A 72,089-nucleotide genomic window follows, 5' to 3' on the forward strand; every position below is an offset into this window, starting at 1 on the left:
ACATTTGGACTTTGCTGGCCCTTTTATGGAGCAGATGTTCCTTGTAATGGTAGATGTGCATTCTAAATGGATCGAAGCTCACGTCATGAGCAACATCACAGCCCCCTCAACCACAGACAAACTCAGGCAAGTGTTTGCAGTCCACAGGTTGCCTGACACTCTGGTCACTGTTAATGGCCTGACGTTCACCAGTGAGCTGTTCAGTGAGTTCATGCAGCAGAATGGCATTCATCACATTCGGACAGCCCCTTTCCACCCAGCCTCCAATGGTTTGGCTGAGCGGGCTGTTCAGACAGTGAAGGACGGCCTGAAGCGGATGACAGAGACTCTCTTAGCACTTGGCTTTCACGTTTTCTGTTTAAATACCGCCTCACGCCACAGACTACAACTGCACGCACTCCAGCAGAGATGCTGATGGGGCATAGACCTAAGTCAAGATTGGACCTGCTGCGCCCGGACATGAAGGCAAAAGTAGAGAGAAAGCAGGAAAAGCAGAAGGAGGGACATGATCAACATGCGCGAGACAAACAGTTAAAACCGGATGACAATGTCTATGTGAGAAACCATCAGCAATGGCTGCCTGGCGTTATTCTTAAGCAGAGTGGTCCCGTCTCCTATGTTGTTAAGCTGACTGATGGGCGTGTTTTCCGCAGACATCAGGACCATGTGCGCCTGCGTCATGATACTGGCTCAGAGGCAGATAGCTCCATGGAGTTTCCATTTGCAAGACAGACTATGGTGGAAGCATGTCCACCAGGGACTTTGCCAGAGGGCGAGACACTGGCAGAGGGGTCGGGGTCCCCTGAAGAAGACCCAACACCAGACCCACCCAAAACACCATCACCAGCGGTGCCTGTGGGGTCACCGGGGGTAGTGCGCAGATCACAGCGCACTTGTAAACCTCCTGACAGACTGAATCTTTGATGGGACAGTTTTTTTTGTTGTTGTTAGATTCAATATTGAATCTGTCATGTTTTCCAGATGTTTTGTATTGGTAAACTGTTGCTGAGATACTAGTATAAGCTTTCAGGGGTACGCAAGTTAATAACACTAGTTTTATTTCCTAGTTTTTTTTACATTTGGGGAATATTGGATTTTAAAGGGGGAGAAGTGTTGTAATGTGAGCATTATTAAAAGTAAGTTAATACTAATTAGGATAATGGGGGGGGGGGGTTTACTTCCATTCTTTTTACTTCCAGTGTGCTTTGTATATAGTGTTCCTGTCATGTCGTACGGGTTGTGAAAGCCTCTGTATATACATAGCTGTTTTGACGTTCGAGATAAAGTTATTTCTTTGGGCATGAAGTTGTCAAGTGTGCCTTTTTAAAAGTAGAAGTTACCACACATTCCTATGAGCAACAGATATATTTTCCTCTCTTTCTGCTTTTAGTAAAGGTTCTTTCATAAGAATCTTGTTTTTTTGATGCCATTCATTGCAATATGGAGGCATAGTTACCATTTTCAGTGATTTTTTTAATCTATTTTCTGAACAAAATTGACTTATGAAAGTCTGTGTACAAGGAACCCATTTGTTAACTGGAGACGGCCAATACTGGAATCAGTTCTGAGTAACAGTATAAATTTTCATTCAGAATATCACAGGGTAGTCCACATAGAGTAGTTAAGGGGAGATAATGTTAACTGAAGTTTTTGAGAAGGTATAGAAGCAACCACTTAATGTAGTCTACGTAGACCTTTGAAAGGCTTTAGCCAATGTCCTATATGTCAAGAAATCAAAAGCAAATGGTATCCAAAGGAGAGTGGAAAATTTAATTGAAACCTTGCTCGTGGCTGGAAGCAGAACCTAAGGTTTTTCTTTGAAAACGTTACTGACCTATCAATACTTTATTGCATCTTTAAGCAAGAGTACACTTCAGCAGCTCATCAATCTTCTCACACCACTTGTTAAGTTGGAGAACAAAAAATATCTTTCGCATACACATCAGGAGCAAATAGTAAGAGAATATGGGATAAAATTATTAGAAAATACTGCTATTATTATAACAGGGTTTATTTGCTTACTTTTATTGTTTGCATGATTTGGGTATTTTTGCACATTGGCTGCTTGACGGTCTTCTTTTCTCATGGGTTCTATTGGGTTTCTTTGTTTTGTGGCTGCCTAGAAGGAGACAAATCTCGAGGTTGTATATAGTATATGTATTTTGATAATAGATGTATTTTGAACTTTAGAAAAATGCCTTCCATGTTCAATACTTCTGGAACATTCTGCCTAAAAAGATGTAAAGACAGAAACCTGCATCACACTTGTGCTATGAAAAAGAAACTGGTGAGTTCAGATGTTAGGTTTTAACCTGAAAAGTTGACTATGCACTTCCCTCCACAGATGCTGCTCGACCAGCTGAGTTTCTCCAGCCATTTGTTCCCTGCTCCAGAATCCTGCATTTGCCACATCTCCAGGAACAATCCAGGGAGTCGCATCAACTGCTATGTCTGTCAACCCAAGAAAGGCTGTGGAGAATCCTCCTCAAGTTTGGCAGTTCTCAGAAATGCCAATCCTATACCTGCTGCATAATGGCATGTGAGCCATGATTTGAACCGAGTTTCACCAAAAACCCAATCACAGTACAGATTGAAGTCCAGCTCAGATATGTTATTGCTCTAAAACTGCTCTCAATTTATTCCTGAACAAATAACATAGAACCGAGCAGCTCAGTGCAGGCCCTTCAGCCCACGACGTTGTGCTGACCTCTCAGCTCAATCCAAGATTAGTCTAACGTTTTCCTCCCACATAGCCCTCCATTTTTCTTTCATTCATGTGTCTACCTAAATGTCCCTAATATACCTCTCTCTATCAGCACCATCGGCAGCACGTTCCATGCACCCACCACACTAGTAAAAACCCTACCTCCAACATCCCCCTGTACTTTCCTTCAATCACATAAAATTATGCCCTCTCATATTAGCTATTTCCACCCTGGGAAAAGGTACCAGCTGTCCACTCTATCTATGTCCCTCGTCATCCTTACCAAGTCTCCTCTCCTCCTCTTTCACTCAAAAGGATAAGACTCTGGACTCAAAAGGCATGCTCTCTAATCCAGGCAGCATCTTGTAAATCTCCTCTGCACCTTCTCTAAATCTCACAGCAGTGGTTGTACCACACTCCCAACAAGCTTCACATTAAAGTGGAACTGAGCGACGGGCGAATTGCGTCTACTCCAGACAAACGTCACCATCACTTCAGTCGAGCTACAGTAGCCACAAGACAATAATGTATCTGTACTTTCAAAGGCAAGCTTCAAGACATCATTAACACATTCAATAAAGCTACAAAATAAAGGCTCTCTACCACCCTGCAATCATTGCACAAAGCTCCCCTCTGGCAATAAATGTCCACGTCAGATGATAATAGCTCAATTTCTCCTTCTGTTTATCGTTGCCTTGGGCCTATCTCCCTCTGTAGCTTGTATTTCCTGGCCCCGAATTCATTAATAAACAAGGCTGGTAGAGACTGTGTATCTACAAACACCATTTCCAGAAAAGTTGGGATTTTTTCCAAAATGCAATAAGAACAAAAATCTGTGATATGTTAATTCACATGAACCTTTATTTAACTGATAAAAGTACAAAGAAAAGATCTTCGATAGGATTACTGACCAACTTAATTGTATTTTGTAAACATACACAAATTTAGAATTTGATGGCTGCAACACACTCAACAAAAGTTGGGACAGAGGTACGTTTACCATTGTGTTACATCACCTTTCCTTTTATTAACACTTTTTAATCGTTTTGGAACTGAGGCTACTAATTGTAGTAGATTTGCAATTCGAAATTTTGTCCATTCTTGCTTGATATAAGACTTCAGCTGCTCAACAGTCCGTGGTCTCCATTGTCTGATTCTCCTCTTCATGATGCGCCATACATTTTCAATAGGAGATAGATCTGGACTGGCAGCAGGCCAGTCAAGCACATGCACTCTGTGTCTACAAAGCCATGCTGTTGTAGCCTGTGCAGAATGTGGTCTGGCATTGTCCTGCTGAAATAAGCATGGACGTCCCGGGAAGAGACGTCGCCTTGATGGCAACATATGTCTCTCTAAAATCCTAATATATGCCTCAGAGTCAATGGTACCTTCACATACATGCAACTCACCTATGCCGTGGACACTGATGCACCCCCATACCATCATATATGCTGGCTTTTGCACCTTTCGCTGATAACAATCTGGATGGTCATTTTCATCTTTGGCACGGAGAACTCCAAGCCCGTTTTTTCTGAAAACTAGCTGAAATGTGGACTCATCTGACCACAGCACACGGTTCCACAGTCTCTCAGTCCATCTGAGATGAGCTCGGGCCCAGAGAACTCGCCGGCGTTTCTGCATAGAGTTGATGTATGGCTTCCGCCTTGTGTAATACAGTTTCAAGTTGCATTTCTGGATGCAGTGACGGACTGTGTTGAGTGACAATGGTTTTCCGAAGTACTCCCGAGCCCAGGTGGCTATAATTGTCACAGTAGCATGACGGTTTCTTAGGCAGTGTCGCCTGAGGGCTCGAAGATCACGTGCATTCAACAGTGGTTTCTGACCTTGTCCTTTACGCACTGAGATGTCTCTGAATTCTGAATCTTTTCACAATATTATGTACAGTAGATGTTGAAAGACCAAAATTCTCTGCAATCTTGCATTGAGAAATGTTCCTTTTGAACTGATACTTGAATATTCTGTGCACTTTTCAATCTTATTTTAACTCTGTCCCAACTTTTGTTGTGTTGCAGCCATCAAATTCTAAATTTGTGTATGTTTACAAAATACAATTAAGTTGGTCAGTAAAACTATCGAAAATCTTTTCTTTGTACTTTTGTCAGTTAAATAAAGGTTCACGTGAATTAACATATCACAGATTTTTGTTTTTATTGCATTTTGGAAAATATCCCAACTTTTCTGGAAATGAGGTTTGTATATTGCACCCTCAAAATGAAGGTTTTCTCACCTTGATACCACCAATTTCAGTAGATCTCATTCACATTGGCTTGTTTTATCTCATGGCCTGGTTAGTGAAGTTTTTCATGTGGCTGTTGGACTCGTAGAACAACTACAATTTAACATTTGCATGTGCAAGGCAGATAAATGTATCAGCCTATCATAAACTAAACACAAGAGATTCTGCAGATGCTGGAAATCCAGAGCAACATACACAAAATGCTGGAGGAACTCAGCAGGTCAGGCAGCCTCTGCAGAAATGGATAAGCAGTCAATGTTTCATGCTGAGACCCTTCATCGGGACCGGAAGTGGGGGGGGGGGGAAGATGCCAGAATAAAAAGATGGGGGGGCAGGGGAAAGGGGACAAGCTAGAAGGTGATAGGTGGAAAGGTGATAGGGCACCAGGAGGAGGTGCTAGGCAGGAGAAGAGGTAAGAGGCCAGAGTGGGTAACTGAGGAAGAGGGGAAGGGGAGGAAAAAAGTATTGCCAGCAGGAGAAATCTATGTTCATGCCACCAGCTTGGAGGTTACCTAGACAGAATATGAAGTGTTTGTCCTCCACACAAATGAGGCCATGGACTGACATGTCAGAACAGGAATGGGGATACGGGTTAAAACGGTTGGTCACCGGAAAATTCCACACTTTGCAGATGGAGCAGTGACGCTTCACAAAGCAATCCCCTATTTATGCTGGGTCTCACCAGCGTTGAGGAGGCTACACAGGGAACACTAGGTACAGCAGACGATCCCAATGGATTCGTGGGTGAAGTACTGCCTCACCTGGAAGGGCTGTTTGGGGCCATGAATGGAGGTGAGGGAGGTGATTGGGCAAGTGTAATATTTCTAACGCTTGCAGGGAGAAGTGCTAGGTGCAAAATTAATGGGGAGGGATGAATGGACAAGGGGATCACAGAATCATAGTATCAGCAATTGTGTAGCTACAGTCTTCATGATTTTGTATTAGATTATTAGTCATCTGTTCTACTATCCATTCCCAGTAACCAGAGTCAAATACTGGAGCAGTTTTTCTTCTATTTGTACTTCATCATCAACCATGATCTAGCACATTTTACAGAGGTGTCCATAATGAGCATGGAAGATCAAATTGATCTTTTACTAACTGATTGCTTATGATTTCTTGGGCATTTGATTCAGCTTTCCAAAAGCACCAGAGTCGAAATTGTGTTGCTGAAATTGATTGACTGGGTAGATCCAAAAGAGCTAGCATGGCTTCAGATTGGGAAGGTGGGGGGGGGGGAGGGTAAAATATTATTAGGTAAGGATTATTTATTTTCCACAAATCACTCGATTTTACAAAGGGTGGAAACATTACCATGAATAAATATGGGAGCAATGTTTGCCAGTAGAGGCATGTAGGATATTGAAGTACACTTGAGGTTTCCGGCTCTGCACTGACAAGGCCAGACGTGGCCTAACTTGGTCCTTACGCAGCCAGTACTCAGATAACACAATCTACCAGTGATGTTCTTAAAAACTGACACAGTTACTCCCTAGTTAGTACTTGCCAGTTTCTGAATTAGTTTTATTGTACCTTGCCAGTTACCTTGTTTAGACAGTTTTTAAAAGGTCAGCAGTATCAATCAGATACAGTTTTGAGCACAGTGAGATCCAACATTGTTACTACAAATAGATTGCTAGAGTCCAGTAAATAATGGCAATTGTCTTCTCAGAGATTGACCTGAACACTTCCAGTAATATTCATGTTTAGGTTATGCTCAGGCTGGACTCAATTTCAATAAAGATGCTTGCTTCTGTATCCTAGTTTTTCCACATATACAAATTTGTGTGTCTCCATTGTTGTTAATGACATGGTATAATGGTAAAAATCCTGAGATTTTGTTGGGAACTATCTAAATACTTTCTTTAACAAAAGGGAACTTCTTAAAAAAAAAGAATTTCCAACATCTCAAACAACAGGAATTCTGCAGATGCTGGAAATTCAAGCAACACACATCAAAGTTGCTGGTGAACGAAGGGTCTCGGCCTGAAACGTCGACTGTACCTCTTCCTAGAGATGCTGCCTGGCCTGCTGCGTTCACCAATTTCCAACATCTTCAGATTTACTCTTGTTTGTAACTTCTTAAACTATTTTCTTAAGGCCGTAATGAGAGCTGCCCAATGGCCTCCTCCCCACTGTGGTCTAAGGGGTAGCCTCTTCAACCACCCGCCCCTCCAAATGTCTCAGTCTGTCCTAATCCTCGGCCTTTAAACGTGCATATATATTCCACGTTTCTGAGCCGTGACATATTTGTCCCAATGCAGACTGAGGTCTGGCTTTTCCTGTCCGCTGCCCGCTGCCCGTTTCCAGTCGTGTGCTGATCCATGTCCTTTCCTTTGAAGTTCCGGTCCGGCCAATCTTCTGCTTGTCGCCGTGATGGTTTTACCATCGGTTCCTGTCGGCCGACCACAGGCAGCGCTCTGTCCCCATCCCCGTCCTGCCGGGGTAAAACACTGCTTCACGCATCCTCCCTGCCCAGGCCGCGAGTGGCACCGCAGCAGCCCCAGGGTCACCAGCAGCCATGCGCGACAGGCCACGTTACGTCAGCAGATAGACGCTAGACGCCTTGCGTCAGTGGGCGTATGTGCGTGTCCACGTGACGGCCGATGTCACGTGACTCAATTGCCCAGCCGAGCGCCCTGACGTGACGTCAGCCGGCTGACGTGCGTAGCGTCACGTCGCTCGTTCGCCGTCTGCGTGTTGTGTTTGTGTGCGGAGTGGCTGCTCGCTGCCTTTCGCTCGGACCATGTCCGTCAACTACGCGGCGGGGCTATCGCATTACGAGCATAAGGGCAAGTGCGGCTTGCCCGAGGTAAGGGAGGTAGCGCCGCATCGGGGTCGAGTAGCATTGGGTCGGGTGAGGCTGGTCCCGGCCGTGACACAGGCCCCGGGCCAGAGAGGTGCATTGTTTGGGCCCCAATTGTCTGTGGAGTCCCAGATAAGATGCGGCGTTGAGAGGTCAGAAAGTGAGGGATACCTTAGAGCCCGGTGTCACAGCGTTAACATGCAGGTCCAGGGATCAGAAACAAATGACACGTTAGCCTTTACTGAACAAGTTGGAGAAAGAGAGCTATTCATGTGGGTTGTCGAGGAGATATGATGTGAAACATTTGTTCCCTTACCTAAGACGGTGTGCATTTGCTTTGATCAATTCCTGAGCTAAAGATGCCCTATGAGGAGAGGTTAGAGAATCAAAGCTGAAAATATCGGGGAAAAAACTACCATAGAAAAGTACAGCACAGAAACAGGTTCTTTGCCCCATCTAGTCTGTGCTGAACTATTCTGCTGAGGCCCATTGACCTGCACCTGGAACATAGCACTTCATACCCCTCCCATGTATGTATTTATCCAAACTTCTCTTAAATGTTGAAATGAAACGCACATCCATCACTTCCACTGGCAGCTCTCACCACCAAGAAAAAGTTCCCCTTTGCATTCCCCTTAAACATTTCAACCTTAACCTGTGACATCTAGTTCTAGTCTTACACAACCTCAGTGGAAAAAAAACTTTCAACCTTATCTTCCTGTGGATACGTGTCCACAAGTGTACACAATACTCCAAATTAGACCTCACTAACATTTTAAGCAACTACAACATAACATCCCAACTCCTATGCTCAATACTTTGACTTATATGCCAGAAGCTCTCTCTATGACCCTATGTACCTGTGACGCCACTTCCAAGGAATTATGGATCTGTATTCCCAAGTCCCTCTATTCTACCACACTCCTCAGTCCCATGCCATTTGCTGTTACAGTCCTGCCCTAGTTTGTCCTCCCAAAGTGCATTACCTTAGACTTGTCTGCATTAAATGTCAGGCAGCATCTGTGGAAAACGAAATAATCAGCATTATGGGTTTGCAGTGTTTAGGCTCACAGAACCAAAACAATGATTGCTACTCTTTTTCACAGATGCTGTCCTCTGTACTGAGTTTTTCTACCAGTTTCTGCTTTGAATTCAATTTCATTTTTATTTATTTGTTGGGGTGTAAGGGCTTGTGTTCCTTGATAATAATAAAGGAGGTTCGTAAAGGGTAGTTGATCAGATACTTTCCCCTGATTAAAGAGAATGGCCTTGGTATAATAGGTCACAATGAGGAGGGGAAATTTCTTCACTATGAATTGTGAATCAACTTATCAGACCATAAGATGTAGGAGCAGGATTAGGCCATTTTGCGCGTTGAGTCTACTGTGCCATTTCATCTTGGCTGATCCATTTCCCTCACAATCCCAATCTCCTGTCTTTCATGCCCAAATAATCAAGAATCTATCAACCTCTTCCTTAAATATACCCAGTGACTTGGCCTTCACAACCACTTGTGACAACAAATTCCACAGATTTACCGCTCTGGCTAAAGAAATTCATCCTCATCTTCATTCTAAATGGACGGGCCTCTATTCGGAGGCTTTGTCTTCTGGTCTTTGACCCACTCCCACCACAGGAAACACTCTCCACATCCACTCTGTCGGGCCTTTCAGTATTCGGTAGGTTTCAAGTCCTCTTGAAATGAATGCTGACATTGCATTTGCTTTCCTCACAACCAACTCACCTTCTCACTGACTCAACCTGCAAATTAACATTTAGAGAATCCTACACAAGGATTCCCAAGTCTCTTTGCATCTCAGATTTTTGGAATTTTCTCTCCATTTAGAATATAGTCTACATTTTAATTTATTCTACCAAAATACATGACCAGACACCTTCTGACACTGTACTCCATCTGACACTTTGCCCATTCTCCTAATCTGGCTAAGTCCTTCTGTAGCCTCTCTGTTTCCTCAACAGTACCTGCCCCTCCACCTATCTTCATATCATCCACAAATTTGGCCACAAAGCCATCGATTCGGTCATCAAAATCATTGTCATATGTAAAAAGAAGTGGTCCCAACACAGACCCCTGTGGAATGCCATAGTCACCCGCAGCCAACCGGAAAAGGCTCCCCTTAATCCCACTCTTTGCCTCCTGCCGATTAACCAGTGCTCTACCATGCTGGTATTTCTCCTGTAATACCGTGGGTTTTTGTAAAGCAGCCTCGTGTGATGCCTTGTCAAAGGCCTTGTGAAAATCGAAGTATACAACATCCACTGATTCTCCTTTGTCTCTCCTGCTTGTTATTTCTTCAAAGAATTCCAACAGATTTGTCAGGCAAGATTTTCCCTTCAGGAAACTATGCTGACTATGGCATGGTACCCGTACTTGTAGCATGGTACACTCCAAGTACCCGAAACCACATCCTTAACAATTAACTCCTACATCTTCCCAATCACTGAGGTCAGATTAACTGGCCTATAATTTTCTTTCTTCTGTCTCTCTCCTTTCTTAAGGCATCGAGTGATATTTGCAATTTTCCAGTCCTTTTGAACCATACCAAAACTAAGTAAAATTGTGGAGTGGAGATTGCAGACCAGCCATCATCATAAATTGTTGATCAAGGTCAAAGATCTATATGGCTCAGCTCTTGTTTGCATTTAAGTTGCTGGTGAACGCAGCAGGCCAGGCAGCATCTCTAGGAAGAGGTACAGTTGACGTTTCGGGCCGAGACCCTTCGTCAGGACTAACTGAAGGACGAGCTAGTAAGAGATTTGAAAGAGGGAGGGGAAGGGGGAGATCCAAAATGATAGGAGAAGACAGGAGGGGGAGGGATGGAGCCAAGAGCTGGACAGGTGATTGGCAAAAGGGATATGAGAGGATCATGGGACATGAGGCCCAGGGAGAAGGAAAGCGGGGGGGGGGTACCCAGAGGATGGGCAAGGGGTATAGACAGAGGGACAGAGGGAGAAAAAGGAGAGAAAGAATGTTCACAGAGGGGGTAGGGAGGAGGTGGGGCATTAGCGGAAGTTAGAGAAGTCAATGTACATGCCATCAGGTTGGAGGCTACCCAGACGGAATATAAGGCGTTGTTCCTCCAACCTGAGTGTGGCTTCATCTTTACAGTAGAGGAGGCCGTGGATAGACATGTCAGAATGGGAATGGGATGTGGAATAAAAATGTGTGGCCACTGGGAGATCCTGCTTTCTCTGGTGGACAGAGCGTAGGTGTTCAGCGAAATGGTCTCCCAGTCTGCGTTGGGTCTCGCCAATATATAAAAGGCCACATCGGGAGCACCGGACGCAGTATATCACCCCAGCCGACTCACAGGTGAAGTGTCGCCTCATCTGGAAGGACTGTCTGGGGCCCTGAATGGTGGTAAGGGAGGAAGTGTAAGGGCACGTGTAGCACTTGTTCCGCTTACAAGGATAAGTGCCAGGAGGGAGATCAGTGGGGAGGGATGGGGGGGACGAATGGACAAGGGAATCGCGTAGGGAGCGATCCCTGCGGAAAGTGGGGGGGGGGAAGATGTGCTTAGTGGTGGGATCCCGTTGGAGGTGGCGGAAGTTACGGAGAATAATATGTTGGACCCGGAGGCTGGTGGGGTGGTAGGTGAGGACCAGGTGAACCCTATTCCTAGTGGGGTGGCGGGAGGATGGAGTGAGAGCAGATGTACGTGAAATGGGGGAGATGCGTTTAAGAGCAGAGTTGATGGTGGAGGAAGGGAAGCCCCTTTCTTTAAAAAAGGAGGACATCTCCCTCGTCCTAGAATGAAAAGCCTCATCCTGAGAGCAGATGCGGCAGAGACGGAGGAATTGCGAGAAGGGGATGGCATTTTTGCAAGAGACAGGGTGAGAAGAGGAATAGTCCAGATAGCTGTGAGAGTCAGTGGACTTATAGTAGACATCAGTAGATAAGCTAATGTCTGCTATAGCGTCTACTATACTATACATGTCTACTACATGTATGTTGCTTGAATTTCCAGCATCTTCAAAATTCCTCGTGTTTACATTCGTGTTTGCATTTGTTCTCTTTTCCACGCTTTAAGCATTTTTTGCTACCAATGGAATATCCTTCTCAGTCTCCTTTTTTAGGTCTTATTAAGTGACATTCTCGGATTAGTATTGTTTGTTTTGTATTACCCTTTAAACTATTTATCTGAAATACATCCGGGGTGCCGATAGCATTCATGGGATCTTCTGAAAGAGGAATAAACCCATTTAACTGCAGGAGAATCAGTCCACAGCCATCCTACAAACAATTACTGCCTCCTTTGAACAATGAATATTCTTTCACCTTCATTATCTGAAATTGATGAAGTTGTGTTCATTGTTAGAAAACTTTGGGGGGAAAAGCTTTTTGTAGCATCTTCACTGCTTCGGATAACCTTAAATGCTTTTCAATCGATGGGTTATTTCTGAAGTTCCCCCTTTAGTGTGTACACAGCAATTGAGGGTGTTCCCTAACTTTCTCCTTGTAAAAGCTTAAATGTATAAAATGAATGAGTTTCATGATGCCTATTTCAGGAATTATAATGTGTTAGAATTCCTCCAAGATTCCTTCAAAATCGGCTTGGATTTATTATTGATTTATATAGAGATATATTATTGATTATATAGAGATACAGTGTGAAATAGACCCTTCTGGCCCTTCAAGCCACACTGCCAGCAACACACCGATTTAACCCAATGTTATCACGGGACAACTTACAATGACCAATTAACCTACTAACCAGTACGCCTTTGGACTGTGGGAGGAAATCGGAGCACCCGGAGGAAACTTACACATTCATGAGGAGGACATACAAACTCATTAGATTACCAATGAAGAAAGCACTCCAAAACTTTAAATAGAAAATGGTGAAAGCATTTCGTAGGTCAGGCAACAGGCAGAAAGAGAAACAGTTGACATCTCAGCTCAGATACCCTTTGTCAGAACAGTAAAAGAAGCTAAAATAGTTTATTTAATTTTCAGAGAGGGTAGAAGTGATGGATAGTATAAAGGAAACATCTCTGAAAGGGCGAAGTCATGGTTGCCATGATGAAGCAATTGGTTGATAGGGTTAATAGAGACAGAAGGAGGGAGAGAGATGGTCAGCATGCCAGACTGCACTACCAGAGGGAGGGAAATTGCATTATTATTTCAGACAGAACCTGGTGGTGTAGTGGTCTTGGGTTTGAATTCAGGCGGCTCCTTGCACGCTTTCCATCCATACTGGGTTGAGCGTCGAGCTAGCAACTCGGCTTTGTGAAAAACAGCAAGGTTGCCACCTGATGCTCCTCAAGACACAGAACAGAACAGCAATTACAGATGGTGGGGGGGGGCAGGTGGCTTAGAGCAACACTGGCAAGTTCTGGTTCAAATACTGGGCATTTCTTACAGATCTACATTTTATAGCTTTAACACGCATCTTAGTGTCTCTTCCTTCTCTCTAACAATCCTGATGCTGCCTTCAGCAGCTTATAAACTATGCAGTTCTGACTTCATCTTATCAGAGAGATTCCCATTGTATTCATCCCATATTGCCCTCTGTAACCTTAAGCTATCTTGGTTTCTTACTTTTCCAGTTCTGATGAACTGTCTTCAGCCTGAAACATTAAATCTGTTTCTTCTTCCACAGAGGCTGCTGAGTGTTTCCAGCATTTTTTGTTTTTATTTCACGTTTCTAGCATCTGCAGCTTTTGATTTGCACCTTTGAACCTGCTATTCACGTTATGCTGTAATGATGATTTAAATCCTGGAGGGTGATTGATCTTACATCATTTGCTATTGGTTACCATTGCTCCCAAGTGATCCTAGCTGACTTCTTAGCATTTGTTTTAACTTTATAAGGATCTGACGTTGAAGAAATTGCAGTTCTTTAAAGCCACAAGTGAAACTTTAGATTGAAACCAAATTGTGTTCTTAATGTTACAGAGTTTTGATTCCCCTGAGGAACTCGAGAGAAAGGTGTTGGAGTTGGCTGATCTAGTACGGAACGCCTCTTATTTGGTGGTGCATACTGGAGCTGGGATCAGCACATCCTCGGGAATTCCTGACTTTAGGTATTTTGGCTTTGCCAACATGGAGCTGTATTTGAAGCAAGAGCCCTAGGTCTGCATGTTGCACCTTAATGAATCTGTCTAAAATGTTCAATGACGGTTATTATATGGCATGGATACTGTTTGTGTTAGGATTTGAGTCCCTTCCTTGCCTTGCTTTTTTCAGTCTTTAGCTGTCTTCACTGCTCTGGCCAAGCTCTCTAGTCTTTTGCCCTATTGTAAATTTCCTTTCAGTTTGACACGGTTGATTTTCATGTTGTCAATTCCCTCATCTACATCTTCCAACTTTCTTAATTTCGTTAGCTCCTCCATAGGCTAAGTGTTTTCATCAGGTTTCTAATTATCCTTCTCAGTATTCCTTTATCACCGTTTCTGTAATATGATTTTCATAAATTTTCCCGAGTGCCAGAGGATGGTTTACTGTGCTAAAGGTGTTCTGTAATAATACCACAACAATCTTAATTATTTGGTCTCTTCAACTTTCATTTAATATGTGGTATTAAAAACAGTAAACATCTTGTGAGTTAGTCCTTGGTAACAAATGGGTAGTCTTAATATTCAAACAACTCATAACTGGTAGAGTATAATTCTGTCACTTTCATACATCTGATTAGGGGGATTGTCATCGGGAATTATGAACATCGAGTCATTAGGCCACGGCTTTTCCCAAGTGTTTGGAATCCCCCTGCAGAATCATAAAATTTATGCATAAAGGAGAAGCCATTCGGCCCTTTGTATCAATGCTAACTATTGATCAACTAAGTTAATTCCATTTCCCAATTCCAGGTCTAAAGACTAGAAAATTACAGCTCACTAAATATGCATTCAAGTGATTTTTATAACGAGGTGAGGTTTTCTATCTCCTCCATTCTTTTTGGTAGTGAGTTCCAGATCCCATCCCCACTCCCACACAATCAATGAGAGGCATATTTTTCTTGTCAGTTCCTCTCCTCACTACCTCACTAATCCTCTTTTGCACTATTTGTTTACTGTATTATAACTCGTAGTAATTTGTTCCAAAGCTTAGACATTTTCCCTCATAGCTGTTAAAAGATCCTTATAGATCTTCTCCACACTATAGCACTATTATTTTTGTTGTGTGATGACCGGAACTCTACACAGGACTCAAGCTATGGCTTAACATGTTCCAATGCAACATCCCTGTTCTTATTTCCATGTCCTAGCAAATAGAATCCAGTTTTCCATTGGTGTATTTGCCTTCAGGGATTTGTAGACAAGCAAATTTTGACATTGTAGTTTATTCACTTTTAAGAATGCTGCATTATCTCACTCTTTGTTCATTATTTCAATTGCTTCCCATTCTTCCCCTTTAACTGAAGTGCTTATCTAAATCTACCTCTGGTGAAAACAGATGCAAAATATTCATTGAGAACTTTACACATGTTCAGCATCCATAATCAATCCCTTACTTCTGAATATAATTCACTTTCTAATCCTCTTATCTTGAGGGGTCTCAGATTTTGCCTGTCTAAATTGTTATCTAATTTCACCAGTGCACCTTTACAGCCGGATTCTGCTTTGCTGAGCTTTCAGCACCTTTTCACTTTGTTCTGCCCTGTATTTTTATTGTCATCCATGAGTTTCGAATTGGGGTCTCCTTCCCCTTCTAAGATACTTCGTTGTTCTGAACCTTCGCTATTTAAACCTTAAGTAGCTCAGACAGATTTGGCTTCAAGGAGCCATTTCTATATGTATTAAATAGTCTTTTAGCCCAGTAAAATTAACCTTGTTCCTATTTAGAACTACTCAGGTCCACCTTTAGTCCTTTTCCAGAGCCATACTAAATACAACTCATAATCACTACTCTTTTTGCTACCTTTTCCACTTACCAGTGTTCCTTCCCTAAAGCTGTTGTTCTCTTGTTGGGTTTGTTATACTTAAAAAATTTCTTAATGCATTCCAAGAATTCAATTTCTTCTAAACTCATTATTCTGCTACTGTCCTATTACTTTTAGAATTGTTGAGATTCCCAGCTATCATTCATTTATTATTTTGTCATGTCTTGGATATTTACTTAATAATTGACTACCTCTCACTAAACGTTGAGGAGGAATAGTATGTTCCCATTAATGTGATTGCTCTTTTTTGTTGTACAATTCAACCAAGGTTACCTCATTTATTGATCTTTCTCATATATCACTCCTCCCAGACGTAACCGTGTCACAGCTGATAGGACTGTGTTTTATGTCTATCATGAAAGCCCTACGTCAAGAATGTTCAGCAGTCACATCAGCCCATTTTGAGCCACATTTCAGTAAGTGTGTCAAACTCCAAATTAACATCTGTGTCCTCAGTTCATCATCACCTTTATTCCTTAGACCATTCGTGTTAGTATGGACAATTAAATCTCCCATAAAATAGTCTTTTTCAGCCTGCTGTTTCCTCAGCCTTCATCTCTTATGCTGTGTTTTCAGATTTGGGATATGTTTCCATGTATTGAGTTCATCTAAACTCCATCAGCCTATGTCCCAATTTGACCCATGTCCTGTTTAACACCACTACCTTTTTTGACCCACACTGTTTTCATCTTGGCTAGTATTTCAGTAGTACAATTCTCATCTTTTCACGACCTTCCTGTCTTTATGTTTGTGATCTCTTTCAGTATAATTTCTGTGTTTTTCTAGTGAATGTTAAGTATATGATGCTGTGTGCTCATGATGCTGCTGCAATTTTCATTGCATATATGCAAACTTTTGAATCATGTTTCATCTTTAGTCTCATGCACACTCCTGATGTTCAGGCTATCTATGGTAGCCTTTGAGTCCCTGAAATTTCCTCCATGAAGATCTTCTCTTCAAGAATATTCATTTAAAATCTGATTACTTATTCAAGTTTATTGTAATATCCCCTTAATCTGGTTTAAATTTTGGTAACACATAATTGCCTAGTTCTGAGAGTACGTTTACTTGCTGCTGTGGAATGTTTTACTATGTTTAAAGGGCTATTTAATTGCAAGTTGATGTGTTGAAGAGTGTTATTTTCAGATTGTTCAGCAGACAGGAAAACATATTTATTTGATGTCAGCAGTGCTCTCCATATGTCTGTAGGTGGTGCAGTGGATTACTCCATGGTAGTTTGTGCAGTCTGCTACCCATTTCCAAGCAGACAAATGCTTAGTCACAAAACTTAAGGGCCTAGGTTGCAGTAGATCTGTGTTACCTTGAGTGATTTGAAACTTGCCTTTAAGTAAAGCAGCAAATAAGTTGACGGTTCACTAAATTATCATGAGGTGATGGAGCAACTTGAAATATTTCAGAATGAAAGCAAATAGTGCTTTGCTTTGTTGAATTTAAACCAGTAGGTGGTATCTTATACTTAATGTTCTCAAGATGTTGAAAATCTGCGGCTATGCCCAGCTTTAATTTTGTGATTATGTGGGCTGCACAAGATGCCCTAATGCTTGAATGTGTTTTCCTGCACAGTGCCTTTTGTTTATTTCAACTAATACCCAGTTGCTATCAGTGGCAAGCTCCTGTCCCTCTGCCGTTACCACAGACGAACAGGACTTTTCTTGTTAAACTAAAGGTGTAGCTATGGGCACCCGTATGGGTTCCAGCTATGCCTGCCTTTTTGTTGGCTTTGTGGAACAATCCATGTTCCGTGCCTATTCTGGTATCTGTCCCCCACTTTTCCTTCGCTACATCGACGACTGCATTGGCGCTGCTTCCTGCACGCATGCAGAGCTCGTTGACTTTATTAACTTTGCCTCCAACTTTCACCCTGCCCTCAAGTTTACCTGGTCCATTTCCGACACCTCCCTCCCCTTTCTAGATCTATCTGTCTCTGTCTCTGGAGACAGCTTATCCACTGATGTCTACTATAAGCCTACTGACTCTCACAGCTATCTGGACTATTCCTCTTCTCACCCTGTCTCTTGCAAAAACGCCACCCCCTTCTCGCAATTCCTCCGTCTCTGCTGCATCTGCTCTCAGGATGAGGCTTTTCATTCTAGGACGAGGGAGATGTCCTCCTTTTTTAAAGAAAGGGGCTTCCCTTCCTCCACTATCAACTCTGCTCTTAAATGCATCTCCCCCATTTCACGTACATCTGCTCTCACTCCATCCTCCCGCCACCCCACTAGGAATAGGGTTCCCCTGGTCCTCACCTACCACCCCACCAGCCTCCAGGTCCAACATATTATTCTCCGTAACTTCCGCCACCTCCAACGGGGTCCCACCACTAAGCACATCTTTCCCTCCCCCCTCTCTCTGCTTTCCGCAGGGATCGCTCCCGACGCGACTCCCTTGTCCATTCGTCCCCCCCATCCCTCCCCACTGATCTCCCTCCTGGCACTTATCCGTGTAAGCGGAACAAGTGCTACACATGCCCTTACACTTCCTCCCTTACCACCATTCAGAGCCCCAAACAGTCCTTCCAGGTGAGGCGACACTTCACCTGTGAGTCGGCTGGGGTGATATACTGCGTCCGGTGCTCCCGATGTGGCCTTTTATATATTGGCGAGACCCGACACAGACTGGGAGACCGCTTTGCTGAACACCTACGCTCTGTCCGCCAGACAAAGCAGGATCTCCCAGTGGCCACACATTTTAATTCCACATCCCATTCCCATTCTGACATGTCTATCCACGGCCTCCTCTACTGTAAAGATGAAGCCACACTCAGGTTGGAGGAACAACATCTTATTTTCCGTCTGGGTAGCCTCCAACCTGATGGCATGAACATCAACTTCTCTAACTTCCGCTAATGCCCCACCTCCCCCTCGTACCCCATCTGTTACTTATTTTTATACACACATTCTTTCTCTCACTCGCCTTTTTCTCCCTCTGTCCCTCTGAATATACCCCTTGCCCATCCTCTGGGTCCCCCCCCCTTGTCTTTCTTCCCGGACCTCCTGTCCCATGATCCTCTCGAATCCCTTTTGCCTATCACCTGTCCAGCTCTTGGCTCCATCCCTCCCCCTCCTGTCTTCTCCTATCATTTTGGATCTCCCCCTCCCCCTCCAACTTTCAAATCCCTTACTCACCCTTCCTTCAGTTAGTCCTGACGAAGGGTCTCGACCTGAAACGTCGACTGTACCTCTTCCTAGAGATGCTGCCTGGCCTGCTGCGTTCACCAGCCACTTTGATGTGTGTTGCTTGAATTTCCAGCATCTGCAGAATTCTTGTTGTTAGGACTTTTCCTGAGAGCTGTTTTCTTCCATTTGTGCAAAATAGGCCCTCCCTTGGCAATTATCTTTTCTAACTATGCATCTTAAAAATTCTGCTTTCACCTCCTTTAATGAAAAAAGTTCTGACAATTTCTAAAAGAATTAAGTTCACTTCATGTATTTGATCTCGCGGCTCCTTTTTTCTCCTTTTTTTTAAAGTTGTGACCCTATTTTTAGCTTCTACAAGAGGATATGAATCTAATTCAAAATGATAAATTATGATGTGTAAATGATCAGTCATTGGCTGAATAAGGTTTCGGTTTTTAGAATTTGCATTGGATAACACTTACGAAACAATGGACTGTGAATATACTCTTAACATCAACCCACTTTGTGGATAAATACTATTTTTATCCCTTTGTGCTATGTGATTGCTATTAAATATATGTATACCATTTCTTATAATCATCTGTTCTTGCCAGTAAAGAGGAAGTTGTTCTGACTGAGTTCTGTGTCGGTTACTATTTTATATTTTGTTTTTGGGTCTCCTTCATAAATTGGCATGTTCCCAACAAAACTATTTAACTTTCAAAGATCACTAGATCACCCATATCTAGAGGGGAGCTACAGTCTGTTCAGCTTAATTCTATGCAAATATATACACTTTCAGTTTGGTTTATAGCACGTGAATCATTTCTGCATCTTTAGTGACTGTAATATGGGAATCAGAACCCAGTGCTATTCTCCTAAGTGCAAGCCAACCAAAATTTAGCATTTCTACTTTCTGGAAATGTGCTCTTTATTTGCATTTTAATGCATTTGTAATACTATTATAAATTTATGTATTCCTTATGGAGTTACCACTCCATCCCAGTTAGACTCATTCTAGCAGTATGTTCCCACCTTATACTTACCATGACCGTGCAGGGTACACTGGTCATAATGAAAGTACTTTGCTATTGTATGTCACTGTCTAGTTAATGTCAGCTCGCATTTCTAACAAGATTGACCATGGGTCATAAGACCATAAGATATAGAAGCAGAAGTAGGCCATTCAGCCCATTGAGTCTGCTCCGCCTTTTCGTCATGGGCTGATCCAATTTTTCCAGTCATCCCCAGTCCCCTGCCTTCTCCCCATACTCTTTGATGCCTTGGCTAATCAAGAACCTATCTGTCTCTGCCTTAAATGCACCCAATGACTTGGCTTCCACAGCCGCTCGTGGCAACAAATTCCACAGATTTACCACCCTCTGACTAAAGTAATTTCTCCACATCTCTGTTCTAAATGGACATCCTTCAATCCTGAAGTCCTCTTGTCCTAGACTCCCCTACTATGGAAAATAACTTTGCCATATCTAATCTGTTCAGGTCTTTTAACATTTGGAATGTTTCTATGAGATCCCCCCTCATTCTCCTGAACTCCAGGGAATACAGCCCAAGAGCTGCCAAATGTTCCTCATTAAGTACCCCTTTCATTCCTGGAATCATTCTCGTGAATCTTCTCCAAACCCTCTCCAATGTCAGTATATCCTTACTAAAATAAGGAGCCCAAAACTGCACACAATACTCCAAGTGTGGTCTCATGAGTACCTTATAGAATCTCAACATCACATCCCTGCTCTTATATTCTATACCTCTAGAAATGAATGCCAACATTGCATTCGCCCTCTTCACCACCGACTCAACCTCGAGGTTAACCTTTAGGGTATCCTGCACAAGGACTCCCAAGTCCCTTTGCATCTCTGCATTTTGAATTCTCTCCCCATCTAAATAATAGTGTACCCATTTATTTCTTCCACCAAAGTGTATGACCATACAGTTTCCAACATTGTATTTCACTTGCCACTTCTTTGCCCATTCCCCTAAACTATCTAAGTCTCTCTGCAAGTTCTCTGTTTCCTCAACACTACCCGCTCCTCCATCTATTTTTGTATCATCGGCAAGTTTAGCCATAAATCCATTAATCCCAGAGACCACATCATTGACGTACATCATAAAAAGCAGTGGTCCCAACACCAACCCTTGTGGAACTCCACTTGTAACCAGCAGCCAGCCAGAATAGGATCTTTTATTCCCACTCTTGGTTTTCTGCCGATCACCCAATGCGCCAGTCATGCCAGTAACTTCCCTGTAACTCTTTGGGCTCTTATCTTTCTAAGCAGCCTCGTGTGCGGCACCTTGTCAAAGGCCTTCTGAAAATCCAAGTACGCCACATCTGCATCTCCTTTGTCTACACTGTGTAATTTCCTCAAAAAACTTTCAGGAAACCATGCTGGCTTTGGCCTATCTTGTCATGTGCCTCCAGGTACTCCATAATCTCATCCCTAACAATCAATTCTAACAACTTATCAACCACTGATGTCAGGCTAACAGGTCTATAGTTTCCTTTCTGTTGCCTCCCACCCTTCTTAAATAGCGGAGTAACATTTGCAATTTTCCAGTCATTCAGTACAATGCCAGGATCTATCGATTCTTGAAAGGTCATTGTTAATGCCTCCACAATCTCTCACAACCTGACATTGCATTCCATCAGGGTCAGGGGATTTATCCACCCTCAGACCATTAAGCTTCCTGTGCACCTTCTCAGTTGTAATTTTCACTCACTTCCCTGATATCTCTTGAATGTCCGGTATACTGCAGATGTCTTCCACTGAAGACTGATGCAAAATATGCATTCAGTTCCTGTGCCATCTCTACGTCTGTCATTACAATATCTCCACTCCTTGTGAAATATGACGACTTCTCTGCAATCCACTGCATTATGTTTTGAATGTGCGTTACTTCCATTGTGAAACTCACAAGGGGCTACAATATGCAGCTTTACAAGCTTCACTTATAAACTGTTACATGGTGCTGTTGACAGGGGACCTCGTGGTGTCTGGACGATGGAGGAGCAGGGCCTGGAGCCCAAATTCGACACCACTTTTGAGGAAGCCAGGCCTTCAAAGACTCATATGGCACTTGTGGCTCTTCAGAGGGTCGGCATTATCAAGTACGTGATCAGCCAGAATGTAGACGGGCTTCATGTACGGTCAGGATTTCCCAGGTAGGATTTCTATGCTCTTATTGTCTTTTATACATCTCATATATTTATACATCTTTAAGTAGTTTAAAATCTTATATGGGTTTTCCTATTGACAGTGATCAATATTGTGTATATGGATTTAAATACAGATGCATTTGGGCATATGCAGACAAGTGGTGTTAATTTTACTTGCCAGGCATTGACTGTCTTCAACAAGAGTCCATCTACTTTTTGCATTGAATAAAATTACTACGGCCAATTATGAATTTCCAAGTACCGTCATTGTTTAAAAATTCAGCGGCACTAACCACAAAAAAAGCTGCCAGGTGTCACTTACTAATAACCTGCTCGTGACTGTCTAGTTTTTATTAGGATATAGAAATTGTAACACAGAAACAGACCATTTGGCATATGGTCTGTGCGGATCATCTCTCACTCCTTGATTTTATTACACCACCATATCCTTTCTATATCTACTCCCTTGTCTACTTGTCTAGCTCCTTGTGAGCTACTTCAGATGCTAACTGGACTTAAAAAATCTCATTAAGAGAAATCAGCCTTGAGTGGCTGCTTGAACTCATTAACTTGGTTTTGAACACCTCCAACAGGAGGCATATTTCTTAAATCTATCATATCAAATCCCAAAGTCTTAAAAGACTTGCACTAAATAGGATTGACTTCTCTTTATTAGCCTGAAATGTCTATTCAGTGTAAATATAACTGTTTTCTATTCATTGTTTTTCATTTCTGCAATATGGGTATTATTTCTTAATCTTGATTTGTGAAATGAGTGGTATGATGCTCTTAGATGTGGTCAACACAATGATTTATGTATTTACTTAATTTGTCTACTTTTCAATTCTATTCCTCCAGAATAGAGGTTCACAAAACTTTCCCACTGCATAATCCTTTACAGATTTATCAGCTACCCATCTAGTCATAGCAGCATGTTACATATTCCTTGCATGTCAGTTATTTTATTTACTTGCTTTAAGATTGATTTGACAATTTATGCATTGCTGATAATGATGGATCCTGATGTTTAAACCCAAGGTTCTTTTTGAAGTCAAGAACGAGGCATAAAACTTGTTGCTTCACTATTGTTTTATTAACAGTTGACAGAGGAAATTTTAATAGACAGTGATAGAGGAAGTTAAGGTTAAAAAAACTAAGAAGGTCAAGATTGCTATGCTTGGCTTCATGTTTAGCTATTTTATTTCCTTAGAGAGAAGGAAAATTCAACTGAACTCTACAGACAAGAATTAACCAATTAGAAAGCTAATATTCAGTACTGCAGTATCAAGTTAACCAATGATAAAGCACTTAAGTATTGCAAAATAAAACTGCAAGAACTTTCCAGAATTATACTTTGTATAGGGGCATGTTAAACTGTTATGTACATATAAGGACTACTTAAAATACAGACAGATTGTTAGATTGCAAAGAAATAACAAACAGTCTAAGAATTAAACAGTTGGATCCAGCAGCAGTCGTTGCTAACTGTTACATCTGAAAAGCTAGCCATAATAAGTTACTGTGAGTTGTTAATTGAACTGACAACAAAATTAGCAAATTGCTCATTCTAAGTATCCTCAGAAATTGGAATCTGTAAATCTTGTTCCCAGTGATTTTTAATTTTGTCTAAAGGAATATTTCTCATTCCCAACAACATACCATAAATATTAGCTATAGATCCATTCTGGAAGGTTTTCAAATTAAAAATTGTATCAAGTAAATTCTTATCTGGACTTTTAGGAATTGTATGTACTTGAGAATGCAAAATGTCTCTAATTTGTAAATATCGAAAAAAGTGGGTTTTGGGTAGGCTATACTTAGCTGACAGTTGTTCAAATGAAGAGAGACTATCTCCAACAAACAAATCCTGAAAACATTTAATACCCAATCTATTCCCTCTTTGAAAACTACATCAGTCGTAGAAGGTTTAAAAAAATAGAAAAAATGGGACTTGAAAGTGAAAAACTCAATAAACAAAAATATTTTCTAAATTGTACCCAAATCCTCAAAGTATGTTTAACTACAAAATTATCAGTTAAATTACTTAAAGATAAAGGAATTGAGGATCTGAGAAGAGAAATGATAGAAAATTTATTAACAAAATTAGCTTCTAAAGAAACACAGACCGGACAGTCCTCTCGATTAATATAATATAACCAAAACATAAGATTCCATATATTGACTGCCCAGTAATAAAACCTGAAATTGGGTAAGGCTAAACCTCCATTCTTTTTAGCGTTTTGAAGATGAACTTTATTTAATCGAGAAATTTTATTTTTCCATATATAAGAAGATATAATAGAATCCAGAGAATCAAAAAGGATTTAGGAATAAAAACAGGTACGGCCTGAAATAAATATAAAAGTTTAGGCAAAATATTCATTTTAATAGAATTAATTTGGCCAATCAACGATAAAGAGAGGGGTGACCAATTTGATAGTGCCTTCTCAACATAATTCAGAAGTGTAAAAAAAATTTCTTTAAAAAGGAATTTATAATTCCTCGTAATTGTTACGCCCAAATAAGTAAATTGATTTCTTACAATTTTAAAAGGAAGGTTAGTAATACCAAATTATTCAAAGGAAAAAGTTCACTCTTCTGAAAGTTAAGTTTATATCCTGAAAACTGACTAAAGCAGGAGAGTAAAGAAAGTACGGAAAGTAAAGAAGACTCCACATTAGAAATGTAGAGCAAAAGGTCATCAGCATAAAGTGAAACTTTGTGGGTAATACCCCTCCTTTAAATACCAGTGATGTCATTAGATTCCCGGAAAACAATGGCGAAAGGTTCTAAGACCAAATCAAAAAGCAAAGGACTCAAAGAACAACCTTGTCTCGTTCCATGTTGAAGTTTAAATGGTTTAGAATTCTGAGAGTTAGTAAGAACCTGAGCGGAGGGAGATAAATAAAGTAATTTAATCCACTGAATAAAATCGGGCCCAAAGTTGCATTTTTCTGAAGATTTAAATAAATAATTCTATTTAACCTGATCAAAGGCTTTGTCAGCATCTAAGGATATCCCATATTCCGATATCTCTTTAGAAGGAGAATAAATAACACACAATGAACGACGAATATTAAAGTGGGAGTATTGATTTTTGATAAATCCAGTCTGATCGTCAGAAATAATAGATGGCAAAATATTTTCAATCCTGTGAGCCAAAAGTTTAGATAAAATTTTAGTATCAATATTAAGTAAGGAAATTGGTCTATAAGAAGAACATTCAGTTGGATCCTTATTCTTTTAAAGAATAAGCGAAATAGAGACTTCATAAAAAGATTGTGGCAACTTACCTAATTTTAAAAAGTCCAAATGGACTGAGTATAAGTGAGATATAAGCAAAGAGGGAAAAGCCTTATAAAACTCTTCAGAAAATCCATCAGAACCCAGAGCCTTCCCCGAGTGCAAAGAGTGAACAACCTCAGCAATTTCCTCATAAGAAGTGGGTTGATCCAGCAATTTTCGATTATCATCAAAAGTGTAGGAATGTTTAATCGATCTAAGAAATTATTCATTATAGTATTATCTTTAGGAGGATCAGAACTATAAAGTTTAGAATAGAATTCTCAAAGTATCGTTTATTTCTAAATGATCAGATGTTTTATCACCATTAGCTTTACAAATTTCTTTAATTTGGCGTTTAACTCTAATGGTTTAACTATAACTATATTGGTTAGCCAATAGTTTGCCTGTTTTATCTCCATGAACATAAAACTGACTTTTATCTTTTAAAAGTTGAGTTTCAATTGGATAAGTTAAAAGCAGATCGTATTTAGTTTTAATTTCACCACGTCTTTTATATGAAACTGGATCTGGAGCCAAAGCATATTTTTGGTCTAATTGTTTCAACTGATTGGCTAATTCAATTCTCTCCTTATTAGCTTTTTTCTTAACACTTGAGGTAAAATAAGTAATTCGTTCTCTAATATAAGCCTTAAAAGCATCCCATAAAATTAAGACAAGAAGCCTCTTCTAGCATATTCTCTTCAAAAAAAAGAGTAATTTGTCTCTCCCAAAATTTTTTAAAAATCCTTATCAGATAACAGAGTTGGATTAAAACGCCAGAATCTGTTTATTTGGGAGACAGCCGGAAGATTTAAAGATAAAAACACAGGGGCATGATCTGAAACAGCAATTTCTTTATATTCACAGGAGCGAACCAGTGGAATCAATTGACTATCAACAAAAAAAAAATCAATCCTGGAATACGTATGATGAACATGAGAAAAAAATGAGTACTCTTTATCTGTTGGATGCAAAAAGCACCAAACATCAACAATATCACATTTCATTAGAAAAGATTGGCTAAAGGAGGCAGATCTACTAAAAGTCAATCATTTAAAAGATAAGCAATCTAAAACAGAGTCTAACCAACAGATGAAGTCTCCTCCTAAAACTAAAGAATACAGACTTAAATCTGGTAAAAGCAAAAAAAAGTGTTCAAAAAAACCTAGATCGCCTATATTCGGGGCATGCAAATTAGCAAAAACCATTAATTTACTATCTAATTTCCCTGACACTATAACAAAGCGCCCATTGGTATCAGACACTACATTATGTTGAACGAAAGAAACTGAATTGTCTATAAGAATCGAAACTCCTCTGGCCTTAGCCTGAAAGGAGGAATGAAAAAATAAGCTCTTCCAACTGCTGAAAAGATGTAAATTATCACATTTACAAACATGTGTTTCTTGTAACAAAATAATTGAGACATTCAATTTCTTAATATTAAATATCTTATTACGTTTCACAGGATGGTTTAGTCCTTTCACATTAAAACTAAGTAAATTAATAGTATGGTCCATTTTAAATATTGCTTAAAAGAGAGGTTAGAATAAAAACCGCTGGAATGTATATTAAGTCCAAACAATGAGCTTTAAGATAAAGTAACCAAGCAACAAATGAAGCTAAGACAACCAAACAGCTGATAGAAAAGAAGTAACCCACCCCCCCATCTGAAGAGTGAAAGTCGATCAAAGGGCAGTCAACAGCTAAACCTACCTACATTACCCTCCCAAAACAAACTACTGGCTAAGCTCCAAAAAATTTCAAGGCTAACTGCATTCCAACAAGACACAACAAAAAACAGAGCAAAATTAAACTTATTTTTAAAAACTTCATGAAAAAATATAGTATAAAATATTAAAAAGAACTAAGAAAATTCAGAACATATTAACTTGGAAAGTATTAACTCAATGAAAACTTACTGATTAATTTTCTAAGCAAAGAAATAAAAGTACAAAAAAAAATTAGATACGAAGGTATACCAAAAGTTTTAAAAAAAACAATTGTTCATAAAAGAAAGTAATGAATAGTTAGACTGCTGATTCTAAAAAAAAAGGATCCATCAGGCAGACACAACATAGATTTATGTAAGGAATTATTGAACAGTTAAACTTCTGATACTGATTCGGAAGTTAAAAAATCCTGCACCTCTTGAGTCGAACGGAACGATTTCTGAGAGCCATTTTTCAAAATGATTCTAAGACAAGCAGGGTAACAAAGAGAGGGTTTAAAACCTTTATTATACAATTCCAACATAACTTTTTTAAACTTGGAAGTGTTCATTCAACACCTCAGGTGAAAAATCCTCCACAATTCTGATCTTCTGGCCTTCATAATCAATCATACCTTTCCAACAAGATTCACAAATTGAAAGTTTCTTTGTTTGAACGTCATGAAGACAAATTAACACTGAACAAGGTCGTTCTCCTGGAGGAGGTCTTGGTGCTGGCGATCTATGAGCTCGGTCTATTTTAGGTCGGGATTTTAAAATATTTAGAAATAAATTAGCCAAAAGATTTGCAAAAGATTCCAAAGGCTGATTGCCTTCGATTAACTCTTTAAAACCCAGAATTCTTAAATTATTTCTTCTGCTTCTATTCTCTAAGTCGATAATCTTCTGTCTTAATTTTTCATTAACCTTTGACTGTTTATCACAGATCTTTTCCAGGTCATCAGTCTTCGTATCCAACATCGTCAAAGTGTCTTCATTCTCTTTTATCCGTTTATCGTGTTCACTTAAAGTTTTTTTAATAGAATCCAATTTTACATCCATTCGTTTAAATTCAGCGCTGAGTTGCCGGAATTTCTACTGGAACTCCTCCGAAAGTTCATTTTTATGCTTCTGAAATGTCTCCATAATAGATTCCGAAGTTATAGGAGGGTCCTCTTCTTTTTAAGTAGCCTTGGCACCCGTCATCGTAAAACAATATTGCGTTTAAAAGTATGTTTTCAGAACAAGTTGGAAACGGTAAATTAAGTAGAGTAGAAGCAACTTTAAAAACACTGCTACTCCATTGACAGCCAGTAGGTTCCTCTGCTCAGTTTTTTGACAAAATCTAAAAAGAAGTCATAAGCACCACAAAACACTAAAAAATAGAAGATTGCCACTTCTTGGGTAGCTCCTTGGAGTTAAGAACGACTCTCTTAACTCCAAGTTCTGTGGACTCTAAAATGGCTAATCAAGCTAGAGTGGATCTCACAAACAGGGTCACAAATGATTGATGGGTTGGCAGAGGCTGCATGCCTTCCACTATTTAAGATAGCGTCTGTATGCTCCTGACAAATGCAATTGACGTTCTCAGTGTATCCTGAATGCACCTTCATTTTAAGCAACTGGTTGCCATGGATTCCCAGCAGTCTTAATAAGGTTACAATTTGCAAAGGAAACTTTGAGAACATCCTTGAATTATTCCCTCTGTCCATCAACTTGATGATCTGTTGCCATGATAGAGTCTGGAATAGCAAATCTGTTTCAGGATGTCAAGCATAAAAATGGTGTGGACACTTCTGTCAATCCTAAAATCAGGAGCAACAAACAATCTGCTAAAGCAACTCAACAATTTGAGCAGCATCTATGGAAGGAAAGGAATTGTCAACATGTCATTTCCTACATCAGAACTGAGTGTGGAGAGGAATGATGGCTAGTATAAAGAGAGTTGTACTAGTGAGATGGGGGCCAGCAGGTATTTAGTCAACTGAGGATAGGTGAAGGATAACATTCAAATAGAACCAGCTAAGGGAGGAGCAGGGGATGAATTACGAGACAAACTCAGGTGGTTGATAGGCGGAGAGAAGCAAAAATAAAGGCTGTGACCATTCTGGCCTCTCCATTGCATGTCATTTCAATTCTCCTTCCCATTCACATACTAACCTATCATCTCTTGCGAGACTCAAAGCAAGCTGAGGAACCACACCTCATATTGTTCCTTGGTAATCTACAATCTGATGATATGAACATTGAAGTTTCCTATTCCAGATAACCCTTCCTGCTATCCTTCAGCCACCACCTTTTGTTGATCTGCTCCAGAGTTACCATTTTTGTTCCCATTACTAAGTTGTGGCCATACTATGTTGGTGCTGGACCACGGTGACATTTGAGGACTAGCCCCAGCACATCCTTGGGCTGTATTTGTCATTGACACAAATGATGCGTTTCACTATACACTTTGATGTACATGTGATAGATAAAGTTAATCTATAAAAAAAACTTTACACCTTTTAGCACGTCTCTACCTTCCACCTCCACCACTGCAACCTGGCTTGATCTACCTTCTACCTACCCCAGTCTCCCAATCCCAATCCGCCCCTACTTGGTTACATCTGCCTGCATTCTCCCCCATCCTCAGTCTACCTATCACCTACTGGCCTCTATCTCACTACTGACCCTTCCACTGGCTAACTTCCCACTCCACAAACATCCCTGATACAAGTTTTGCAGGGAAAGGAGACAGTTGTGAAGAAAAGAAACAGTTGTAGCCTGCCCACTGGAGCAGCAATAAGTCCAAAACTTGTTACTGTAAAAATGTCACACAACTGAGATGAGGAATTTGGGATAATCAAGTGTGTTCAGAATATGATACTTGCTACCATGTGAAGTTGAGTAACCTTGTACATCAGGGTGAAAGGGTTAACTGGTGACTAATGAAATAGGATGCAAAGTGGTTCATGTGGAGTGTAAAGTGTGTGCTAGTTGTACAGTTTCTGTGTAGTAAATTCTGACACATCTGTGTGCGTAAGTAGAATTGCCAATGGATTTGCACATTTACACTGTGTTTCCGTCCACAGGGACAAGCTTTCTGAGCTGCACGGTAATATGTTTGTGGAAGAATGCACCAAATGCGGCAAGTAAGTTTTATACATTTTTGTAGTCCGTAGCTGCAGCTCTGTGCAGTGTCTTATCGTGAGATTAAATTAATTGTTTGTTTTCTCATTGTCTTTATTTCAGGAGACTAAAATCACTTGGCAGCATTGTTGTTTCCACAGAAATCCTTTGTGGTTATGGTAGACCGCTTAAAGCTGAGCACAAATATAATTTCAGACTACTTGTATCACTTAGGAATTTGGAGAAACAAGAAGTTAACTTTTATTGATATAATGCGTTTAATTCCTTAATGGTGCTGATGTTTTGCAATAGTTCAACTAAGCTAAAAATATTTTGTTGATGATTTTCATTTGTATTCAGCGTCTGCGGCTTCTCACTTGCGTCGAACAATAATCAGCCAGTATTGAAGGATTCCAATTGCCCTGATACCGTTTCTCCATCACCACAATGTCGTGGTGAAACCTTTCACCATGTTTGTCACTGACAGTGCCAAGATTTGCAGGAAAGAAGCCTAAATGGGAATGCAGAAAATGAATTTTTAGTGTCACTTCATGATTTTGTATGCTTGAAGAATGTTGTCAACCAGCTGCACATAGTTCGATCCTTTGTAGTTGCCAAGAAAATTTTCAACAACATCCTTGAATGCCTTCCATGTGATTTTCTCTGGTCCTACTAGATGGAAGAATGTTATTTGTTTATTCGTTGTGATACAGCGCAGAGTAAGCCCTCTGAGCCGCACTGCCTAGCATTCCATCCACCCCCCCCCATTTAATCTTCGCCTAATTTTGGGACAATTTACAATGACCAATTAACCTACCAAACAGTATGTCTTTGGATTGTGGGAGGAAACCAGAGAACCCGGAGGAAACCGATGCAGTCACAGAAAGAATATGGAGAGTTCTCACAGGGAGCAGCAGGAATTGAACCCAGGTCGCTGGTACTGTAAAGCATTGTGCAAATCTTAGTAGACCACTTCGTCCAGCACCTTTGCTCTGTCCGCCACAAAAAGTGGGATTGCTCGATGGCCACCCATTTCAATTCTACTTCCCATTCCCATTCTGACAAGACAGTCCCCTCTACTGCCACAATGAGACCACACTCAGTTTGGAGGAGCAACACATTATATTGTCTGGGTAGCCTCTAATCTGATGGCATGAGCATCAATTTCTTGAACTTCCAGTATTTGCCTCTCCTATCTCCTCTCCTTCACCATTCCCTGTTCCTGTTTCCCTCCCTCACCATATCCTTACCTGCCCATCACCTCTTTCTGGTGCTCCTCCCCGTTTCCTTTCTTTCATGGTCTTCTGTCCTCTCCTATCAGATTCCCCCTTTACAGCCCTTTATCTCTTCCACCTATCTACTACCTGGCTCTTTAATTCACCTCCCTCCCTCCCAGTTTCACCTATCATCTGCCACTTTGTACTTCTTCCTCCCCTCCTCCCACTACCTTATTCTGACGTCGTCCTTTCCTTTCCCATCCTGCTGAAGGGATTCTGCCCAAAGCATCGACTGTACTCTTTTCTATAGACGCTGCCTAGCCTGCTGAGTTCCTCCAGCATTTTGTGTGTGTTGCTTTGGATTGCCAGCGTCTGCAGATTTTCTTCTGTTTGAGGTTTCACTAATAGCTTTTTTTCATTGTCCACCTTGGAAGTTTGTCCTTGCCTAGTTTCATATTAATCTACTCATAGCCAAAGTACCTACAAATTGGCTGTTGGAGCAAAATAACACTCTAGGTTAGATATGCTAGGTAGAGCTTTGATGTAGCTTCCCACCACACAGCTAAGGAAATCAAAAATAGCTCCATCCAGTTGAAAAAGTTAATCTCTAGTTTTGGAAATAATTACTGTGTAAATTATGCTGAACAATAAAATTTCACAGATTTGAAAGTTGATAGTTTAATATAGGCCAGGAATCAGATGAAAGCTAATTGAAAATGAGCTTAAAATTAGTGAAACTTTCGCTATCTTTATATCTGATTTACATCAATGAAATGGAACGCTTCATTATGCAAAATGCATGGCCATGCATTTTAGTAGTAGAAATAAATGTGCAGACTGTTTTCTAAACAGAGAGGAAATCCAAAATTCTGAGATGAAAAGGGACTTGGGAGTCCTTGTGCAGAACACCCAAAAGGTTAACTTGCAGGTTGAGTCAGCAGTGAGGAAGACAAATGCAAGGTTAGCATTCATTTCAAGAGGGCTTGAATACAAGACCAGGTATGTGATGCTGCACTGGTGGGGCCTCACCTTGAGTATTGTGAACAGTTTTGGGCCCCTCATCTTAGAAGAGATATGCTGGCATTAGAGAGGATACAGAGGAGTTTCACGAGGATGATTCCAGGTTATCATACGAGGAACATTTGATGGCTCTGGGTCTGTGCTCACTGGAATTTAGAAGGATGAGAGAGGATCTCATTGAAACCTTTCGAATGTTGAAAGGCCTGGACAGAGTAGATGTGGAAAGGCTGTTTCCCATGGTGGGGGAGTCTAGGACAAGAGGGCACAGCCTTAGGATAGAGGAGCGTCCATTTTAAACAAATGTGGAGAAATTTCTTTAGCCAGAGGGTTGTGAATTTGGAAATTGTTACCACAGGTAGCTGTGGAGGCCAGGTCAATGGGTATATTTAAGGCAGGGGTTGATAGGTTCTTGATTGAACTCCGCATCAAAGGCCAGGCAGTGGGGTTGAGGAGGGGAAAAAAGGATCAGCCATGGCTCTCTCAGAATGGTGGAGCAGACTTGATGGGCAAAATGGCCTAATTCTGCTCCTATAATCTTATGGTCTATTTTCATGGGAAGGCCAGATCGAGTATTTTATGGGCCACTCACAATAAGCTTGTTTTATTTTGTCCATTCAAGAAAATAAATAAAAAGCTAAGTAGATTAATATTTTAGGAAATAAAACTGTATCCACCAATTCTGTACTCTTGTATTATGTGGTGCTAGATGCACACTTAACTGTTTCTAGATCTGGACCTAGTCTCAGAGCCCAGCACAGACGTGGTCCCTGGTCTTAGAGCAAATCAGTGAGACTGCTGAGTTTAACTTTTGCTCGCCTTTTCTTTCCTGTGCTATTGAAACATTTATCTCTGCCTTTGTTAACTCTTACCTTTGACTGTTCCTAGTGAGGCCTGCTGGCCTCTATTAGTCTAATCTGTTTAACAGAGTAATAAAATCTATTTGTATCATTGCATTGTCCTATCACATCACACTGTGCTCATTGACTGCACTGACTCTCAGTTAATTGAATACTTGATTTTAAAACTCTCATCCTTGTTTTGAAGTATCCTTAAGAATTTCCAGTTTCCCTTTATAATTCCTGTGGCCCTCCAATCTTTCCCTTTAGCTGCCTGTCTTATGTCTCTGTCCTTTTAACTTCAATCCCTTGCCTCTGGATATATTTTGGTGAATCTGAGCCCATTCAGTACTTTTACATCATAGAACATTACAGCAGACTACAGGCTTCAGCCCACGATGTACCAGCCTTTTAATCTACTCCAAGATCACTCTAACCCTTCCTCCTACGTAGTACACCTTTTTCTGTCATCTTCCCTAAACTAAAACAATATTCTGGGTTAGACTAGAGTAGTGCAATATATAGGGTTAGCATGATTTCAGTGACCTTTATAATCTGTACCTCTTTTAATAAAGCCTAGAGCTTTGTATACCTTATTAACCATTTTCTCAGTGTGCCCTACTGTTCTCAATAACTTTTGTACCCATACTTTCTACCCCAGGTCCTCTTCTCTTGCACTTCTTTTAGAACAATATCTCTAATTCTATATTGCCTCTCCTCACTATTCCTATCAAAAGGTATTACCTCACATTTCTCAACATTAATCTTCATTTGTCATGCTTCTGCCCATTCTATAGTAGTTTCTGTCGTCTTCAATTTATCAGTGACAAATTCAAAATACTACCAAGTATTGTCTTTGTGTGCCTCTGTTGCTTTATCTGCTCTGAAAATAAGGTCATTCATTAAAATAATTAAACCCTTCAACTGTTGGCTACAATTGATAAAGAACGTAGGTTATCAACTTATTTCATCATTGTGATGAATCTGACTCTATGCTAGAGTTATACATAACAGAAGCTAGTCCCAAATGCATAAGTTCGACCTATATCCCTATCCATAGACTTATCAAAATCTTTTTAAAATGCTGTTATTGTACCTGCCTCAACTACTTTCTCTGGTAGCTTGTTTCATATGTGCATTATTCTCTAAAAGAAGTTGCCACTCAGGTTCCTTTTAAATCTTTCCCCTCTCACCTTAAACTACTTCCATCTATTTATCTGTACCTTGCCTCCATTACCTTAATATTTTTGCATTACAAAAATATATCAATTATCACTTTCAGTTTTGAAATATGTAACTAACTTAATTCAGGTGTAAGGTTTGATATTTCCATTAACCTTTGAATGATGTGCTTTTTAATGTAGTTTTGATCAGTATTTTGATCAGATCTCCGCCCTTGATTTAGATTTCCTCAATGGAATTTTTCACTCTCTCTCTCTCTCTCTCCCTATAAATTATTAATCTTTTGAACATCCATTAATCTTTTATGGTTAAGCAAGTACATGACTGTTGTGTCAATCAACCCATTTAGCTCTGGTATTATTCTTTTTGAAAAATAATGTGACTAACATATTTGAGTTCACTGGGTTATCACTGGCTCTATTGTCTGGTTGAATGCCAGATGAAAAGAGAAATGAAGTGAGCAATTCCTGGTGATTTGATAGCCTGCAGTATTATATATTAACTTTTCCCACACTATTTTTCTATTATAGACAGTATGTTCGAGATTCAGTAGTTGGCACCATGGGACTGAAATTAACTGGCCGATTGTGCGATGTTGAAAAGGCCAGAGGTCTTCGAGCATGCAGGTATGGGGTTCTCCTGTTACATGAGCTATCTTCAAAGTTTATTGTGAAACATTAACAATAAATGATTACCTTTCCTATCTCATTTAATTCTGACTCCTGATTTTATACATTGATTGAAAATGATGTCATTGCTTCCTTACATTATATTTATGTCCCTGAAAATTGTTATTGCTGTCAAGATACAAATGCTATCCACGCTCTGGTCACTAAACTAAAGAAAACACATAGACTGGAGCATACATATGGCACTCCATACCCTTTAATCTAGCAGGAGCTGTCAGATGATGATCAGGAGTGGGAACTCTATTCCTGGCACCAGGCAACTTTTAATTATGTGATTTCTAATCAAATTATTAAAAGAAAATCTGTTTAGTGTAAATCTTTCCCACATGAATGGTCTGCTTCATTGTGCTGACTTCAGTCAACCTTTTACAAATTTGCTTGTGTGCTATAACATTGTTGATGATATCCATGTTTATTGTTTATCCCATATATTCCCTGAGTGGAAAAAGCACATAAGAGTCATTTGCGTTAGTTGACCTGAAAGGTGAACTGAGTAGACTTTTTGGCCATATATATTACCCTGCTTTATTTCATAGCACAATGATGACTCTGTACAGCCACCATGACCAGACTTAGCTAGTTCAGCTCAATTCATGTAATATATCCTCATATTTTTACAATATTCCATGTCCCTCCATAAAGATTACCATTTTTGTTGATTTAGGCTGAAAGACTTCTCATTCTCCTGCAATATTTCTATCTTCTTGCTCATGAATGATTTTGGCAGTTACATTTTTTTTAAAATTTCTTCTAAATCTTTGTTTTCCAAGCCTCATTTCGTATGTTTCTGTTTCATTGCTAAACTTCTGTTCAGTCAGAAACTAAGATCTGCCAGATGTGCTTTGATCTTGTCACTATAGAGTCTCCCTAACACAACTGAATGAATGGTAAACTAGTGGTCTGTCTGTACCCCAGCTTTCTCAATCTGCATCAGTGATTAAGCTGAGGGAACCAAATGTCATATTTCCATATTTATTGACATCCTAGGTAGAATTGTGAGTTTGGAGGCTTCAAGGTTAAATGGACCAACTATTTGAATGGGCAAGGACATTGCAGATGGAATAGAGCATCTGCATGTGTATTTATCTGTCTTAGTGCACATATCAGGAAGGTTGTGTTTTCATTAAATGGTGCAAACATTAGGCAGTATTAATGATCAAAAGGACCTGGAGTATTTGTACACAATGGAGCACATCTACAATTGTTTCATTCAGCTGAAGGCCAATGTACAGCAGCAGGTATTTAAGCTGCAGGTGATATATTATCTTTATTCCAAGAAGGTTTGAACACAGGAAGTCTTGTTTAGTGGTATAGCATTTCAGGGAGACCATACTTGGTGTATTGTGTACTTTTTGGTTTTCTTACCTGAGAAAGGATGTATTTCTCATTGAGGCATTGCATTGAAAATTCATTTGACTTGTTTAGGGAATGGCTGGTTTGATGCACGAGGATAAATGGCATAGATTGGTACTGTATTCTCTCGAGTTTAGAAAAATAATAAGAGATTTTTTTAAACAATACAAAATTCTTAAAAATCTTCTCTGGCCAGAGGCTAGGAAGATGTTTTTGCTGTCTTTTAAGGGTTTAGGAGCAAGAGACAGTTTCAGAATGTGGTAAATAGTTTGGGTTTGAGATGAAGAGTTTCTTCATATAGTCCAGGAATTCCCAAACTGGAATCCATGGACTCCTTGTTTAATGGCATTGTGAAATTTTGGAGTTCTCTACTGTGGAGAACTGTGGTACAGAACAGAAATCAATAGTACTTCAGACATAATGGAGTTCAGGGTTATTGGGATAAGGCACTGAAATAGAAGATCAAATATTCTGTTCATGAATGGCAGAGCAGGCTCTAAAGACCAGATGGTCTATTTTGCCTGTATTTCTTGCATTCTTTTTTTTATATCTGTATGTATTGGGAGAAACTGAATAACAAGTTGAATCAGAATGGGATAAAATAATTCAGTTCACGTCATTAAACAGAGTTTAATGAAATGGGGAATTAGTAGCGTTATCAGGCATTAAATTCATCAAAAATACATTCCCTGTACTTTTTAGTGTTTCTGGCCTATATCAGAAGATTGTAACCTTGACTTTGCTGTAGTGATGGTGAAGTACATAAAAGTCAAAAGGATTAATAATTGTTGACTTCATAAACTCATGTGAGTTGTAGATGTGCTCCATTGTTGCAAACATGCCACAAATAATTAGTTACCGACTTGCCTGCTACTTCACAGTTTCTTACTTTTTTGCATCAATGTTTCAAACATGAACTTTCAGTGATGTTGGAAATGGGATTTAGGCTAAGCACCAATAAGTGATGGACATCAAGGCTGAATGCTAAAAGGTGCTCATACTTAATAACCACTGATAACCAGGACCAAATGTTGAAGTGATCTAGCTTTGGAACTGGTAGAAATCAGCCTCCAATTTATAGTTAAAACACAAAGAATTTTAACTTGTATATCATTTATAATACAGTATGTACAAAGTTGTGCACTATTAATAATAGACATCCCACCCTGTCTTATCCTTATCTTGGAAAATAAAATGCAGAAGCTGGTAAATCCCACCTGATCAAGCCCAGATTCCTAGACTTAATCATCATAGTTTATTTTGTTTAGAGATACAGCACAGAACAGAACATTCTGGCCCACTGAGTTACGCTGCCCAGCAACGCCTAGCCTAATCACAGGACAATTTACAATGACCAATTAACCTACTAACTGGTATGTTTTTGAATCGTGGGAGGAAACCAGAGAACCTGGAGGAAGCCCCCCACGTGCACTCAGGAAGAACATACAAACTTTCTTACAGAGAGCGCTGGAATTGAACTCTGAACTCCAATACCCCAGTCTGTAATAGCATTACAATAATGACTGTGCAACTGTGGTGCCCTGGTTGTTAACTATTTCAATAATTAACGTATGATCCTCTCTGAGATACGTGAATAAGCAAATTTAGTTCTGTATTCTCAATCTGCCCTCTGGTCTGCTTCACTCATCATATTACTCCATAAAAGCTACCCCTCCTGTTGTAATCATACTACACATTTCGTACACATGTCACTTCACTAGCACTGGAAAGCCCAAAGGTCATTGATAGATTTTGGCCTTGTCTTAGAAGTCTTTATTGATCTTAAATTGAAAGCAAATTACTTTTCCTCAATGAATTTATGATTGATAATGTTCTTCAGCACTCTAAGAATGGTTACTGATTTCTGTAGCTTTTCAAAAAAAGCCTACATTTTGATTGAAACCAGAAAGCATATGTAATAGCACTATTAATTCCACAGTATATTAACTAATAAGCAATGATTAAATTACATACTTTGAAATTGAAACACAACTTAAACATGCAAACTCAAATGTGTTTCATCCCAAATGTTAAAAAAGACAACAATATCATCATTAATCTTAACTTTAGCATCAATTGAATCTATAGTCTCAACATTAAATGAGTGTACAAAATTAAAATGTCATATAAGCTTAGTCAGTGACTTCAGAATTGTATTATTTAACTCCATGACTGACAGTTTCTATTATAGAACAACTACAATGTATTTGCATTTCTTGATTATCAGTGTTGGAAAGATCAGATTGTGTGTGGGATGACATTTTCAGAGTGCTGCGTAAAGTGACAATTTAAAATTTTAAATCTAGAGGAAAATTACGAGATACCATTTTGGACTGGGAAGATTCATTACCTGAACGGGACCTCAGTTTGGCAGATGAAGCCTGCAGGTACATTTGAAACCTATCAGTGAATGTTGTGCTTTTCTATTTTTTTTAATGTTCAGAACCTGGTTTTCAAACATAGTCATAATGGAAAGAGGTCCTTTGGCCCATGAGTCCATGCTAACCATAAAACATTCATCTACTTTAACCCTACCTTTCTCTCCCCACATATTCAATTACTCGTTGTTTTGAATGGATTTATATTTATTTATTTGGAGATACGCTGGCATTGAAATTGAACTCCGAACTCCAGTGTCCTGAGCTATGATAGCATTGCGTTAATCACTACTCTACCATGGCACCCCAGACTTTACTGATTTTAAAAAAATATGGTTATCATTGACAAGACTCTTATTTATTGCCCAGCCTTGGTTTCTGTATGAGGTGGTAGAGCAGAATGATTCGCAGGCATTTGAATCAACCATTTGTAACACTTGTGTGTAGGACATCAGACACGGACTTAATCCTGTATATGCGTCCCAGTATAGACCTTTGCTTTCCTGTGCTGATTTGAAGTCCTCCCATCCAGATATTGATGATATCTGCTACCAGAGATGGTATTCTGCAATTAACAGGACTTGCAGTGAGTATGGGCAGATGATCCTCCTGCAGTGGTCCTGAGCTGTCAAATATATCCTTGGAGGGCATTTGAATGAGTTTAGCATTTACTTTGATACTATTGTCCGTCTTGAGCAACCAGTTAGTTCCTTACTCATGCTATGTACTCGCGTCTCATTTCATTGTTTTCTTTTGTGTTGTTTTGAATTTCCATCATTAATTTACACAGGTAACATATGAGAAATCCATGTCTCGACATTGAATTCCTTCTCATAAACCCACCTAATCAATTCCATTCCAGAAAGGTTAAAATAGAAGCTAGCGAGTTTCTGTTTTGGTACTTGAATTAAAGTTAATAAACACCACACAAAAATCCATGGTTCTAATCCTGTCATGCAGGAACAGCTTTTTCCCATTCTCTACACAAAGCTATATTACTCCTCATGAATCTTGGGAATATCCTTTACCTGTGTTACGTACCCCGTAACTGGGTTGCCAAACCAGCAGAAATGGATCACTCTGTTAGAGTCTGGATTACTAGAACTAAGAAAGTTTTATTAAAGAAACAAGCAACACAGTACTCTAATCAAAAGGATAATAAATGCAACAGTTCAGCAATGATAAACACACATGTACACAGAATTAGGATAACAGGATCAATCAAGCTCTATCATCGTCTGGGGGTAAATGACCAGTTTCAAAGTGACGCAAAGTTCAGTTCAATTGAATTCAGTTCAGTTTGCAGTAATCACTGCCGTGGGAGATGGACAGTGGGGGGAAGGAGAGAGAGAGCAAAACGAATGAATATTCAAACGGCTTCCACACAGACCTTCGATATTCTTCGCAGTCAGCTTTCGGGCGAGCCCTTTGTGATGTCTTCTGAGGTCACCGACCGTGACCCCTCCGTTTCCTGATACGATCGTTTCTCTGCGGTGAACCTGGCACCCAGGCAAGGGCAACACACACCAGGTTCCCGCTGATCGTGCCTTTCCACCCTGTGCGTCTATGGCTTGGTCCTTCCAAAACTTCTCACCGACTTGTGGGAGACGCACCGCTTCCAGGGTCTCGTTACCTTGGGGTGTCGTGTGTGTCTTGCCTTAGCGAACCTTTCCCTTTTTATCCCCCTGCTGGGGTATCGCCTGTCCATCACTTCAAACAGTTCAGGGTTCAAAGGGGGAGCCGATCTTGACAGCTCTCCTTCCGTTAAACTGTCCCGTCCCTTCATTAACATCTCCAAATGCTGCTCCATTGTTTTCCTTATCTCTCTCTCTCCCGAAGACAGGTGGCAGAGCAACTGCTGATCCCACTGGTGCCAGCACAGGACAGCTAACATCTTAATCTATGTGTATTCTCGTCACACCTCCTACCTTTAAGGATTTTTACCGGGGTAAAAATTACAAACATGAATACATTATTTGATACACACAAATATACATCTTTATCAGCTATTTGGCTAATACAGCGAGTTTGAAGTTGTCAACACCTGACAGACAGTCAGCCATCACATTTTCTGTTCCTTTTATATGTGTTATTAATAATCCCTTAGACCAGGCTCCAACTTAGCAAACTTCATAGTGGCCAAAAACACTGATGGATTGCGATCAATGTAACCTCTCATTGGGTTTCGTCCCGGACCACAATAACAAGGGTCGTCCCATTCCGACTTAGTTTTCTCTCGCAAGGGCTTAGTAGGAGGGGGAGGGGTAGTAACCGCAGAGTTACTGCAAAACTTCCCACAGTACCCCACCATCTCCAAGAGCCTTCTGAGGGCCCTCTTGTCTGTCGGGGTTGGGATGTCAGAGATAGCCCGCACTTTAGCTTGCATCGTAGCCAGCTGCCCCTGTGTCACCACAATTCCCAGATACGTGACCTTCATGTGGCCGAACTCATTTTTTTCAAGGTTCACTATCAAGCTGGCTTCAGACAGCCGTATTACATCGCCAATACACACTTCTGTGTTCGTCAGCCCTTTCATCACTGAATTACTCATTCTATAGGAGTGTTGCTCACTAGGCTGACCTAGCGTAACAAACACCACCCAGCGTCCCAGTTCTTTGCATCGCCTCGGTACAATCAAACACACGTGTGCGAGTCGTTTAATTACTTGTCCTAAAGAGTCGCTTTGTTCGGGGATTAAGGGAGAGACCTTATCAGCAGAGCTGGCCAAAACAATAGCCTTCTCCCATCTGGTCGGTACCATACTCATCTTTTCAGAATGGTTTTTTTCTCTTATCAGGGGGACCCTAGCTTCATTGATTTCCGCGCTAACACCGACTAGGTGACTAGGTTCGTTAGCATATCAAAAGCCTGTGACCATCTCAGTTCGCGTCTGCCATAATCAATAACATCCTTCCTCCTGTGCAGCCGGTAAACCTCTTTCATGATTCCACCAAAGGTTTCCTCCAGCACTGCAAAATGTCCACCGGGGGGGTACCTTGTGGACCAGGTTAAAAATCTCATCCCCATAACTCTTTTGCACCACCCCCCATTCCTCATCTGCGGGTACGGGACTTGGTCTCCCTTTCTTCCTTAGCATTTCCTCCTCCACACAATAGCCTACTGGTTCCCTTGTTAATTCTGCGTCAGAGAGAGCTGTCTCTGCAAAAACCATCAGCCCCTCGTCTTGCTCCTGCGCCTGCACAAATTCTTTCCTGGCTAATGCTAAGTCTGTCTCAGCTCCCTCACTACCTCTTGTTTCACTACACTCCTTCTTTTCACTTCCTACCCCCTTCTCGTACAAGGCTGGCAGAAACGTCTCAGCTAAATTTACTTCGGCAGTCCCGGGATGAACCTGTGAGTCCATGGGCGGGGCCTCAATGCTGGCAGGCTGACCTGTCAATCTCACGGCTGGGAACACAATCCCCCCGGCGAGGTCATTACCTAGCAAGACCTCCACGCCTTTCATCGGTAATTCGGGCCTCACCCCGATCGTGACTAGTCCAGAGACCAGGTTGCTTTGTAGGTGTATCTGGTGCAGAGGGACTGCCTCTGTCCCTTCCCCAATACCTTTGACCTTGACCTCCCCAGTCTGGGTCTCTGAGCTAAACTCTAATACACTCTTCAATATCACTGACTGACACGCTCCCGTGTCTCTCCAGATCTGCACTGGAACTGGTTTTAACCCCTCCTTCCCTGACACCAATCCGGCTGAGATAAACCTCTCGCGCCCTTCCTGAACTTTGGAAGACCTGTCCTCTCCTAGTGGTTCGTTTACCAGCTCGATACAGCCAGTCAAAATCGCTGTTTTTCCTTTTCCCGTCTCCTTCTTTGGGGCAAAGCACCTGGACGCAAAGTGTCCGACTTTCCCACAATTATAACAGACGACCCCAGGAGACTTCCTACCAGACTGCTCCCGGTCTACCTTATCCTTCTCACTAGTCCCCGGCTTACTTGCTGACTTTTCTGGCGGACTCTCCCCACCGTCCTGACTACCCTTCTGGTAGCCTTTACTCGGGGCAAACTTCATTTTATGCGTCAACGCATACTAATTCGCTAACTTAGCAGTTGCGGCTAACGTGGCTGCCTCTTTCTCATCTAGGTAGGGTCTCGTACCCTCAGGGACACAACCTTTAAACTGCTCCATCAGGATCAGCTGTAGCAGTCTGTCATAATCCCCCTCTACCCCCTTCGAGGCGCACCAATGCTCACAATATGTCTGCATCTCACGGGCAAACTCTAAATACGTGCGGTCCCACTGCTTCCTCGCATTCCGGAACCTCTGCTGGTATGCCTCCGGGACCAACTCATAAATCCTGAGGATGGCCTCTTTCACCACCTCATACCTCTGGGCATCTTCCGCGGACAAAGCTGAGTAAGCTTGTTGGGCTTTCCCTTTCAGTACACTCTGAAGCAAAACAGCCCACTTATCCCTCGGCCAGTCCTGACTGGTAGCAACTTTTTCGAAATGGAGAAAGTACTGATCCACGTCGGTATCGTCAAATGGGGGAACCAGCCTAACCTCCTGGGTCACCCGGAACCTTCCACCTTGGTTCGGCATGGGCCCCTGCTCTGCCCTTATCTTTAACTTCTCCAGTTCGAATTCCCTTTCCCTCTGTTTCTCCTCTCGCTCCAACTGTCTCTCTCTCTCTCTTGCCTTTCTAACTCTCTCTCCTGCCTTTCTAACTCTTTCTCTTTCTCCTGCCTTTCTAACTGTTTCTCTTTCTCCCGCCTTTCTAACTCTCTCTCCTGCCTTTCTAACTCTCTCTCCTGCCTTTCTAACTGCTTCTCTTCATGTTCTAACTGCCGTACCTGGAACTCGTGCTCGAGTCTCAGTTTTTCAAGCTGCACCTGTACCGTGTCTCCAGCAGGTTTTTCAATAGACACCACCTCCAGCTCCCCTTGGGGAAACACACCTTTAGATACATAGTGCTCTACGATAGCTCTGTGTATCTCCTCTCTCCTCATTGTCGACTTCCCCTTAGCAAGATTCAACCGTTTGGCCACAGCTGCCAATTCCGCTTTCCTGGCATCCTCTAATGCCTCCAAGGTCGGCGCCTTTATAAATTCCTCAGCCTCCATTTCTGCTGTTTGTCTTTTCTTTCTTTCGGGAATTTTAACCCAATCAATTTACTCCGTCCCAAATTTAGCGTTCAAAATCCCGGACGAGAACCCCACTTATGTTACGTACCCCGTAACTGGGTTGCCAAACCAGCAGAAATGGATCACTCAGTTGGAGTCTGGATTACTAGAACTAAGAAAGTTTTATTTAAGAAACAAGCAACACAGTACTCTAATCAAAAGGATAATAAATGCAACAGTTCAGCAATGATAAACACACATGTACACAGAATTAAGATAACAGGATCAATCAAGCTCTATCGTCGTCTAGGGGTAAATGACCAGTTTCAAAGTGACGCGAAGTTCAGTTCAATTTAGTTCAGTTCAGTTCTCAGTAATCACTGCCGTGGGAGATGGACAGTGGGGGGAAGGAGAGAGAGAGCAAAACGAATGAATATTCAAACGGCTTCCACACAGACCTTCGATATTCTTCGCAGTCAGCTTTCGGCGAGCCCTTTGTGATGTCTTCTGAGGTCACCGACCATGACCCCTCCGTTTCCAGATACGATCGTTTCTCTGCGGTGAGCCTGGCACCCAGGCAAGGGCGGACACACACCAGGTTCCCGCTGATCGTGCCTTTCCACCCTGTGCGTCTATGGCTTGGTCCCGCGACCAGCCTTCCAAAACTTCCCACCGACTTGTGGGAGATGCACCGCTTCCAGGGTCTCGTTACCTTGGGGTGTCGTGTGTGTCTTGCCTTAGCGAACCTTTCCCTTTTTATCCCCCTGCTGGGGTATCGCCTGTCCATCACTTCAAACAGTTCAGGGTTCAAAGGGGGAGCTGATCTTGACAGCTCTCCTTCCGTTAAACTGTCCCGTCCCTTCATTAACATCTCCAAATGCTGCTCCATTGTTTTCGTTATCTCTCTTTCTCCTGAAGACAGGTGGCAGACCAACTGCTGATCCCACTGGTGCCAGCACAGGACAGCTAACATCTTAATCTATGTGTATTCTCGTCACACCTGAAACAAAATATATCCCACTTTCTCACAACTTAAGATAGAATCATTATGGCACAGGAGGCTATGTGGTGCAGGATGACCTTCTGTTTGAATGAATCCATTCACTTCCATTGCCCTTTCCCCTCTCCAGGGCTCTGTAAATTATTTTCTGTCAAGATCCTGTTTACTTCCACTTTGAAAGCCCGGATTGATTCTGTCTTCCATCCTATCATTGTTCCAGTTGATAACTACACTACGCATTTTATAAAACAAATTTCCTTGAATTTCCTCCCCAGCCCATATTTTATGCCATTTTAAATCCTTGTTTATTAGTCATTAAAGGTACAATTTGTTTACCCCTTACCTTAATCTTCTATGATCTCAAACATTGGGTAAATCATAAAGCCACGTAGATCAGCTCCAGTATGTAACCTTGTATCTAAAATTCTTCTGCATACAGTAAAAGTCCAATAATCCACAACCTGGCCATTCAGAAACCCTGATGGTTTGGCATCAAGGAATAAGGCCAAATGGGTATGTGCAGCTGGCCAATCTGATATGTTTAAAAGGCACCATTGATTACCTATGGTTCCCAGGCAAAGTTTGCAATATTGCCCATCTACTCACTGGGACCACAGTTCTGGAGCTATCTTCAAATTTACCTCATTCTGCTGACCGTACCCCCTTGAAACTGCCCTGGTTCTGTTTCCCATGATGCTTAGGGCTCACTGGAATATTTATTATTCCACTGTGTAACCTTTAAAAAAAAATCATTAATAAAATAACACCTGCTAGTCTGGCAGCTTAAGTCCTGAATATGCTGAGTTAAGAGTTTTGCTGTTGTACGTCTGTTCTGAATCCTCTCACATTCTTCCTAATGTAAAATGATAAAATGGATAATGCCTTAGGGCATAGGAGCAGAATTAGGCCATTTAGCCCATTGAGTCTGCTCTGCCATTCGAATACGGCTGATCTATTTTCCTTCTCAACCCAGTCTCCTGCTTTCTCCACGTAACCTTTGAGTGATGGAAATAGATTGCCCAAGATGAGGCTTTCCTTTCCAGGACATCAGAGATGTCCTCTTTGTTCAAAGTATAGGGTTTTCCTTCCTCCAGCATTGTTGCTGCCCTCATTGCCTCATCCGTATCTCCCCCATTTCCCGGACATCAGTCCTCACCCCATCTATCTGCTGTCTTAACAGAGATAGAGTTGCTCTTGTCCTCACCTCTCACTCCATGAGCCTTCACATCCAATACATTCTCCACAACTTCCACTACCTTCACAGAACCCTACCACTAAACACATCTTTACCTTCCCACCCCACCTCCCACAACTCTCCACTTTCCGCAGTATTGTTCCTTCCATAATTCCCTTGTCCATTTGTCCCTCCCCATTAATCTTCCTCCTGGAATGAATCCCTGTCAACAGTAGAAGTGCTACGCCTGCTCATTCACCTCCATTCAGGGCTCGAAACAGTCCTTTCAGGTGAGGCAGCACTTCATTTACTCTATTCTGTGTGGACTCTATATGGAGAGACCCGGCATAGATTTGGGAGTCACTTGGTCAGGCACCATAGCTCCATCCACAAAAAATGGAATTTCCAAATGGCCAAACATTTCATTTCCTATCCCCATTCCCATTCCGACATGTCAGTTCATGGTCTCCTCTTCTGCCCCAACAAGGCTACTCTCAGGCTGGAGGAGCAACATCTCTTATTCTGTCTAAGTTACCTCCAACCTGATTGCATGAACATCAATTTCTCCAACTTCTGGTAATTTTTTATTTCCCCTCCCCCTTCCCTCCTCTTCATTTCCCCACTCTGGCCTCTTACCTCTTCTCACCTGCCTACCACCTCTGCCTGATGCCCCTCCTCCTTCCCTTTCTCCCATGGTCCACTCTTCTCTCCTTTCAGATTTTTTCTTCAGCCCTTTGCCTTTTCCATTTATCACTTCCCAGCTTCTTACTTCATCCCCTCCTCCACCCAGCTGGCTTCACCTATCACCTTCTAACTTACCCTTCTCACCCTCCCCACCTTATTCCAGTATCTTCCCCTTTAATATCCTGTCCTGATGAAGGGTCTCGGCCCGAAATGTCAACTTGTTAATCAGTTTTATAGAAATAAGCTGCTGAGTTCCACCAGCATTTTCTGTGTGTAACTCTGGGTTTCCCAGCATCTGCAGGATCTCTTGTGTTTATGGTTTGCTTACCATATCAGCGTCTTTTGCTTAGTCTTCTTGCCCTCAACACTAACTTCCTTCCTATAGTACCATAGTCCACGTCCCCCTTGCACTTCTTCTCTCTATCCTCTCTCTTTCAGCAGCTCAGTCAGTGCTACTTGTGGCTCTTCACCCTATCCCATGGTACTTTATTAAAGCAATAATGAATGTATACTGTGTGCGTCTACATGATATAAAAATTACTAGGAAATCAGTAAAATTAAGAAAACCAAATGTGAATGATTGGAGAATACTCAGTTATCTTCAGTAATTTTTAAGTTATTATTTTAGTCTTAGCATCTAGGATTTATATTCTAATTATGTGCTGGTTGTGAGGAATTGCCTGGAAGAGCAAATTTACTGAGCTTTCTCCATCCCCACAGGAAGTCTGATGTGGCCATTACGTTGGGGAGCTCCCTTCAAATCAAACCGAGCGGCAATCTGCCCTTTAATACAAAAAAGAAAGGCGGAAAGCTGGTTATTGTTAATCTGCAAGCCACCAAGCTAGTAAGTATGACTAAAGTTTGAGCTTTGATTCAGTTGCAGGGTTCATTGTTCATCAGTGCTTGGATTTCTCTAATTGGATTCCATGCACTGTGTAGATCTTTTGAGTTTCAACAGATAGCCTTGTTGGATCACTGTAATAACTATGGTATTTCTTTTCATTATTTCTTCAGAAAAATCTTTATCCTTTCATGTAGATGCATGCACTTACACTTGTGGCTCTTTTCATATCAATGAGGCACTAATGAGCCCATCCAGCAAATAACAGGGATCAGTCAGTACTCTGCAAACTTGTTTTAAAAGTTGTATGCAAATTAATGAAAGCAAAATATAAATTCTTTGTACTTGACATTAATTATTAAGAAAATAATTCCAAATTGGTATTTTTAAATAGTTAAAATTTAAAAATTCAAGCCCTGGGACAAATAAAGTGAAAAATTTAAGTTCTTTTTGAACTTGAACTTCTTTTATTAGTCTAGTTTTTGTTCACCTATAGGTTGTAGAGGAAACCCCAAGTCCTTACCCAAATCAGCATGGCTAATCCCAACAGCCTCCCTTAAATGTTCAAGTTCAAAAGTTCAAAGTAAATTTATTATCAGAGCATAAATATGTCACCATATACAACCCTGAGATTCATGTTCTTTCAGGCATATTCAATAAATCCAATAACCATAATAGAATCAATGAGAGACCACCAAGACAGGCAACCAGTGTGGAAAAAAATAACAGACTGTAAATAAAAACGAAAAAAAGAGGAATTATAATTAATAAATGAAAAAGCAATAAATACTGAGAACACAAGGTGAAGAGTCCTTGAAAGTGAGTCCATAGGTTATGGGAGCAGTTCAGTGTTGGGGTGAGTGAAGTTATCCCCTCTGGTTCAAGAGTTTGATGGCTGAGAGTTAATAACTGTTCCTGAACCAGGTGATGTGACTCCTGAGGTTCCTGGTGTAATGGTGCAAAGAGAGCATCATTGGGCGGTGGGTGTCCCTAATGATGGATGTTGCTTTCCTGTGACAACACGCCCTGTAGATGTGCTCAGTGGTGGGAGGGTTTTTACCCATGATATACTGGGCTGTGTCCACTATGTTTTGTAGGATTTTCCATCAAGGGCATTGGTGTTACCAATCCAGGCTGTGATGCAGTCAGTATATATACTCTCCACCACATACCTTTAGAAGTTTGTCAAAGTTTTAGATGTTATGCCAAATCTTTGCAAACTCCTAGGGAAGTAGAGGCACTGCCGAGCTTTCTTCGTAATTGCACTTGGGTGCTGGGACAAGACACATCCTCTGAAATCATAACACCGAGGAATTTAAAATTGCTGACCATCTCCACATTTGATCCCACGATGGGGATTGGCTCATGAACCTCAGGCTTCCTCCTCCTGAAGTCAAAAATTAGCTCCTTGGTCTTGCTGACATTGAGTAAGAGGAGTTTGTTGTGGCACCACTTGGCCAGATTTTCAGTCTCCCTCCCATGTGCTGATTTGGCCAATGACAGTAGTGTCGTCAGCAAGCTTAAATAAGGCTTTGGAGCTGTGCTTAGCCACACAATCATAAGTGTGTAGAGTAGTCTTGTGCACCTGTGCTGAAGGAGATTATGGAAGAGGTGCTGCCAGTCCAAACTGATTGGGATCTGCAAGTAAGGAAATGGAGAATTCAATTGCATAAGGAGCTATTGAGATCAAGGTCTTGAAGCTTATTGATTAGTTTAGAGGGGATGATAGTATTGGATGCCAAGCTATAGTTAATAAAGAGCATATTGATGTATGCACCTATACAGTAGCTTGAAATATTTTAAGTGAGTCTCAAAAACAGCAATGAGATTTTGACGGGATTTTATATTCTGATGGTTAGGTGTTGATAAGGATCCACAATGCCACCAGTGCTGGACATCACACCATATTTCCTCTGCACATCTAAAGGTCCTGCTATTCATTGTGATTATTTAACCTTATTGGTCCTGCAAAAATCCAACTCCCCACAATTGTAGCACTAAATTCCATTGTTACTTGTCTGTCTGATTATCTGTAGCCAAAGACTACCCTTGCTATCAATAACACTCCCAGTGTTTCTGTCCAGGAGGTGTGTTGTGTAGATTCACAGATGTCAAGAAAATTGATGATCTAGTAATTATTTATATACCTAAAGAAGAGTGGAGTTCCTCTTAAATTAGCTCCTGCCTTAGCCCTTTTTTTTAATAACCTCTTTTCTTTCTATACAGCACATACTATTAATCTGACATCTTGTCATAATTTCCTTCTTTGCTTCATCTTACTCTTAACCAAATACATTATCAACCCACTGCAGTTAGTACTCGTTAGCTATTCTAACTCTTCCATGTTTGAATTAAAACATAATAATATGACCACTGCTCCTTAAGTGTAAACCCCCGCTCCCCCACCCCTGTAAACAGTAAGCTGATAGTTATAACCCCCCCGCTCCCCCACCCCTGTAAACAGTAAGCTGATAGTTATAACCCCCCTGCTCCCCCACCCCTGTAAACAGTAAGCTGATAGTTATAACCCCCCCGCTCCCCCACCCCTGTAAACAGTAAGCTGATAGTTATAACCCCCCCGCTCCCCCCACCCCTGTAAACAGTAAGGTGATAGTTGTAAACCCCCCCCCGCTCCCCTACCCCTGTAAACAGTAAGGTGATAGTTATAACCCCCCGCTCCCCCCACCCCTGTAAACAGTAAGCTGATAGTTGTAACCCCCCCGCTCCCCCAACCCTGTAAACAGTAAGGTGATAGTTATAACCCCCCCACTCCCCCACCCCTGTAAACAGTAAGGTGATAGTTATAAACCCCCCCGCTCCCCCACCCCTGTAAACAGTAAGGTGATAGTTATAACCCCCCCTCTCCCCCACCCCTGTAAACAGTAAGGTGATAGTTGTAACCCCCCCGCTCCCCCACCCCTGTAAACAGTAAGCTGATAGTTGTAACCCCCCCGCTCCCCCACCCCTGTAAACAGTAAGGTGATAGTTATAACCCCCACCCGCTCCCCCACCCCTGTAAACAGTAAGGTGATAGTTATAACCCCCCCCGCTCCCCCACCCCTGTAAACAGTAAGGTGATAGTTGTAACCCCCCCTGCTCCCCCACCCCTGTAAACAGTAAGCTGATAGTTATAACCCCCCGCTCCCCCACCCCTGTAAACAGTAAGGTGATAGTTGTAAACCCCCCCGCTCCCCCACCCCTGTAAACAGTAAGGTGAGAGTTGTAACCCCCGCTGCCCCCACCCCTGGAAACAGGAAGGTGATAGTTGTAACCCCCCCTGCTCCCCCCACCCCTGTAAACAGTAAGGTGATAGTTGTAACCCCCCCCGCTCCCCCCACCCCTGTAAACAGAAAGGTGATAGTTGTAAACCCCCCCGCTCCCCCACCCCTGTAAACAGTAAGGTGATAGTTATAAACCCCCCGGCTCCCCCACCCCTGTAAACAGTAAGGTGATAGTTATAACCCCCCCGCTCCCCCACCCCTGTAAACAGTAAGGTGATAGTTATAACCCCCCCGCTCCCCCCACCCCTGTAAACAGTTTGGTGATAGTTATAACCCCCCCGCTCCCCCACCCCTGTAAACAGTATGCTGATAGTTATAACCCCCCCGCTCCCCCACCCCTGTAAACAGTAAGGTGATAGTTGTAACACCCCCCGCTCCCCCACCCCTGTAAACAGTAAAGTGATAGTTATAACCCCCCCCGCTCCCCCACCCCTGTAAACAGTAAGGTGATAGTTATAACTCCCCCGCTCCCCCACCCCTGTAAACAGTAAGCTGATAGTTATAACCCCCCCGCTCCCCCCACCCCTGTAAACAGTAAGGTGATAGTTGTAACCCCCCCGCTCCCCCACCCTGTAAACAGTAAGCTGATAGTTGTAACCCCCCCGCTCGCCCACCCCTGTAAACAGTAAGGTGACAGTTGTAACCCCTCCCGCTCCCCCCACCCCTGTAAACAGTAAGGTGATAGTAATAACCCCCCCGCTCCCCCACCCCTGCAAACAGTAAGGTGATAGTTATAACCCCCCCGCTCCCCCACCCCTGTAAACAGTAAGGTGATAGTTGTAACCCCTCCTGCTCCACCCACCCCTGTAAACAGTAAGGTGATAGTTATAACCCCCCCCGCTCCCCCACCCCTGTAAACAGTAAGGTGATAGTTATGACCCCCCCTGCTCCCCCACCCCGTAAACAGTAAAGTGATAGTTATAACCCCCCCCGCTGCCCCACCCCTGTAAACAGTAAGGTGATAGTTATAACTCCCCCGCTCCCCACCCCTGTAAACAGTAAGCTGATAGTTATAACCCCCCCGCTGCCCCACCCCTGTAAACAGTAAGGTGATAGTTGTAACCCCCCCCGCTCCCCCACCCCTGTAAACAGTAAGGTGATAGTTATAACCCCCCCCGCTCCCCCACCCCTGTAAACAGTAAGCTGATAGTTGTAACCCCCCCGCTCGCCCACCCCTGTAAACAGTAAGGTGACAGTTGTAACCCCTCCCGCTCCCCCCACCCCTGTAAACAGTAAGGTGATAGTAATAACCCCCCCGCTCCCCCACCCCTGCAAACAGTAAGGTGATAGTTATAACCCCCCCGCTCCCCCACCCCTGTAAACAGTAAGGTGATAGTTGTAACCCCTCCCGCTCCACCCACCCCTGTAAACAGTAAGGTGATAGTTATAACCCCCCCCCGCTCCCCCACCCCTGTAAACAGTAAGGTGATAGTTATGACCCCCCCTGCTCCCCCACCCCTGTAAACAGTAAAGTGATAGTTATAACCCCCCCCGCTGCCCCACCCCTGTAAACAGTAAGGTGATAGTTATAACTCCCCCGCTCCCCACCCCTGTAAACAGTAAGCTGATAGTTATAACCCCCCCGCTGCCCCACCCCTGTAAACAGTAAGGTGATAGTTGTAACCCCCCCCACTCCCCCACCCCTGTAAACAGTAAGGTGATAGTTATAACTCCTGTGCTTATGAAACCACATTGGATATTCCACTACACCAATCCATGCTCCATAACTGTGTTATTTTAATATATTCCTCCATGTGTCCCCAGGATAGATATTCAGACCTCCGGATATTTGGTTATGTTGATGAGGTTATCAGCAAATTAATGAAACACCTTGGTATTGAAATCCCTGAATGGGATGGACCCCAAGTGGTGGAGACAGCAAATTCAATCAAACAGGAAATGGGAAACCACCTTCCAGTGAAAGAAGATCTGGACAGTAAACCCAAAGTTGAGGTCAAACAGCAAAATAGAGACACTGAAGAAGAGGGGACAAGTGGCCTGGATCCTCTGGCATCAATCTCCCCAAAGTCCAATGGCTGCTTCAAACAAGATTGCCAAGATGTGGATTCCAATAATTTTGAGACTAAGCGCATCAAGCTTGAGCCGGTCATGGTGTGAAGTCTCCTTATCTGCAATAGTTTGGGACAACTTACTTCTGGGAAACATTGTCACTCAATTGTGACTATATATTTAAGTATTTTACTTTCTTTATAAACTGGATCCTCAACCCAGCCTGCAATAACTGTCTGTCTTTGTGTAAATGTATTTACACTACGACGCAGTTTTTCTTTACAAAGGTCCTGTAAAGATTCTTTTTAATAGTAACTTTGAAGAAAGCCACATTTTAGAGACATCTACCTATCCAGTATATGTAAACTGAAAGCAACAGGAACAAGTCTTTCTCCCTTTATGTTTTACTGTACAGAGGATGAGTTTGCCAAAGGGCCTTGCCTGTGCTATAGCGCTCAAATGATTCTATGTAACAGGTGGATTTAGAATTTTTCATGTACATGTTTAATACCTTTCTAAGTAAAATTCTTGCTTTACTCTGTCTCAAGCAATGCATCTCATAAATTTATAATGTATTGATAATTGGAGGAGTTTTGTGATTCTGTAACACATTTTTTTCTTCATTCACAGAATACTGGCAAGGCTAGTTTCTAACAGTTGTCGGTTTTGTTTAGTTAGGTTAACATTGCTGGAAATAAAGATCCCAAAGGGTATTGGTGTCCTTTTTAATTTCCAGTGCCTCAGGTATTCAAGCAGTTGCCTGTAAATCAATGAAGTCCACTGAGGTCTTACAGATGTAATTTCCCCCCCCCCGCCCCCCATCGAGTGTAATTTGAGGATGATGTTGTCCTGCACAGTACAGCTGGAACTTGAATTGGTAATTATATGTTTCAGCAGTTAATCCATGATAATTGATTAACAATAATGCTGTGTTTGCATTTACGTAGCAGCTAATAATGTCAAAATGTCGCAGGGTTTCTCACATTGAATTACAATGATAATTGTGCATGCAAAGTTTAACAAACACTGATTGCTTAGTCAAAAAACTATTGCAATGCTAACGCATTGAATTGTAAGTAAACTTTAATGTTTGCAACTTAAATGACCAAACCAACCTAATGAAGCTTATTAGTTTGCATTATGGTTTAATTATTTGTAATCACTGTTTTTAAGTTGCGATAAGGATATGTTAACCAACACCTATGGAATCTTTGCAACATACATCAAAGTTGCTGGTGAACGCAGCAGGCCAGGCAGCATCTCTAGGAAGAGGTACAGTCGACGTTTCGGACCGAGACCCTTCGTCAAGACGAACTGAAAGAAGAGCTAGTGATTTTGTTCCAATCACAGCATTATTACCTCTGAATTAGATACCATTTGTTTCAAGGTCCATGCCATCAACATGGAAAATGTGGTAGCAATGTGAAAAGTGAATGCAAGTCAGATTCACCAGGATGAAGACTGAATAGGATGGGTTAGAACCTGGCACATTCTATAGTACAGCATGGTACAGGTCCTTTGATGTTTTGCTGACCTTTTAACTAATTCCAAGATCAATCAACCCTTCCCTCCTACATAGCCCTCCATTTTTTCTTCATCCAAGTTTAAACTCACTGGAACATAGCAGGCTGGGGTGGGAGGTGACAATATATACAGTAGGTTTATAAAACTATGAGTAGCGTAGGATAGATAAAGGCTTTTTTTTCCAGGATATCTAGAACTAGACAGCACAGGTTTAAGACAAGAGAGGACAAATTTAAAAGAGATCTGAGGGGTAGATTTTACCACACAAGGTATGTGGAATGAACTAGAGGATGTGGTAGAGACAGAGACAAATAGAAAGTTGAAAAGTCATGTGGGCAGTTACTTGGCATTTCATTGCAGCATTGAAACAATGCAGTTGCTGGATGTGATCCCTTTAAAATTAGATTTTAATCTAAGCCTCTATGCTGAATGTATTTTGAAGAAGAGCTGGGAAAGTCTCCCTTGGTTCTTGCTGGTGTTTTATCCCTTAGCCTTCCTTACTAAGGATACCAATTATCTCCAGTTTCACATTGCTGTTTGTAGGAGTTTGCTATGAGCATATGGTAAAATAAGAAAACCTAAATGACTCAGATTTACATGTACTTCATTGGCTGTAAAATGCTTTCAGACTGCCAAAGGCCATGAAAGGTCATCTATAAAGATATTTTTTCCTTTAGAAATCACAGCAAAGCTTAGCATAAACCCCGAAAAGTTTCACATAAAATCTTTACACTTAAAAAATTATACTGGATTTATTGAGTATTCAAAACACAAGTAATTGGAATTTATGTTCCACACTCCTGCCACTCCATTTACCTCACCTCAGTCATTCGATGTGATTCCTTATGAAAGCGTCAAAACGTTTTGCCTTAAGCATTTGCTATCGCAATATGCTTCTGATTGTATCATCCTATGAGTAAAGGATGTTCTTTCTCCCTCTACTTCCTCATTAGGCTCATCACCAACTGTCTGTGCTTCTGGTAAGGTTATACCACAAATGGAAACATTCTGTTATGAGAGTGGAGCAAGCTGTTTCTTTGAATCAAGCATCCCCTTATTGAAGAAGGTTAAGGTATTATTGGATACAGTGCTCATAGTTTGGTGAAATGTTTATTGATGCTTTGACTTAAACCTGATGGTAGTACAACCATTGCCCATTATGCTGAAAGATTGTTTTTAAGTAACAGCACCATGGCCACTGATAGCTGCACGCAAGGCAAATGTGAATTTACAATGAACTTCTGATAAAGCTTATCAACTTTGAAAATTAACATCATCTTCACTTCCTTGATGTTCTTCTAACAGCTCAATGTTTTCAACATTTTGTCATGATCTCCCATCTGTAACACCATTTGCTGCTTCCATTTTCCAATTTTTCATTGCTAGTAGTACAGTCTGAGGCAGTGGTTTCTGAAATAGCACATGATGCCATTGTTACAGATTGTTTTGCTTCCTATGGTGTATATTTTCTTTAATACTATGTGCTGTTTAAAGTATATAATTGATACCTTATGTGCACAGTGGTGATTAGAGGCTCAGTACTATCGAAGTATGCTGTGTATAGCCCAGTGATGCATGTTTCCACAGGCAGCTACAAAACAGAAATGGAATCCCTTCAAAGAAAACATGAAACACCCACCATGCAAAAAAACAACAAATCATGCAAGTGGCAAGAAATGAGTGAATCACACACAGAATATTAAATATCAAACTGCAAAATCCTTGAAACATTCAGTCTAGGAAATGTGGTTCAATTTAGCACTGTGTCGTTTGGTCTGCAGGCCACAGAGCTAGTGGCCGGTCAAAATCACACAAAATAGCAACTGGGGGAAAAAAGGAGTAACCAGAAACACACAACATGAATTGCAGAGTCTTTAAAAAAAAAGAGTCCAATCCACAAATTGTGCTCTTCAAACTCGCCTAAGACCCAAGTTTCCTGCACCTTCCTCCAGCAGCAGCAAGTGAGAGAAGAGGTAGAATGGTCAAGCACAGGCAGATGATGCTGAACACCCACTTGTCTTCTGCTGTTGTCCTGGTCAGGTGACATGGAAGATGTCCTTCACTGGCCAGGCCTTACCTTCGTGGTGTCTTCTAGTATCATCTGAAGCTACTCATTATCCAAAATTTAGATAATTATTTTTTGCCAATTTCCATGAATTCCATGGATTGTAGTAATTATCCAATACTGAGTTTATCTAACAGTACTAAGTACTGGACCAGTGAAATACAGCTGCAACCACCCACAGAGAAGAGTGTGTGAGGTTGTTCTGGATGGACAGAGATGCCAAAAATGGTCCAAATGTTGCAAGTCAGATCTGTCAGATATCAATGTGAGTTCTAGGAAAATAGGTTTGGTCCATGAACAATTAGTTATTTTGTTAGTATGTAAAGTTATTCTTTGTTTTAAGTCACAGTTGAGAAGAGCACAATGTGTTTAGTTCTGCAAGTAAAGCATAATAACGTTGAACTCATGACTGAACATATGCTGTTTGTCTTAACAAGATGGTCCGAAGGATGTCAGAGCAATTTTAGAACTGGTAGCAATGGGACAGTGTTTACAATAAGAGACATTGAAGTATTTTGTGCTATAATTTAAAAACTTCGTTAGCATAGTCACAAGTGAAATCACATGGCTTTTTGCTGCAGTGTCAATTGGTGGCACAGTGGTGCAGCTAGAAACGCTGCCACTTCGCAGCTCTAGTGACCCGGGTCCAATCCTGTCTGTGCAGAGTTTACACTTCCTGCCTATGAACAGGTGTGTTTCTCCCTGGGTGCTCCACTTTCTTCCCATCTCTCAGTGGTGTGCAGATTGGGGAGCTAAATAACTCCAAGCTAATGGATCCCTGGAGTGGAACCTTTTCTCAAATGCAAATCCACTGCTGTGCTTCCAGTGTGAGGAGGTGTGCAGTGGTGTGCATTTTCCTGAAGTTAAAAACTATCTCCTTGGTCTTGTTAACATTGAGGAAAAGGTTATTTGCTTTGGTAAAAGGCCTCAAGCTGTTTCACCTCCTCTCAGTAGGCTGTCTCATTGTTGGTGATGAGCCCACCACTGTTAATGTCATTGACAAACTTGACAACGTAATTGCCCAGGGGTTAACCCATGTTGATGGGGGGGGGGGGGGGGAGTAGTTGTGCATCCTGACTGTATGAGGTCTGACTGATTAAATAAAAGTCAGGTGTAGGGCTCTCAGTATACTAGGTGGACTGTTAACTGTTGATCGCTTATTACAAAAATGGCTTCTGGTAACGTTAACTGCTGAGCAAGGGGTTCTCTGTAACTGCAATGTTTGGGTTATACAGGGAGAATATGGAAATTGTATTCATTTGTCAGCCAATGGAAGTCATGTTCTGTTATCTTGCATATGTGTGCTGAGTTGAGGAGCGCGGGTTTTTCCGGAGGCAAGCGGAGAGGACGGATGTGTGAGGAATGGACAGCGGATACCGGACCTCGGGGGTTCGGATGGTGGCTGGAGTCTCGGAAGGACGTTGTGGTTGGAATCGGAGGCGTGAGCTCCAACGTATTAAAATATTATGAGCACAAGACTGATAAGTTACTTATGTGGCGCCTAGTTTTTTGTAGTTATTTATACTAACCCATCACCACAGATTTGCTATAAAGTATAATTCTTTACTCGCACTTGGTATATTGTTTTCGTATTTGTGTTGTGGCTGTTCATTGGGCGACTCACACCTTATCTGCAGCAAAGTGATTGCACTGTTTGGCGGGGTCGACGGCTATTTACCCTAGGTAACGGGGGGGTCAGTAGGGCAAAAACCCTTACATAGGGTTCTAAGTTGGGCAGGGCCAAGTTCACTAAAGTGAGAAGGGATCAACGTGGATCACAACCCATCAATGTGGTAGGAGACATTTCAAGATTTAATTGTCATTCATTCACTCATGAATACGTATAAGTACAGTGTTCCTTCAGAGCCAAGGTGTAAAACACCATACCAACAGTCATACTCAGCACAAGGCACAAATCACAGTAAAGATACAATCACACAAAAAAATATGGCCCAAAATCCCTGAGTGTCATGGCCTGAAGACTGACGGTGCATGAATGTTGCGGCAAGACCAAGGCCACAGCAATCCAATCATCGCACGCTAGGTCAGCTGTAGACAGACAATGCAGCTTGTCTTTCACAGAGTGAACACTGGAGAGTAGCACTGATGAGAGAATCTGGCCCCCAGTTCAGCACAGACACCCAGCATGCCACACCTCGTCCGGATCTCCTCCCTGGGGAGGCTGCGACAGGTGACTGTGGCATTAGGACCCGGTGTGTTCTACAACCGAGGCCAAATAGCTCCCCTCCTTCCACTCCCCAATCAGATTCAACAGTGAACCAGACGTGCAGTATTCTATATTACCAATGTCAGACAGGGTCTTGCAATCACAAGAAAATCGTCAAAGACATTTGTTAGACTATGCACCGACTCTGACACTTCCTGAAACAGGTGATAACAAGTCCAGCTCCTCCACTATCGAGCAACTTGCTGATAGGGTAGACATGCAGTACTTGATGTTCTTAATATCTAGCAGTGTCTTGCAATCATAAAAAAGACGTAAAGGACAAACAATTACCCCTGTGTTTGGATAGAGACCCAGAGAGGCCAAATTGTTCCCACTCTGTGGTTATAGCTTTACGGTACTCAGAATGGTGACAACTGGTGTAAAATACCCCATAACAGAACAATTATACCTGACCTCTTAAACCAAGTCAGAACCCAGTTTCTACAATTGAGCAACCAGGCTTGATGCTACAAATAAAAGATTGCAGCAGATCTTGTGGTCCATGACAATTACACTATGGATTACCATAACAATACATCAAACAAGACAAATATAGATATGTAAGAAATATGTAATTGACCTGTACGTTCCAAAAGACCAGACTATGGAATTGACCTGTGATGGAAAAGGGCTCCAGTTTTGTCCCACAGTCCAAAGACGTAGAAACATAGAAAAGGGCACGATACAGGCCCTTCGGCCCACAAAGTTGTGCTGAACATGTCCCTACCTTAGAAATTACTAGGCTTACCTCTGTTTTACCTATAACCCTCTGTTTTTCTAAGCTCCATATACCTATCCAAAAGTCTCTTAAAAGACCCTTCCGTATCCGCCTCCACCACCGTTGCCGGCAGCCCATTCCGCGCACTCACCACTCTCTGAGTAAAAAAGACTTACAGCTGACATCTCTTATGTACCTACTCCCCAGCACCTTAAACCTGTGTCCTCTTGTGGCAACCATTTCAGCCCTGGGAAAAAGCCTCTAACTATCCACACGATCAATGCCTCTCATCATCTTATACACCTCTATCAGGTCACCTCTAATCCTCCATCACTCCAAGGAGAAAAGGCTGAGTTCACTCAACCCATTATCATAAGGCATGCTCCCCAATCCAGGCAACATCCTTGTAAATCTCCTCTGCACCCTTTCTATAGCTTCCACATCCTTCCTGTAGTGAGGTGAACAGAACTGAGCACAGTACTCCAAGTGGGGTCTGACCAGGGTCCTATATAGCCGCAACATTACCTCTCGGCTCCTAAATTCAATTCCACGATTGATGAAGGCCAATACACCGTATGCCTTCTTAACCACAGAGCGTCCTATGGACTCGGATCCCAAAATCCCTCTGATCCTCCACACTACCAAGAGTCTTACTATTAATACTATATTCTGCCATCATATTTACATAGAAACATAGAAACATAGAAAATAGGTGCAGGAGTAGGCCATTCGGCCCTTCGAGCCTGCACCGCCATTTATTATGATCATGGCTGATCATCCAACTCAGAACCCAGCCTTCCCTCCATACCCCCTGACCCCTGTAGCCACAAGGGCCATATCTAACTTCCTTTTAAACATAGCTAATGAACTGGCCTCAACAGTTTGCTGTGGCAGAGAATTCCACAGATTCACCACTCTCTGTGTGAAGAAGTTTTTCCTAATCTCGGTCCTAAAAGGCTTCCCCTCTATCCTCAAACTGTGACCCCTCGTTCTGGACCTCCCCAACATCGGGAACAATCTTCCCGCATCTAGCCTGTCCAATCCCTTTAGGATCTTATACGTTTCAATCAGATCCCCCCTCAATCTTCTAACTTCCAACGAGTACAAGCCCAGTTCATCCAGTCTTTCTTCATATGAAAGACCTGCCATCCCAGGAATCAATCTGGTGAACCTTCTTTGTACTCCCTCTATGGCAAAGATGTCTTTCCTCAGATTAGCGGACCAAAACTGCACACAATACTCCAGGTGTGGTCTCACCAAGGCCTTGTACAACTGCAGTGGACTCTCTCACGGTGGTGTCTGAAAAGAGGATGCTGTCTAAGTTGCATGCCATCTTGGTCAATGTCTCCCATCCACTACATAAGAGATAGTGGATGCATTAGTGATAATTTTTCAAAACTCGTTAGATTCTGGACTAGCTCCTGAGGATTGGAGAGTGGATAATGTAACTCCACTTTTTAAAAAAGGAGGGAGAGAGAAACCGGGGAATTATAGACCGGTTAGCCTAGCGTCGGTGGTGGGGAAACTGCTGGAGTCAGTTATCAAAGATGTGATAACAGCATATTTGGAAAGCGGTGAAGTCATCGGACAAAGTCAGCATGGATTTGTGAAAGGAAAATCATGTCTGACGAATCTCCTAGAATTTTTTTGAGGATGTAACTAGTAGAGTGGATAGGGGAGAACCAGTGGATGTGGTATATTTGGATTTTCAAGAGGCTTTTGACAAGGTCCCATACAGGAGATTAGTGTGCAAACTTAAAGCACACGGTATTGGGGGTAAGGTATTGGTGTGGGTGGAGAATTGGTTGGCAGACAGGAAGCAAAGAATGGGAATAAACGGGACCTTTTCAGAATGGCAGGCGGTGACCAGTGGGGTACCGCAAGGCTCAGTGCTGGGACCCCAGTTGTTTACAATATATATTAATGACTTGGATAAGGGAATTAAATGCAGCATCTCCAAGTTTGCAGATGACACGAAGCTGGGTGGCAGTGTTAGCTGTGAGGAGGATGCTAAGAGGATGCAGGGTGACTTGGATAGGTTGGGTGAGTGGGCAAATTCATGGCAGATGCAATTTAATGTGGATAAATGTGAAGTTATCCACTTTGGTGGCAAAAATAGGAAAACAGATTATTATCTGAATGGTGGCCGATTAGGAAAAGGGGAGGTGCAACGAGACCTGGGTGTCATTATACACCAGTCATTGAAAGTGGGCATGCAGGTACAGCAGGTGGTGAAAAAGGCGAATGGTATGCTGGCATTTATAGCGAGAGGATTCGAGTACAGGAGCAGGGAGGTACTACTGCAGTTGTACAAGGCCTTGGTGAGACCTCACCTGGAGTATTGTGTGCAGTTTTGGTCCCCTAATCTGAGGAAAGACATCCTTGCCTTAGAGGGAGTACAAAGAAGGTTCACCAGATTTATTCCTGGGATGGCAGGACTTTCATATGAAGAAAGACTGGATGAACTGGGCTTGTACTCATTGGAATTTAGAAGATTGAGGGGGGATCTGATTGAAACGTATAAGATCCTAAAGGGATTGGACAGGCTAGATGCAGGAAGATTGTTCCCGATGTTGGGGAAGTCCAGAACGAGGGGCCACAGTTTGAGGATAGAGGGGAAGCCTTTTAGGACCGAGATTAGGAAAAACTTCTTCACACAGAGAGTGGTGAATCTGTGGAATTCTCTGCCACAGGAAACAGTTGAGGCCAGTTCATTGGCTATATTTAAGAGGGAGTTAGATATGGCCCTTGTGGCTATGGGGGTCAGGGGGTATGGAGGGAAGGCTGGGGCGGGGTTCTGAGTTGGATGATCAGCCATGATCATAATAAATGGCGGTGCAGGCTCGAAGGGCCGAATGGCCTACTCCTGCACCTATTTTCTATGTTTCTATAATCAACTGGTTGGGCACTGGAGTACATTCAGCCAGAGACTCATTCCACTGAGATGCTGCACAGAGCATCATAGGAAGTCATTCCTGCCTGTGGCCATCAAACTTTACAACTCCTCCCCTGAAGGGTCAGACACCCTGAGCCAATAGTCTGGTCCTGGACTTATTTCATTATTTACTGGCCTAATTTACATATTACTATTTAACTATTTATGGTTCTATTACTACGTATTATTTATGGTGCAACTGTAACGAAAACCAATTTCTCCCAGGATCAATAAAGTATGACTATGACTATGACTATGACTATAAAAATCACGAAGAGTAAGGGTCCCAGAACAGATCCCTGAGGCACTGCACTGGTGACCGACCTCCATGCAGAATATGACCCGTCTACAACCACTCTTTGGCTTCTGTGGGCAAGCCAGTCTGGATCCACAAAGCAATGTCCCCTTGGACCCCATGCATCCTTACTTTCTCAATAAGCCTTGCATGGGGTACCTTATCAAATGCCTCGCTGAAATCCATATACACTACGTACTGGTTAGTAGGTTAACTGGTCATTTTAAATTGTCTTTTGACTAGGATAGGGTTAAATAGATTGATTGAATTTGAATTTATTTAAATCTTACATCCGTCCCACAACACGAGAGAGTAAAAATCTTTGCGTTATGACTCCATTGTAATGTACAGACATCTGAATCTATAAGTCTAATGGCTTGTAGAAAGAAGCTGTCCTGTAGCCTGTTGGTTCTGGCTTTAATGCTGAGGTATCATTTTCCAGACAGAAGCAGCTGAAACAGTTTATGGTTGGGATGACTGATGTCCCTGATGATCCTCCAGGCCTTCTTTACGCACCTGCTGCTGTAAGTGTCCTCAGTGGAAGAAAGTTCACATCCACAGATGCGATGCACTCTCTGCAGTGTCCAGCAATCAAGGTTGGTGCTGTTCCCGTACCAGGCGGTGATACAGCCAGTCAGGATGCTCTCAATGGTGCCCCTGTAGAACATCTTGAGGATCTGGGGTCTCATGCCAAACTTCTTCAGTCACCTGAGGTGGAAGATAAGCTCTTGTGCCTTTTATGTCACAAAGCTGGTGTCTACAGTCCAGATGAGATCATCAGTGATGTGTATATCAATGAACTTGGAACTACTTGCCCTTTCAACTGCAAATCCGTTGATATTGCTGGGCCACGTGGCTTGTTGGATCAGAAGAGCCTGTTCCACACTTCATCTCTAAATAAATAAATAAATGCTGGTTGATGTAAAAAGGTTTGTGAGCACAAGCAGTCAGTAAAGAAAGTGTGATTGCTATTACTGAATTCAAATGACACATAAGGGAATGTGACTGATTGCTTGAATCAATTTAATGTTTTCTTATGATCAAATACTGAACAAAGGTTTTCATCTCTGGTTAACCAAGAAGTGATATTTAAGTGTTTGTAGAGTGGGCAAGAAGATATTCATCTCTGATGTGTGGCGTTGGAATACTAGAGTTGTGGTCACTTAGTGTTGACAGTAAATATAAACTGTGAGTTTTAAATCCTCCTCAAACTCAATGTCTGGGTGACATCATAACAAATGCTCAAATAAGCTATGAGCAATGGAACTGATTAGTGCAGGGGCACCAAAGGCAACCGAACTCTCACATTCCACAAAGAAAGGGAGCGGGACTGCCAAATCTACAGTGCAGAAGCCCTGGAAAACAAGTAAGAGATGCTCAACTCATACAGGGAGAACTTACTATGGTGTAAAGCCTAGAGCTTGGGATATGTGAAATGAAATTAATTAAAAATTAGGTAACACTGACCTGCAAAATTCTACAGAAGTGTTGCTTCCACAGAATTTTTTGTGTTTATGATAGACTGCTTAAGATGAATGTGAATATAATTTCAGACTACTTGTATTGCATACGAACTTGAGGAAACAAGAAATTAACTTTTATTGAATATAATGTGTTTAATTGCATAATGGTGCTGACGCTTTAGTTGAACTGAACTAAAAATATTTTGTTGATGATTTTCATTTGTATTCAGTGTCTGAGGCTTCTCGCTTTATGCCCAACAATAATCAGCCAGCATTGATGAATTCCGGTTGCCCTGATACTGTTTCTCCATCACTGCAATGTCCCAGTGAAACCTTTCACCATGCTCGTCACCGACAGTGCCAAGATTTGCAGGGAAGAAGTCGAAATGGGAATACAGAAAATGAATCTTCAGTGACGTGGTGCACTTCATGATTTTGTATGCTTGAAGCATGTTGTCAACCAGCTGCCTAGAACAACGTCATTGAATGCCTTTCATGCAATTTTCCCCAGTAATTCAGCTTTTGCCTTTGACAATCCCAAGTCTCTGACCAGGTAATTTAACTCAGACTCAGTTATCAGATGAGGCTCATTTGACACAAAGGGTTCAAAGTCAGTATCAGTATTGTTTTCCATTCCTGGGTCATGTGTCACGGCACCTTTGTCTCCCTCCTCTAGATTCCATGTCTGTAGTGGCTTTGGTACGGGAAGACAATCGTCATGTGACGCAGGTCATATGGCTGAAGGGAGATTGGAGTATTTAATGAATTTCTTGTTTTTAGCAGAGAAACCACTCACACTGGTCAGACAGAAATAGCAGTCTGTCACATGATCCTTCTGTTCTCATCATATAATCCGGACAGCAAACAGCATTTACTTCTGAGCGCCTCTGAGCCTCTAAGATCGACAGCACGTGTTGCGCAACAGATGTAAGGAGCCCAACCTTCGTCTTGGTCACCAATTTTACACCCAAAGTAGAGCTCATAGGCTTTCTTAACAAGAGGAGTCATGCTCCGTCTTTGAGAGTTAAGAATCATAGCCATTGCAAAATTGGTGAGATGTTTTGCTATCATAAATACTGTAAATACGATTACTTTATTATAATGAGTACACACAATATGCTCTGTGCGTAGAGCATGTGCATCAAGTTGAGCACAAACTGATATACATGTAAACACCATGCAAAGAACAGTGTGTGCGTGATGCTTTTATAGCCTTTCTAAAACCTGTCCTGCCATGCAACAACTGCCCTGCCTAGGCATCCCTGAACAAGATAGAAATCTCTTCAGCTTACATTGTGGGCAACCCTTTAATTGACTTGAATTATAAATTGAAATAATAAATTCAGGCAATTTCAAAAAAAAAATAGTGTGCGATAAGTAAATTTCATGGTGATTTTCATGACCAGAAGTCTAAAATCCATAACTGTTCCTAAACCAGGTGGTGCAAGACCTAAGGCTCTTGTGCCTTCATCCTGATGGCAGCAGCGAGAAGAGAGCATTGGATCCCTAATGATGGATGTTGCTTTCCTGCGACAGAATTTCATGTTGATGTGGTAACGCTGGGGAGGGCTTTTCCTGTGATGCACTGGGCTGTATCCACTATTATTTTTTTGTAGAATTTTTCATTCAAGGGCATTGGTGTTTCCATACCAGGCTGTGATGCAGCCAGTCAATATATTCTCCACTACACATCAAAAGAAGTTTGTCAAAGTTATAGGTGTCACGACAAATCTCTGCAATTCTTCGGAAGTGGAGGCACTGCTGTGCTTTCTTCATAACTGCACTTGCTTGCCTGGACCAGGGCAGGTTCTCTGATATAATAACACCTAGAAATGTAAAGTTGCTAACTCTCTCCACCTCTGATCCTCCAGTGAGACCAGGCTTATAGACCTCTTGTTTCCTTTTGGTTTATAATCAGTTCCTTGTTCTTGCTGCCACTAAGTGAGAAGATGTTATGACAACACTCAACCAAGTTTTCAATCTCCCTCCGATTGATTCAGCCTACAACATGGTGTCATCAGCAAACTTGAATATGGCATTCTTAGCCACACAGTCCAGGTGTAAAGCAAGTAGAGCAGAAAGCTAAGCACAGAGCCTTGTGGTGCACCTGTGCTGATGGAGACCGTAGAGGAGATGTTGTTGCCAACTTGAACTGACTGGGGTCTACAAGTGAGGAAATCCAGGATCCAATTGTATAAGGAGGTATTGAGCCCAAAGACTTGGAGCTTTTTGATTAGGTTTGAAGGTATGATTGTATTGAATGCTGAGCTGTAGTCAATACCCCTCAACCATCAGGCTCTTGAACAAAGGGGATAACTCCACTCATCTCATCATTGAAATGTTCCCACAATCAATAGATGCACTTTCAAAGACACTTCATCTCATATTTTTTGGCATTTATTGCTTATTTATTTCTGATATTGTTTCTTCTTTTGGATTTGCATAGCTTGTTGTCTTTTGCACTCTAGTTGAAAGCCCTAGTCTGTAATAGTTACCATTATATAGATTTTTTTTTTAGTATGCCTATAAGAAAATGAATCTCAAGGTTGTATATGGTGACATATATGTACTTCGATAATAAAATTTATTTTGAACTTTGAAGCTTGCTTAAGAACCAAGGTCAACCTAACCCCACGAAGTGAATGCACTCATTGGCCAAATTCCGGACTATCATTTATGCTTTACCGAAGTTCATGACAGGTCCATATATTGGTCTTGATGGTCATCTCAGAAACTACAGAGCTAGGCTGAAAGTAGGTGATCCTAGCTGCAGACAGACTGCTCAAGTGACAACTCCCTTCTTCACTCAAACTGAGGACAGAAAAAATAAATGCATATTTGCAGGAAGTAAGCTTAAAAAGGAATCTAATCTAATGGCGAGGGAATTCTTAAGACACTGCTATTCCAGTATTATTATATTGAACCCCGAAAACCATATTCAATATCATCAATAATGTATTAATGAAAATCATTTGTGGGGCAAAGTGTCACATACCCCGTGATGGGGTAAAGAACCAACAGAAATGGAAAACACTTTGGAGTCCAGTATTGCTATCAACAATGATATTTATTAGTAACTACGCAAAACAGTAATATAAATGCAGATATATCAAACAGGTTAGCAATAATTATACATATGAGTAAGTGTGGAAATATATGAAAACCAAGCTTCTTCAAGTCTAGGGGTAAATAGTCTTACGATGATGAGTGAAATTCAGTTCAGTTCGTGGTATGTAGTTGAGTAGTGATAAAAACAGAGAGAGGGAGAGATTTGAGTCTTCAGGTGAGCTGACGCCGTTGATCTTCCCGTTGTCCTCCAACATCTTTTAGAAGTCACCAACTGTGACCACAACAAAGGGGACTGTTTTTCTGTGGTGGAATTATCAACCCAGGGGAGGGTTGGGCACATGAATAACTCCTCACCGGTCACACCCTTTTCACACTGGGAGAGCCACCAAAACCCACCTTTTCTGTGGGCACAACAAAACCATGTGTCTGTAGGACTAACAGCTGACCTTCTATTTATCTCACCGTGCTGAATACCAACTGTCCATCAAGCAGCTCCTCCCTTCTCTCTCTGTATGAACTTGGAAGCTGCTAGTGTCCTTGCAAAAGTGTAAACATGCTGCCGAAAAACCATAACACCACCTCAAAGCAGTCTTGGCCTCTCTCTCTCTTTCTTTTTCTCTCTTTCTAACAAGGTGTCTGTGTTCCACAACATCTCTCTCTCTCTTTTAAAAGCACAGTTCATAGAGGTAATTCAGGACCCCATCACACAAAGTAACTCAGAAAAATAATGAAGTTATACATTTGTACGAATAGAGGCCTCTAACTCCATCAAGATGATGCTGTCTTAAAACTTCACACCAATCTATTTTATGAAGGTAGTGGCAAAGTATTGATTAACAATTTTATCTATAACCATTTGCCCAAACACTGAGGTTAGTTTTTGGTCTTCAGCAGGCCATCCTCTTTCCTAAGTTAACTTTTTACTCTTTGTGTCATTCTGAAACATTTATTGACTTTTAACATAGAACATAGAATAGTACAGCACAGTACAGGCCCTTTGGGCCTTTATACCAGTTTTTATCATGCTCTCCAATTGCACAGGACAACAAAGATTTTGAACTGCTGAACATCCTGATCTGTGCACCTTTGCTATCCAGATGTTCCATGGTTGAGTGAAGAACCAATGAGATGGCATCTGCTGTGGACCTGTTGCTCCGGTAGGCAAATTGGAATGGATTTAAGTTGCTTCTCGGGCAGGCGTTGATATGTTTCATCACCAACCTCTCAAATCACTTCATCACTGTGGATGTAAGTGCTACTGGGTGATAGTCATTGAGGTAGCTCACCACACTCTTCTTGGGGACTGATATAATTGAAGCCTGCTTGGAGCAGGTCGGTTACACACACTGCCAAAGAGAAAGGTTAAAGATCTCACTGAACATACCAGCCAGTTGATCAGCACAGGTCTTTAGTATGTGCCCAGGTATCCTGTCCAAAACAGATGTTTTTTTGTGGGTTCACCCTCCTGAAGGTAGCTCACACATCAACTTCAGAGACTGAGATCATAGGATCATTGGGAGATGTGGGAATTTGTGATGGTTCCTCCATGTTAATGGTTAAAGCAAGCATAGAAGGCATTGAGCTCATCTGGAAGTGAAGCTCTACTATCTTCCATGTTGGTTAATTTCACTTTATAAGAGGTGATAGTATTCAAGCCCTGCCATAACTGTTGAGCATCCTTCATTGATTCAAGTTTGGTCTGGAATTTCCACTTCACTCATGAGATGGATTTCTAGTGATCATACCTGGACCTCTTGTAATTTTCTTGGTCACCAGACCTGATTGCCTCTGATCTGGCTTTCATCAGATTTTGGATCTCATGGTTCATCCAGGGCTTCTGATTGGGGAAGACTGAATGACTCAGTGGGGACACACTCATCCATAGCTATTTTAATAAAGTCCATTAAAATTGTGGTGTATTTTTTCAGATCCCTAGATGAGTGCTGGAACATGGCCCAGTCCACTGACTGAAAGCAATCCTGTAGCCGCTCCTCTGCCTCCTGCGACCACTTCTTTGTTGTCCTAATCTCTGGAGCTTTGCTCTTTGGCCTCTGCCTGTATGCAAGTAGCAGAAGGACAGGCAAGTGATCCGATTTACCAGAATGGACCACAGATGAACCTCAAGGTTGCACACTTAGCCCACTGCTCTACTCTCACTACACACATGACTGTGCAACTAGGCACAGCTAAAGTGCCAGATTTACCAATGACACCACTGTCGGCAGAATTTCAGATAGCAAACAGGAATTAGATAAGTTAAGTGGTTGAGTGGTGCTGCATCAGCAACCTTATACACAACATCAGCAAGACCAAGGAATAAATGATGGGCTTTAGAAAGGGGAGGTCTGGTGACACACACCAGTCCTCATTGAGAGGTCAGCAGCAGAAAGGATGAGGGGCTTGAAGTTTCTGAGCAGCAGCAGCCTGGAGGATCTATCCTGGGCCCAACCTATCGATGCAATCAATGAGAAAATATGCTAGCTGCACCACTGCATTTGAGTTTGAGATTTGAAATGTCACCAAAGATGAGCAAATTTCTACAGATGTACAGTTGAGGACACTATCTAGTATGGAGTCTCCAAATAACAGGATTGAAAAAGGCTGCAGAGGGCTGTAGACTCAGCCAGCACAACCCTCCCCATCACTGAGGAGAGTTTCAAGACGCATCATCCACCATTATGATCCTTCATTATCTCGTTCATGCCCTCTTCTCATTACTACCATCAGGGAAGAAGTACAGGAGCTTGAAAAGCCATACTCAAAGTTTTAAGAACAACCTCTTTCCTGCCGCCATTCGGTTTCAGAATGGTCCACGGACCTATAAAAACTACCTTGTTATCTATCTTTTGCTTTATTTATTTACGTATGTATGTATGTAACTTAAAAGTAAACTTTATGACTTGCAATCTACTGCTGCCGCAAAGCAGCAAATGACACTAACATATATCAGTGATAATAAACCTGGTTCTGATTTGTATTGTACCTTAGCTTGCTAAAGATGGAATGAATAATAAGAAAATTCCAAATACCAAACCGCCTTTTGTCTGGTTCTGCTTGTTTACACTTAATTGGATCTGTTTCTTTCTTTCTCTGAAAGATGTGAAATCAAAGTACTGTACATGTTTGTTCTGGCAGGCACTTGCGTTTCGGAGCTTTCATGCTCAGTCAAGTAAGAAGATGTTCAGCAACTAGAGAGGAGTACTATGTGAGTGATCTCATCCAAACATGCAGACTGCTACTGGAGTTGCATAGACTTTGAAAATAGGAGATGAAATTTAATATGAAGTGAGATAGGAAGGAGAAACAGGGATATTGAGGACTAAACGGTACAATTTTAAAGGTAGTGCAAGAACAGACAGAAACTTTGGAGTTCCATACATGGCTTGAAGGAATTTATGCAAAGTTAATGTTTTACATGTCCAGTACCAGAATTACCATCTCAGAATATGGGGTTGATTATTCAGGGTGGAGGAGAGCAGAAATGTCTTCAACAGATCTGCTAAATCCTCTTGAAAGTCCATTGAATCCAATTTCACCAGCAGATTGCCAGGCATATCTTCTGTCATGGTGTGGGATGGTGACAGAGATCACATTTCCACTCTGACTTTGGTTCCTCCTGTCCAAGAAATGTGAATCTGATCTGCTGCCCTATCTTTTATTCCATTCACTTCTCCATTAATCTCCCTTACCATCCTTTCTTAAATAATTTCCTAGAATCCATTCACCTTACATTTCTCAAAATCAAAGTCAAGTTTATTGATATATGAAAAAGTTCAAATATCCACAGATTCAGTGAAAATATTTTTTGCCGCAGCATCACAGGCAACAGCATTCACAAGGAAAACACAAATTAACTAGGCTTTACAAGAAAGATCAGAATTCAAACATCTATTCAAGAGGAAGAAAGAAACTTACTTAAGGTTTAGTGTCTTCCTTTTTTAAAGAAAGGGGCTTCCCTTCCTCCACTATCGCATCTGCTCTCAGGATGAGGCTTTTCATTCTAGGACGAGGGAGATGTCCTCCTTTTTTAAAGAAAGGGACTTCCCTTCCTCCACTATCAACTCTGCTCTTAAACGCATCTCCCCCATTTCACGTACATCTGCTCTCACTCCATCCTCCCGCCACCCCACTAGGACTAGGGTTCCCCTGGTCCTCACCTACCACCCCACCAGCCTCCGGGCCCAACATATTATTCTCCGTAACTTCTGCCACCTCCAACGGGATCCCACCACTAAGCACATCTTTCCCTCCCCCCCCCCCGCATTCCGCAGGGATCGCTCCCTATGCAACTCCCTTGTCCATTCGTCCCCCTCATCCCTCCCCACTGATCTCCCTCCTGGCACTTATCCGTGTAAGCGGAACAAGTGCTACACATGCCCTTACACTTCCTCCCTTACCACCATTCAGGGCCCCAAACTGTCCTTCCAGGTGAGGCAACACTTCACCTGTGAGTCGACTGGGGTGATATACTGCGTCCGGTGCTCCCGATGTAGCCTTTTATATATTGGTGAGACCCGACGCAGACTGGGAGACCGCTTTGCTGAACACCTATGCTCTGTCCACCAGAGAAAGCAGGATCTCCCAGTGGCCACACATTTTAATTCCACATCCCATTCCCATTCTGACATGTCTATCCACGGCCTCCTCTACTGTAAAGATGAAGCCACACTCAGGTTGGAGGAACAACACCTTATATTCCGTCTGGGTAGCCTCCAACCTGATGGCATGAACATCGACTTCTCTAACTTCCGCTAGGCCCCACCTCCCCCTCGTACCCCATCTGTTACTTATTTTTATACACACATTCTTTCTCTCATTCTCCTTTTTCTCCCTCTGTCCCTCTGAATATACCCCTTGCCCATCCTCTGGGTCCCCCCCCCCCTGTCTTTCCTCCCGGATCTCCTGTCCCATGACCCTCTCGTATCCCTTTTGCCTATCACCTGTCCAGCTCTTGGCTCCATC

General features: G+C 41.9%; 1 protein-coding gene across 1 annotated transcript; it reads left to right on the forward strand.

Annotated features, from left to right (window-relative positions):
* Positions 1-7,633: 7,633 nt before the first annotated feature.
* sirt6 (sirtuin 6) lies at positions 7,634-53,629 on the forward strand. The gene is made up of 8 exons (XM_063032265.1): positions 7,634-7,773; positions 13,688-13,815; positions 21,804-21,986; positions 30,051-30,110; positions 34,873-34,968; positions 38,691-38,771; positions 47,420-47,543; positions 52,586-53,629. The coding sequence occupies exons 1-8, from the start codon at positions 7,708-7,710 to the stop codon at positions 52,937-52,939; spliced, it is 1,092 nt and encodes a 363-aa protein (XP_062888335.1). The 5' UTR covers positions 7,634-7,707; the 3' UTR covers positions 52,940-53,629.
* Positions 53,630-72,089: the final 18,460 nt, after the last annotated feature.

This window comes from Mobula hypostoma, chromosome 24 (assembly GCF_963921235.1).
Source record: "Mobula hypostoma chromosome 24, sMobHyp1.1, whole genome shotgun sequence".
Lineage (NCBI taxonomy): Eukaryota > Metazoa > Chordata > Chondrichthyes > Myliobatiformes > Myliobatidae > Mobula > Mobula hypostoma.

Excerpts from the sequence above, each read along its gene's own strand:
- sirt6 (XM_063032265.1), top strand. The coding sequence starts at position 7,708 with ATGTCCGTCAACTACGCGGCGGGGCTATCGCATTACGAGCATAAGGGC. Across the intron at positions 34,969-38,690 it reads AGAGGTCTTCGAGCATGCAG|AGGAAAATTACGAGATACCA; the intron begins GTATGGGGTTCT and ends TTTTAAATCTAG. Across the intron at positions 47,544-52,585 it reads ATCTGCAAGCCACCAAGCTA|GATAGATATTCAGACCTCCG; the intron begins GTAAGTATGACT and ends ATGTGTCCCCAG.